At 38.5% G+C, this 61,382-nt stretch overlaps 1 protein-coding gene and 3 long non-coding RNA genes across 8 annotated transcripts; 2 read left to right on the top strand and 2 right to left on the bottom strand.

The window, feature by feature from the left end:
- Positions 1-1,009: 1,009 nt before the first annotated feature.
- On the bottom strand, positions 1,010-8,257 carry LOC132623498 (uncharacterized protein At4g15970-like). 2 transcript variants are annotated; one of them, XR_009576257.1, is made up of 5 exons: positions 7,726-8,257; positions 6,116-6,481; positions 2,371-2,852; positions 1,669-1,771; positions 1,010-1,338 (listed from the first exon to the last, which is right to left on the bottom strand). XR_009576257.1 is itself a non-coding variant. In XM_060338263.1 (4 exons), exons 1-4 carry the CDS (start codon positions 8,032-8,034, stop codon positions 1,260-1,262), a joined length of 1,236 nt encoding a protein of 411 aa, XP_060194246.1. In that variant the 5' UTR covers positions 8,035-8,255; the 3' UTR covers positions 1,010-1,259. The 2 variants fall into 2 exon arrangements, 1 of the variants encoding a protein (XP_060194246.1); XM_060338263.1 differs by lacking the exon at positions 1,669-1,771 and having other exon boundaries at positions 7,726-8,255.
- Positions 8,258-22,631: 14,374 nt separating this feature from the next.
- On the top strand, positions 22,632-25,704 carry LOC132625117 (uncharacterized). Its single transcript, XR_009576652.1, has 3 exons — positions 22,632-23,354; positions 24,128-24,178; positions 25,381-25,704. It is a non-coding gene; the product is annotated as an uncharacterized LOC132625117 (long non-coding RNA).
- Positions 25,705-28,303: 2,599 nt separating this feature from the next.
- LOC132623124 (uncharacterized) lies at positions 28,304-30,862 on the top strand. Its single transcript, XR_009576103.1, has 3 exons — positions 28,304-28,512; positions 29,286-29,336; positions 30,539-30,862. It is a non-coding gene; the product is annotated as an uncharacterized LOC132623124 (long non-coding RNA).
- A 4,800-nt stretch (positions 30,863-35,662) lies between these two features.
- Positions 35,663-39,008, bottom strand: LOC132622429 (uncharacterized). Of its 4 annotated transcripts, none has more exons than XR_009575893.1 (6): positions 38,591-39,008; positions 38,311-38,481; positions 37,724-37,786; positions 37,554-37,636; positions 36,019-36,181; positions 35,663-35,944 (listed from the first exon to the last, which is right to left on the bottom strand). It is a non-coding gene; the product is annotated as an uncharacterized LOC132622429 (long non-coding RNA). The 4 variants fall into 4 exon arrangements; XR_009575895.1 differs by having other exon boundaries at positions 36,023-36,181; XR_009575896.1 differs by having other exon boundaries at positions 36,081-36,181.
- Between the last annotated feature and the right edge of the window lie 22,374 nt (positions 39,009-61,382).

Raw genomic sequence — 61,382 nt, 5'->3', positions numbered from 1 at the left:
CGCCTTTTCAATAGTTGATCCTTCCAAACGGATTCCATTCAGTCCCGGTGGTTTAACAGATCTCGCAGGAAATCCCAAGTTGGCTACGTCACGTCTATGCTTACTATTTTTTTCGTTTGGGAACTCTGGAAGGAAGGCAATAGCAGTAAATTAGAAGATATTGTATCTGGTCGATGAAAAAAATTTATGTATGGACTACCTAAGTAAGGGATTTCCCCACTCTTGATAAGGGAATATATGGTTTCTCCCATGCTGCTTTCTCGCTCGTGGTTCTCGCTTTACCCAAACAGGGCTAGAAATCTTAGGAATGGGGGGTGAACTTTATCAATTCCAACGCAACTTATCATTTTGGAGCTGACGTAACAAACTACGCACTTCTCTTATCAAATTTCTAGTTAGAGAGAGAGCTAACCGCTGCCAAAATGATACGTACGTAATAATTTTCACATATTTTTCTAAAATATCTTGACATAAAATCTTAACACAAATACACTTTTCAGCCTGGAAGACACAAGCAGTAAGAACCTGATACTTAGCATATTTCCTTCACAGAGTAAATCATGTTTCCCAAAATAAATGTATAAGGGTATATAAACAATGTTGCGGAAAAAAAAAAAAAGGACTATTTGGGGTGTAAACTTAAAATATGGCTACAGGAGTACAAGGTATTGCGTTGGAATGTATATTTTTTAAATTTCCTTCGATTTTATTTGCTAAAAGTACGAGATTGGATAAATATACTATTACAAACTTCTTCAGTATTATTCAGTTAAGTTTTAAACATTTAACAGTATCCTATATAAATTGATAATTCCCCACTCCTATAGTTGAATTCTTGTGATATTTAGGTCAAAACTTACTAAAGTTGGTTAGTTTGATCCTCAATTCAGCTTGTCTTATTTCAATATGGTCTTACCAAGTGGTTCAAGTTCCAGTTCAATCTAAATGGGTTAGTATCCAAACTATAAGAAAAAGATAATTTGCAGCAGAAACACTTCAATGCAAAATGTGACGAGGAAACAAGACAAAATTTGTTAATATTCTTTCCCCAAGTTGGACCAAAACCCCAAGATTAATATTTACAAAAGCCGGAGAAAACGGACTGAGAACAGGTCAGCTTTCGAATTAAACTTGTATTAACTTTGACTTGGTGGTTAAGCAAAATGGCTGTTTCCTCATTGTTACCACTTACCAGCACAGAAAGCAGCTTCAATTGCTACAACAGCTGTAAATTTAGTCAGTCATCTACACTTGTTCTATTATTCTACCTTCTCCTGTTCTACAATCTCCTGTTTTACGTTCTCCAGTGGTGGGGCATACAAGTGAAGAGAATCAAGACTGCAAAATCACCAGGGAAAGCATGTCAGCAGAAAAAAAGGAACTTACATCTGGGACCATGAGCTTAGCAAGAAGACAGCATATCACCTTTAACAATTATGAGCATTCTAATAACGTTGCAAGGTTGTGTGCTTGTGTACCAGCTACAACCCCAAAGAGAGGGTCGTAGCTACGAAGGGGAATGGATAACGGAAGGGAGAATGGAGAAGTGAGGTAAGGATAGAAGACGGTGGGGGGGGGGGGGGGGGGGGATGCAGACAGGAGAAAAGTGAAAGAGGGGGAAATTTGGGGGGAAGATTTACTGCATCAACTGAAATTAGGACAACATACCCAGTGAAATCCCACAATGTGGGGTCTGGGGAGGGTAAGTGTACGCAGACCTTACCCCCACCTTGGGAGGTAGGGAGGCTGTTTCCGAAAAACAGCCTTGGCTCTACAGAAAACAAGACAAAAGAGTCAGATACGGACAAGCATATCAGAGTAATGCAAAAATAAGAAATAACAAATAACAAATAAGAAATAACAAGAGCGAAGAAGTCATGATAAAACAATCTGGAAAGACACGACCCAACAAATATAAGCAGAAATCAAAGGGCAATAAACGATAGAGCAAAACTACGACAGCTAGTGCGAAAGAATAAGTGAGACTACCTACTAGCCTTCTATCCTAATCTGAGTCCTCCACAACCTCCTATCTAAGGTCATGTCCTCGGTAAGCTGAAAGTAGGACATGGGGCCAAAACAAATGTGAAGGAAGAAGAAAGGGAAAATGGCGAACGGGATGGTCAGGTCAAAGAGTAGAATGTTAAACCAAAGAATAAAGGTCAGATGTGCAACTTTAGATAACAATTCTAAGAATCTGTTTAGCTTTTGATGTAATGTTGAGTTTGATTACAGTATGGCCTTATCGAGTAAAACAACATGTTGAGTTGTATTGCATCAGGGTTACTTGCTTTAATAAAGTATAGGGTTATGGTTTGTGTTATTAGACTCAGTTGAGTTCATAATCAATAGTAAAAAACTATGACAAACCTGCAGTTTTGAGGAACTCTCCATGAAAATGCTAATGATCTCTTCAGCGTTGGTGGCAAAGACAAGAATCTTTTCCAATCTTGAAGCAAGACTCTAAGATCATGAAGTTTACTTTCCATCCCAAAACAGCAATTAGCATGCATTGTACATACTTCATTCAAATCTTTGCTCGGTTCACAAAATCCACCAAAATATGTTGTATCCAAGAATCTCATTTTGAGATCAATATCAATAATGAACGAATCATACTTTATATTGTTAAGAACATCTTGATCATGCAAATCCGGGTACGTTTCTCGTGAGGTGTACCAGAACTTGTAGAACTCAATAGATCTATTATTTGACCTCACAAACAAGAAGCCACCATTAGGTCTATTCTCCACGTCTTCAGGGTTTCCTAAGAAATGATCACACGCTATCTGAAAATCTGCATCCTCGTAGAAGTGAGGAAATGGATTTCTGAACCACATGACATCAGCATCCTAGGAGAAAGAACCAATGAAGTGTTTGAGTATCGCCATGCACAGGACAACGGAATTGCTACTCTAAACTGGGCTGCATCAGAAATTGCTCAATACATGCAAGTTAATGAGCAGATTTATTCAAGCAATTAATGATGATCCTTCAGTGAGAAATCACAAATGATGCCAAAGATGAGCAGCATAAACAGTGCACATGATATTACAGAATCAGAACTATGCTACTGCTCTTTCAAGCTTGTACATGTAGGGATCATTTGGTTGATGGGTTTGGAATAATTAATCGCCACACAAAATTCCGCATGTGATAATACATTATTTGGTTGGCTCTATTAGAAAAATAAAAATGGCGTGCACGAATGCAGCATTTGTTTGAAGTTAAATAATACCAGCATTAAATTATGTGGAAGTCTATATATTATTTTATGCATGATAGAATATGAAACAAGAATATGTGTATTAGCAACGCGGGGATTAACTATTTAAAGACGAAAATGCAATTTTTAAGTAAGTATGTATAATAATTTCTTCATCATTAATCACCACATAACAATGACTTCATAATTACAATAACAACAGCATACCCAGTGTAATCCCACAAGTGGGGTTCGGGGAGGGTAGAGTATATGCAAACCTTACCCCTACCTTGGGAGGTAGAGAGATTTCCAAAAGACTCTCGGCTCAAGAGAAAGCATAACAAAAAAGGTTAGACAAGGATTGATGAAAGTAAAGAAGCCATGGCAAAGTATTATAGATAAGCATTATGAAGAAAAGCAACAGTTACTGGCTTACTGCAGCAAACTAATACGATAATCAAAGTACAAGAGACAATAAATAGTAACAGGAGATCGAAGGACAAGAAACTACAAAGATAATACGACGCCTACTAGCATGGAAGGATACACGAGACAACGCTCTACTACCTGCTTACCTTCTATCCTAATCCGCGTTCTCCACAACCTCTTATCTAAGGTCATGTCCTCAGTAGTTGCAACTACGTCATGTCCTGCCTAATCACTTCTCCCCAATACTTTTTCAGCCTACCTCTACCTCTCCTGAAAGCATCCATAGCCAACCTCTCACACCTCCGCACTGGGGTCTCCATGCATCTCCTCTGTACATGCCGGAATCATCTCAATCTTTCTTCCCGCATCTTGTCCTCCACCGAGGCCACTCCCACCTTGTTCCGGATAACTTCATTTCTAATCCTATCCTTCCTAGTATGCCCACATATCCATCGCAACATTCTCATTTTCGCAACTTTCATCTTCTGGATGTGAGATTTCTTGACTAGCCAACACTCTGCCCCATACAACATAGTAGGTCTAACTACCACTCTTTTGAACTTGCCTTTAAATTTTGGTGACACCTTCTTATCACACAAGACTCCAAAGGCGAGCATCCATTTCATCCACGCTACCCCAATACGATTGCGACATCATCGTCAATCACCTCATTTCCTTGGATAATGGACCCAAGATACTTAAAACTTCCTCGCTTTTGGATGGCTTATGTCTCAAGCCTCACTTCCACACCCTCCTCATGCGCTACGTCACTGAACTTGCAGTCCAAGTATTTCCCACATAAACAATCCCGGCATTAGAATCCCCGCATAACTAGTATATGAACTAAACAACCCCTTAGAAGGGTTTACAAATGAGATTGAAGAATATATATAACTTAATCAGGTTGGCCACGGAGTAGCTAGACAAGATGAACCTTGAGAACAAGCTCAAAGACAGATAAAGATGATCTTTCATTGTAGCAATCCTTATTAATCATGCTTGAGAAGAATAGTAGAGCGCACGAATTCAGTAGTAGTTTACTACGGATGAACCAATCCTCATAGATAATGTTTGATATTTGGTAAATTGAGCTGGCAAGCTCCACCTTGTGAGCATGCTGATCTTCCTTTTAAGACTGGCAGCCAATGCTTCCAAACGAAGTCTGCACCAGTTGCTCATAGGGCTGGCATGTGAACAACTAAAGGAGACACCAGGAGGAAAGCACATCAGAAGTAAAAAAGGATCCTTGCACTGCATAGTGCTAGGCAATCCTATACCGTGGACCATCATCGAAAAGAAATTTGCTAGCATCTCGAGGTAATACCACCCATTTTGTTTCAGCTCTCTTTAGCATAAAGAAGAGAGAAGCAAGCATTGTCAAAGGGATAAAGATTGGCCTGCCAGTCGAGGGGTGGCCTAACCAGACTTCTGGTGTATCCCCCCTTATTTCTCTATTACTTTTTGTATTTCAACATTATTCCCAAGTTTGGCCTTAATTTTAGTTGGAAATGTCCATCTTTTCCTCCAAGTATACTCCTCGTTAGTTAATGAAATAAATTTTGTGTGCCAAAATTAGATGTTTAGAACTTTTATTACTTTGACGCACAGGCAAATTAATTGTTACATGACCACTTGGTTCGAACTCTTGACTCATTATATGCAATTCAAAATTGCTGTAGCCACAAGCCAACTTCCTAGGTGTCCCACTCAAAAGCCTGATAAACCTCTAAAGAAAAACTACACAAACTAAAACACTTACACACCAGTGATCTCAAAAATATATATATATTTTTTTATTTTTTTTTAATAAACATAACATCTTCAAATGAAGTTCTCAATGATCCTGCAAAATGCTACTTAAAATCCAGCAAAGAAAATATCTCAAAGACAAGTACCATTCTTCGCATGTCCCCAAGAAAAAAAAAAAAAGATGAATCTTTTCCAGTCCTGGGCAGTTGTCAAGTAAGAAAACATGAAACCTCATCTAACTTGTGAAATTGATGGCTATTCAAATACCTAAATGTTAGTCAAGAAGTGACTCCAGGCTGTATATTTCCACAAAACCATTAGAAACAAACTATGCATGCCATCGTAGTCCGACAAAGCAGTGCTGCCGATGCTAAGGAAATCAAGCAACCAAATCATTTCAGTATCAGAAACTAGAAGACTTTTACCAATTAAGTCCTGAAATGCATTTTGCTTTTATCCAAAAACAAAAAAAAAAAAAAACTACCATCAAAAGCTCTTCTTGCTTTGTCGCTACTAGATAAGTGGAATAACTTGATAAGGAGACAAAAAGATCATGCTATAAAACCCAACATGAAATAACTTAATAAGAGACAACAACGATCATGCTATAAAGCTCAACCTTTTGTACTATAATATATTAAACTATTGTAAGATTTCTTCAAAAGTCAATAGCCAAAACAAATATAAGTAGGACAACTGAAGTGATGATAATATGAGTATTAGAATGCATACCGTGAAGACAAAGTTGTATCCCATTTCAAGAACATCCTTTAAGAAGTCGATCCTTCTCCACATCATCTTTAAGTAGTCATGGGTCATGAAATAAGCCTCCTTGGAAAAGTCAAACCCTTCACTTACTAGTGCATAGCAATGAGTATGTACAGCCAAGCACCGGGAAAATGCCTTCTCATCAAGGGCAATAATCACTAAATGATTCAAAAGCTCACGGGTGTGATTGCCAATTCTAAAGCTTTCAAGAAAGAGATCAAGAACAGAATCTGGAGCAGCCCAGGCTTCATTTAAGGTTGTTAAAATCACAGTTCTATCTGCCATAGCAGCATCTTTCAAAACCTTTTCAAGCTTTTGCTCCTCAGTGTCCTGAACCCATAAAGGATTTTACATGAGATAAACAATATGAATGCTTTCTAACAATGACCTAAATCAACAGAACATCCGTTATCACTCTTTGAATACATTTTGCTTTCTGCCAATGTCCCATCTCACCGATGGTACCAACATATAGATACTTCTGTTTTGTGAAACGGTAAAGAGTTCTTTATTTGTTCCCAACCTAGGTCCTACTAGCTAGTGTAGGCTTCTTTAAGAAACCTTAAGAAAAAAATGATAATTTCTTAAGCTCTTGTTCTACCATTATAAGGGGGAAAGAAGAAAAGAAATCTTAAGCAAAACAAACTCAGAAGACATAGTTAAAATTCCTAATAAAAGAATTTTATATCGTATTTATTGAGTTGGATGTCATGACAAAAAGTCTATCAAATCGTTAAGCGAGGATAATTATCACTAATCTAATTCGTAACGGCTCGTGCATAGTTATAGAAATTCATGTTAGGGAGAAGAGCTAATTTCAGTAACTAATTACTTTTGCATCTGACTGTTGAAATAAATTGAACTGGACATGAAAGGTTCACAGTATGTCTTACTATTTAAAACAATTATTTTATTAACTACTGAACTGAAGAAAAATTACATAATATTTTCAAGCAAAGCAGCTGATTTCTTCTAGAGTCTCTTTAAGAAAATTGAATTTTTACTAAGAGTGGAGCCAATCCTAAACAGAATATAGCGCCAGTACAATGCTAGAAAATGATTCCAGTCATTCAAATCCCACTGCAATCAAAAACTTGAGGTAATTTCCCAATATGCAGAAGCCAGACGAAGTTAGTTTAGACTCGTCACAGGATGAAAAAGTTGAGTTAGGTACATCCTGGCATCAGATGCCATTCTAATTATTAAAAAAATGATCAAAAATACACCTGAATTATCACTTCTTCGTGAGTTTCACACCCCAACTATCAATTGTTCTTTTTTCCTACCTGAATTTGTATTAAAACGAACTTAGCTGAATAGTTGGTGATAGTTTAAGTAGGAAAAGGGAACAACTAATAGTTGGCTTAGTTAACTTGGAGGTGTGTTTTAATATATGGATAGTGATAGTTCAAGTAGGTCGTAGGAAAAGAGAATAAATGATAGTTGAGGTAAAAGTAACAATTCAATTAAATGTGCATTGTCAGATATCACAATAATGACTAAAACTAGAATGTATCAATAATTAAGGGGCAAATTTGTATAATGTGAAATGAGCGGAAAGTAGCAGTACTGACCAAGGGAAGGGGGGAGTGATCAGCAGGGAGGAAGAAGAAAACACGAGATGCATGTGAGCTGAGAGAGTCGGGGATCTTGAATCCAACTGTTTCACCCGCTCTGTAAAGGACGAAGCAAGATAAAGAAGCCGCAACTAATAACAGCGCCACCGTCCCGACACGGCGAAGGAGCAAAACGGAATTAGCAGCAGCGGCGGCAGCACTAGTAGCACAATCACACGGCAATAAATCAGGTAACATCTCCGTAATCAAATCCACCAGCACCGAAGAAGAAGACAAGTAAGAATGGCAATTGAAAATGGATCTCATAAGGAAGTAATTGAAGGCGTATTTCTCGGCAATGGGAATGGATCATAGTCGTTGGACAGAGAGAGAGAAATGGGGAAATTTTGTGAATTTGAATTTATTGTTCAAGAGAGAGAGAGAGACATAAGCTAGTTAAAGCTTGGCTCTATTAAGCTTCGGACCGACATGGATGTGGGATTTGGGCGGGGATGGCAAAAACAAGTTTGTAAACGTACAAATGGTTAGTTTCATTACATTGTAACGCTACTGTATACTCCGTTTTGTCTCACATTATTTGTCCAACTGTTTCAAATTATTTATATTTATAGTTGTAGAAGTTTAATACAAAATAATTTATTTTTTTCATTTTACCTTGCAATTATTGTTTTTAAGACTACAAACAATTCAATTATGGATGATGTTATGATTTTATAAATATCAAAGAAGGGTAAAATAATTAAAAAATCCACTTAATTAATGTTCAGAGACTTGTAAAAGAGAATCACGACAAATAATTTGAGACGGAGGAAGTATATTGCACTAATAATATTTTTATATTTTTAAGATTAGGATGTCTTGAATTTAATATAACTATTCAGGCACTATTTTTAGATTTAGGTATTACTCCCTCCTTTCATTTTTACTTGTCCTATATAAACAAAAATAGATATTTACTTTTATTTGTCCAGTTTGGAAAATCAAAAAGTAATTTATCATTTCATACCTATTTTATCCTTACTATTTTACCCTTGATAGGAGGGTGTGGAGGTCTAGAATTAGGGTAGAAGGATAGTAGGTAGTTGAAGTTCTTTCCCGATGTATTATTCTTGTATTTTCGCATTCTTAAATTCCTATTACTACTTGTTGTTTCTTTAGCCTCGTTTGTTTTATTCTTAGTTTTTTTAGACTATTACCTTAATGGTGCTTATGCTTGTTGCCACTACTTACTGCCTCCTTTTTCACCTTTCTTTGAGCTGAGAGTCTTTCGGAAACAGCCTCTCTACCTTTGCAAGATAGGGGTAAAGTTTGTGTACACTTTACCCTCTCCAGGCCAACTTGTGAGATCACACTGGGTTGTTGATGTTGTTGTTATTGTTGTTGTTGTACTATTTATTATTGAGTTGAAAACTTCAAGGAATTGTTAGTGGTTGCACAACTTCTATAGTATGTATGACTGATTTCAACCACTAGGTGACTTAGTAATAACTAGGGGTGATATAGTAAAACTTTCATTTTATTTATGACTTCTTAAGAGGTGTGTCAAATCAATACAAAACAATTGTGGACAGAGGGAGTAAATAACTAAAACTATTTATTTTTTCAGCATTTGAGTGTCTCAAATTTAGGGATGTTTGCACGTAACAAAGATAAAACTAAAATAAAATATTAATGAGGAATTATATCAATAAAATTTTGGGAAAATATTTATTTGCGATAAAATTTCAATATATGGAAAAAATAAACTGTATGTACAGACAAATTATGAAGAAACATGAATATTTATTAATAAAGAATGCTGGTACAATTCTGTATATCCCCTTGATTCTTCTCTCCTAATCTTTTCTTCGTAATTTGAGGGTCGTTAGTAGCGTACTTCTCGAACGTAAGATGACCTCCTTGTGATGTATTTGATCTCCAAGAATGTCGAACAGTTTGGTAAAGACAGTATTTGATGCCTTGATCTTTTTGTGAATATCCCAGAGATTTCTGGGATTTCCGAGATGTATTTTCAAAAAAATATGTGTCCCTTTATATAGGCATGAGCTAGAGTTTAGGGTAAAGTAACCTTCAAGAAATCCTAGCGGACCTTAGAGTTGAAGATGGATTGGGCTCGTCTTGTAAAGTCCTGTTTTAAATCCAGTAAAGTTTTAATGTCTACAAATGCCCCCGACTTCAAGGTTTGTCGGAGTGTATACTTGTCGAAACTCTGAAGTACCCATAAAAATGGAGCTTCAATCTTTGCACTTTTGTAGCTCTAGATTTTCCAGATCTGATTTGTGAGAGAAGAGATGAAGGGCAGATTTGATCCCACTAGGCGTGCCAATTTGTTTGGAACAAATTTTCAAGTGATAGAAAAAACTGCAAATCACAAATAAAATATAATATAATGAAACAGGAACATTTTATTAATAAACACCGTGAGTACAATTCTGTATATCCACTTGATTCTTCTCTCCTAATCTTTTCTCCGTAATTCGAGGATCGTTAATAGCATATTTCTCGAACGTAGGATGGCCTCCTTATGATGTATTTGATCTCCAAGAATGTCGGATATTTTGATAAAAGCAGTATTTGATGTCTTGATCTCGTCGTGAATATCCTAGAGATTTCTGAGATTTTTGAGATGTATTTTTAAGGGAATATGTGTCCCTTTATATAGTGTGATCTAGGGTTTAAGGTAGAGTAACCTCCAAGAAACCCTAGCGGACCTTAGAAGTTGAAGATGGATTGGACTCATCTTGTAGAGTCCTATTTAAATTCAAATTTTGATATCTTCAAATGCCCCTACTTCAAGGTTTGTTGGAGTGTAGACTTGTTGAAACTCAAAGACGAGACTTGAAGTATCCATAAAAATGGAGCTTCGTCTTTGCAGTTTTGTAGCTCCAGAATTTGTAGATCTGATTTGTAAGAGAATAGATGAAGGGCAAATTTGATCATATTGGGCGTGTCAAAATTTGTATGCAACAAATTTCGAGTCGAGAAAAATAATAATCAATACAGGAAAATTGAGTAACAAAATGTAGTATTTGATTTCAAACATGATGAGTGTTACAATCTCTATATAATCCTCTAATTCTTCCAATAATAAAATAAACTATGTTGAACCTGAATTTGATTTAGATTTAAGGGCCTGAGCAGCTTGATCTTGAATCTTCGTCGTTACATTTGGATTTGAATTATTTGTCACGAGCATGTAGCTTGATCTTGAACACCTTGATATTTGTCCTTGTTCTTAATCTTTAACTTGAACTTGATTGCCTGAGAGCTTCAACTTGTAGCTTGTAGAGAAATATGTGTATTCTCTCCCCTTTATGAGTTATGAGGATCCCTATTTATAGTTTTAGAATTGGTGTAGTTGTGCGATTTGATTAGTTGGTTTGAATTGACCAATCACATTCATCTGGTGACAAGCTCCAATTTGATTGGTCAAAGCATGTCATCCGCACACTTGATATGAATTCATTGGCTTTATCAATTTGACTTGGGTTGTCACCTCATTTGACACGTGGCATGAGCCTGGATTTTAAGATAGGCTAATAGCTTTTGGACCTTGGGCTATTAAAGTGGGCTCATCATTTGGAGCAGAATTAAATGGATTAGCCCAGTGCATTTAAGATTAGATGATTAGTCCAATCATATTAGCCATATTATTCGAACTATTTTCTTGAATTTAATATAGTACAAATTAATTTATGAATTTTAAAAAATAAAATTTCATCGCTTATAATCTTAACTGAAACAAAATTACATAAAATGAACATTTTATATCTGATACAATTATTTGATATGCCTGAACACAAAAGAAATTATGTATATCAGTATAAAACGATCACTATGTCAAAATGTAAGCATTAAATTTTTTAAATCAACATTTAACTAATCTTGTTAATTAAAATTATCCTACCAAATAATAAAATCAAAACGATTCAGACCGGCTATTCCTATGTACTCTCAGAATTGGGTTCTTAGAGCAACTACACAGGAAGGTAATGCAGCTGAATAAATAAATCAACACAATTATTTTTCACGTGGAAAACTCCTTGCTAAAGGGAGGCAAAAACCACGACCTATCTATTATAGGACTTGTCGCACCCCATTTTAACCGGGTCGATTTAAGGAGTATGACGTATTGGTGATTCCCGTTTATTTTGTTTTAAGGAGTCCCCACCTAATTAATTTAACGGTGAATTAGGACACCTAGAGTTTAACTAAGGCAAAGTTAAAACTAAACCTCAATTAATAGTCTGCTTAACCAGTGTGATTCTAAGTAAGGGCTCTATATTATCCTAAAGGAAAGGGGTTAGGCATCCTTTAGAATCCGTTAACTTACGGTTATCCGACCAACTTAGGTTAATTAATTAAATTAAATGTAGGATAAAATTTTTTAGAAAATGACCTTAGAATATTGCTAAAGTTTTAAGAAGAAAATCATGTTAACTAAAGTAATATTTACAGAAAAGAGATAATAATTGGTATAAAGAAAACTTTAGATGCCATTTTAGAATAAAACTCATAAAGGTTATTAAGGCTTTAAATCAAATGCTATTTAGAAATAAAACTTATAAAAGATAGTTTGCATAAAGGAAGACTTTAGATGCTATTTAAATAAAGCTTAAAATGTGGCGGAGAATTTATATGAAATATAGTAAAATGCTATTTAAGATTATACTTGTAGGGAATATAACGATTTTGCCCATAAATAATAGCTTTTAAGAAAAGATTTAAACGATTTTAAACTATGTTACAGGAATATGACGATGTAGAAGAATCTAGACTTATAAATAGGATTCAGCAAGAAATGGGTTTCTTTTATCCTTTTATTACTTCTTATTAAGAGTATGCTAAATTGATTCAAACCTGAGGAATTATTTACAAATTAGACTAGAGTTTGTATTTGCGTATTTGCAATATTTTTTAAATATAATATTTTTTAAATATGATATTTTAAAGTAGCAGAACATGATTTCTTTTACTCCAAGTATGTTATTGAAAATCAACTATCTTAACAAAATAAATATTATAGATACTTTAAATTGACCACCCGTTATATTAAATTAACTCAACGACTCTACTAAGGTTTATCTAAGTTAAGAAGATAAAACAAAATAAAGAGTTAATCATGCAATACAAAACTAAGTACGCGAAAAGAAAAAAACAAGATAGAAGAAGAAATGAGCTAAATGGGCTCAACCCATTTTAAGGATTGTTGATGCTGTTTTCTTTTTTTATTTGGGCCTTAACCCAAAACTCCATCTTTATTCCCCTTGGCTGCGAGCAGAACTGGATACGGAGGAGATGTCGTTGGGCTTTTAGCCCAACATAAAATGTAGGAGAAGAACGAGTCTCTCGGACTCGTATGCGATGATCATGCATAAAACGAAAGGAAAAATATTAGTACGTAATCGATAAATAAGGCTCAAACATATAAAATATAGATTCAAAGTAGATTGGTAAGTTAAATATATATACTGTATATGTTTGAGTATATTCATTCGGGAAATTAACACAACACAGTCAGGATGAAACACAACTCAAAATCCGAATGTCAGGAGGCCATTTGCATGCATAATTTGACTATAGGATTTCGAAAAGGGCTTAAACATCTTCAATGCATAACAAATCATATATTGTCTGCACACTAAATACATTTAACATGCAATCATTGAAACGAGCAGGGTTCTACGTATTCAGTCTAAGGAACCTTCCATTTTCAACTGTTTAGTGCCAATGCTATTCATTTTACATAACCTCTTCATTGTTCAAATCATATGATGGAGAGTTTTCCAATTCAAACAGACTCAGGCAGTCCTTGATTTGATTGAATAAGTCCAATGAGTTTTCACAGAATTGAATTATAAAAGCCATGCGAAATTTAAGTAAGGCTATTGGTTGTTATATCTTTGATGGCATGCCCGCAATGAAAGAGATTAAATACTACCTAGTCATGAGGAACTTAACTGAGAAAAAAAAGTGACATTCAATATTCCTACCAGACATGCTGACTCAAACACAAGTAGGACGGGCCTATCGAATATGATGTCTATTTCTTTTTATAGAACAAATCAACAAGCAGCTAATTTCCTCCTCAAAGTGTGTCGTTTGTTTTATCAAAATAGCAACAGAATAAACAACAAATCACCACAGTTCTTGCTAAACTAACTGAACCTTTCAAAATTACACAAATTGTTATATTGAGATGGTAATTAGAAAGCAACCAGAATCTTCAGGTTCAACAAATCTCAACATATAGCAGTAAAGCTTAATACTACATTCTCACCACACCAAAGCACCTGCCTCTTTCAAAACCAGTAGTTCTTTTAGTATGGTGTTGGCATCATATCATAACAGCCAACTATTAGCAAAGGCAGACACGATGATGGGAATAGAACAGTAGTATAGGGAATTCTTACGAGCATAATCATGGTTCCAAACAAACAACACGACAGCCCAGCAGATAGACAATGGACTTTTATGAGAAACTACACAATACACTAAAGCAAACAGCATTGGCATAGCAATCGCAGCGAATATCTTAAAAAGTCAACTTAACATGAAATTATACACCTCGTCTCCAGGTAAAACTATATTGATAAACCAGAAGAGATTACTCATTTTAGAAGGCATGTTAGCACTCAGAATGGACAAGACCTATTTCAAAATTCATATTTTTTGACATACTCTATTGCATAACTGTGACTGGCTCAGCACAGAGATTCCTAATCTCATGTTTTTAAACACAACAATTATATGTTTGGGAAAGCAGTAGGCAGAAGATAGGATAATATACGCATAACGGCCTGGTTTAGGACCACTAACACTCAGATTGTACAGCAGTTAACTAATATATTCTAACCACAACAACATATAGGCCAGACAATGCAACATTTTAGACAAATTCAGTTGAAACAAGTCAAATTAGCACCCAAACATACCCAACAGATCTTGCTCATATGTTTCGAACATTGACTAAGTCATCCCTACACCTAAACCCACACAAATCATATAACATATGCCTTAACTACGTAACTGGAATTACCTAACTAATTGCTAACATGTCGATATCTTAACTGCCAATCTAGGATAAACAGAGCACGGCTAGAAAAATTAAAGGAGAGCTAAACCAGTCCGAGACGAACACATAAGCAGATTAGCCTACTAACCTGAATAAACCGACATGCTTAAGCTGAATACATAACACATAATAATTAAAGGAGCAAGAACACACAAAAAAAAATAAAGAAAAGGAAAGGTTATTGACCTTCTCGGGATGCAGCGAAATGAGGCTTCGAATCCTCGATCTACACTCGAACACTACCAAATCCGAGCTTGCGATGCTCGGATTCGCAGCAACACCACAGCAATCAACAGAAAACAAAATTGATTTGATATTTCGACTCGATAACAAGAACAAAACAAACGAAAAAAATTGTGAATCGAGCCCGTATTTTTTAGAGAGTTACAGGCGACTAAAAGACTCGGTTTTTCAAGGGATTTTGTGCGACTCAGTCTTTTTTTCAATCCCTTTTCCCTCTGTTTCTTGAAGGCGTTTTGATTTCAAGAATCTTATCTTTTTTTCTCCTCCTCCTTTGATTTTCGACCACAACTATTTATAGGGCTTTGAAGAAGGAGAGAGAGGAGCGGGGGGAGACAAAACGAGCTGGGGGTGATGGTGAGGGTAGCGTGGGTGTGACAGGGGTAACGTGGGTGTCAGAGGCGTGGGTGGAGACGAAGTTAAGTGGAGTGTGTCAGACGAGTGGGGAGCAGAGGTGGAGTGATGGAGGTAGTGGGGGTGTGGGGTGCGTCAGATGATAACGTGGGAGATGGCAGGGAGCGGCGGATGGGGGTCACGTGGTGAATGGCTGAAGTCGGAGGTATGGTGGAGGTGACGTGGTGGCGACGGTGGTGATGGTGGTGATAAGAAGGGAGGAGATGGTGGTGTAGAGGTGACGATGGGGAGGTGGAGAGAATCGACGGGAAGGTGGGGAGGCGGAGAAGCGTGGGGAGCAGGAGAAGGTGGAGGCGTCAGACGCAGTGGAGGACAGTCGGGGTATGGGGTAGTGGAGGTGTCAGAGAAGAACACGTGGGTGTGGTGTAGAAAAAATAGTGGGGGTAACATGGGGGGTGTCGGTAGAGAGGGAATCAGTGGAGGGAGTGAGTGTAAGTGGAGAGGGGCGGCGCGACGGTGAGGAGGCGGTGGAAGTGGGAGGCGGAGACGAGGAAAAGAGAGAAGAAGGAACGAAGAGGGAGGTGGGGTGAGAAATGAGAGGAAACCCTAAGGGTTTCCCCTTTTTGGACGAAATGGGTCGGACCCAGTCCATTTATGGACTGGGTTGATTTTTTAGACCAGGTATTAAAAGGATGGCTAATAAATTAAAAAATGGATTGGTCTAAAAATTGAGTCAAAAATATGGACTGATACAAAAAAATATTTATGAGTTGATTGGACTTCGATTTGGGGTCCTGTAAGTCAAAATACGGACCGAGTGCAAGAAATAGTTTGGTTTTTTTCTAAATTTGAATAAGGGACTTATTTAAATAACTTGTGTTAAAATATTGCTCGACATGAGATATGCAATCATCAATGCTCGGATAAAAATAGCGTTATAATAGCCGTGCAATAATATTTCGAAAAATCCACACTGAAATAAATACTATTATTTAATTATGCAAAGATAAATGCTATGCGTGTACGTAAGCTGGTAAAATACTGAAATAATAAAAAATTATGAATTATGATAATAATAATAATAATAATAATAATAATAATAATAATAATAATAATAATAATAATAATAACGGTAATAGAATAATGAAGTGCCGGTACTGATTAGAGACTGATAATTCAATAAAAAATAACTATATATATTATAATTTTTCTAAAAATATTAGAGGCGTAAATAGGTATTTTGGGAGAGAGGCGGGACAAAATTGGGTGTCAACAGGACTTTTCTCAACTTCACTAAACACGAATAGTTTAAAGGTTTACACACTTCCTTGTAAGACCTAAAGGAATTGTTCCCTAACAGTCCCGCCTCTACCCACTTATACAATAATCTATCTCGAGACAATGTCCAGTCAAGAGATCCCTTATAACTCGATAACCAACGAAACACCTATTACACAATACTTGCAAAGGTAAATAGATGGAACCATAATAGAACCTAACTATAACAACTATATAAATTAATGATAAATCTTGATGAGCTCCGGTGCTTTATTGATACATAGTTGGCTCTTCTTGAGACTAAGTGTTGCAACTGCTCACTATGCCTCTCATTGGAATATAGTGATTGTGGTTAAGTTCTAAAGTTTGTTCATGTTGTATATATATAGGAGTAGATGCCACCTTTGAATTGTTGAATCCAGCCAAGTTTTGGCTTCATTAATTGCACCCGAAAACCAAACCATGTTTGACTTGGATCCTCCTTCTTTCCTTGTATGTGTACTTGCTATTCCTTCTCTTTCTTCAATGCTAATTTCACGTGTCCAACTTATGGTAAGGATTCCATAAAGTTAAACTTCGAATCCTCATTGAATAGGAATCAGTCACCGTGCCATTCTCTTAGTCGGTTATGAAATTTCTTGGTTGACAGTCTCCTATGCTGTAGGGATAAGGATCATTTCCTTTGAGCAGTTCCTTTGAATGTTGTGACTGCTTCACTGAATCCTTATAAATCTGTCTGGATATCTAGTTCTTTGAATGTTTCCTTATATCTCCCTTCAATGTCATTGGGTACATTATCTGTCAAATCATCAAAGTTTTAATATAAGCTCATCATCTATCGTTCAGCCATCAGCTACTCAGCAAAAACTTGTTCCAATTTAAACACATAAATTTAATACTTTTCGAACAACTAGCTACGAAACAATACATCAAACTCTAGCATACAAACTTTGGAAAGTATTTCAAAAAACTAAAATTTTAAACTTTCAATTATATTTGGAAAAAATAGCATGTGCCCAACATATGCAAGACTCATTATCCGGACAAGACTTTTTCTACACAATGTTCAACACTCGTTTCTGACTACTCTGACTCCAATATGGTTCACCTCCGGAAGACCAACTCTTGAATTGAGCGATCCATTACTAGCATAGCAAATGATTGAACTCCACAGAGGATCGACAGTGGTGCACTACTAGGGGTGCATGTGTGCGCGAGAGAGTTGAAATATTTGAAAGTAAGAAAGTCAATTTTCAAAATCCTAATTATATATGCTCCCACTTTGCAACATAAAGGCGATCACAGAGTTAGATTGCGGTCCGCAAAACCCCACTGTCACCCCGTTACCAGACTAAGGCAGTGGTGATGTGGCCTCACTTTTACAGTCCACAAATTGGTCGCAGGCCAATTCTGCGTCCCACAAATTTTCTCATTTCCTCCACACGCTTGTTCACAAGCTATGACACTTCATGAAATAATTTGTTTGTTCCATAAGAAGAGCATTAATTGTGAAAGAAGTAAAGTAAAATTAATTATTGCATGGTATTAAGAATAAAACTGATAAAATTTCATACTTGAAGTAATAAGGATGAAATAGTATAAGACAAAATATATTCTAAATGAGTCTCCCGTTGTTTTTCTTACTTTATTTGAAAATCTCAACAATTGATAACTCTCTCTCTCTCTCTCTCTCTCTCTCTCTCTCTCTCTCTCTCTCTCTCTCTCACACACACACACACACACACACACACACACACACACATATATATATATATATATATATATATATATATATATATATATATATATATTAGCCATCTTTATATTTTACATTGTCATTTATTAATTTTTTCTAAGAGTTATAGGGAAAACTTTTCCATACCAAACTCTAAAAGATCAAAAACTAATTTTTCAATTTGTATTTTTTGAAAAATATTTCGAGAATGGTACGCGGATCTCCTGGAGAGGAAGGTATACCCAGGCACGATTCTAACTCCTGAGCTCAGGAGTGATATTTTCGAATACCTTAAAGCTAACAGTGATTGTTTTGCTTGGTCCCATCAAGATAAGGAAGGTATACCCTAGAGGTTGCAACCCACAAGTTAAACCTGGACCTCAGCTTCCCACTAATGAAGCAGAAGAAGCAGCCTATAGCTGAGGTTCGCAATAGGTTTGTTAAAGTAGAGGTTACGAGGTTGCTCAACATAGGGTCCATCGGGGAGGTTAAGTACCCGAATTTGTTAGCCAATATAGTTGTAGTACCTAACAAAGGAAATATATATCGCATGTGCATAGACTTTAAAGATTTTAATAAGGCGTTTCCGAAGGACTCATTCCCATTACCAAACATAGATCACGACTGGGCATGAGATAATGAGTTTTCTCGATGCTTACTCTCGTATAATCAAATAAGAATGCACTCGGAGGATCAAAATAAAAAATCATTCATCACCAATTTTGGCACTTACTGCTACAATGTGATGCCTTTCGGACTTAAAAATGCTAGGGCCACCTATCAGAGGTTAGTCAATAAAATGTTTGAACAGCAAATTGCAAAAACTATGAAAGTATACATTGATGATATGCTTGTCCAAAGTATTTGTGCAGAAGACGATTTAAGTCATCTGCAAGAAACATTTGCCATGCTGAAGAAGTATAACATGAAGCAACCCGAAGAAATGTGATTTCGGAGTTGGCTCGGAGTTGGTTCTTAGGTTTCCTTATCTCTCAAAGAGGAATTAAGGTAAACCCGGACGGGATCAACTGATCGAGGAAATCCCGAACACCTTAGACAATGTGAAAGCAGTGCAACGGCTGATAGAGCGGTTACCATGTAACGACCCGTTCGGTCGTTATTGCACTTTTGACCCATTTACCCTCGTTGACCCTTTCCTGAGCCCTGTTAGTATGATTTTGATCGCGGGGTTGGTTGGCATGGTTCCCGAGGTAATCAGGCGAGTTTTATGATGTCTTATGTGAAATAGAGCCTTAAAGCGAAAAACCATTGATCAATAGTTGACTTTTGGGTAAACGAACTTTTTAAAAAAATCTGTCCATTCTGAGAGGTCCGGATGGCCGATTATGACTTGGTGGAATATTCAGTTCGATTTTCGAGGCACTCGAAAGCATTTTGGGATATTGGTTGGAAAGTTGTTCTTTGGCTATTGGGTGTTGACCTGGTCAAATAGACCTCCGTTAGGAATTTTGAGACTACTAGTGAGTTCGCAACATGTTTTTATGTATTCTCGTTTGCATCTGGGAGATCTCCGGTGATTGTCGGGTTTTGGGAATGAGATAGTGAAAAAACAGCAATCTGCTGGTGTCTGATGTCCCACTGGCGCGTGGTAAGTGGACTCGTGGGAGTTCGCTTCAGCAGACGGAGTTCCGCTGGACAGGATACACTGTAGCTATTGGGGAATCGTGGGAGCAGTCCCGCTGTAGCGGTCCCACTGCCGCTGTGGTGAGAAACGCATATCAGAATCCTATTTAATGCTAAGTAAAACCCTTCATTTTCTATTCCTACATCTATTACTCCTAAGTGTCTTTAAGGAGAATTGAAGAGGTGCTAAACAGATTCTTCTTGGGGGTAAGTTCTCTAACCTTGATTTCCTTTATTCACCTTTCTTAAGCATGAATACAAGGTAGAAAATCTATAGAACTTAAGGAAGAAGATGGGCTTTGATGTTTACTTTATCCTTTGATATTTAGTCTTCCAATATGAGATTAATTGATGGATTTGACTAATCTAAGCATGAAATTTGATGAATTAGTGACCAATAGGCTTGAATTTTCCATTATAGTTGAAAAATTGAAAGATTAAAAGATAGGGTTTTTACCCAAATTGGGGGTTTTTGCTTTGAATGATGAAATTGATCAATATTTGAGATAATTTTTCTATTGGGAAGTAGAATTGAACTTCTAGAACGCTGGGTTACCTATTCCATCCTTGAAATACCTGTTTTACCCTTGTGGGCCTGTTTTCCTTCTTTTACTTAGTTGAATTTGATTCAAACGAATGTATAGCAATATGGGTATCGTTGTTTCTTGTTTCTAACTTAGAATTCGATAATGGCTAAACTTTGAGTACTTAGAGGATCTTCGGAAGGGCAAGGCTCAGATTAGATTATTTGTAGCTCCAGCTCGGCAGCGAGGTAGGTTATGGCTTACCTTCTGGTTAGACTTCGGTTAGCGAAGCATATGTAGATTTAGTTAATATCAGAGAAAGCACGTTATGCCTTCGGGTATGAAGTTGGGATGGATATTCTTAGGTTGGTATTGTTGACTGATTTGTGGGATTGTTCCCTCTTTGTGATTTATTGGCTTGTTACCATATGTGTGATATTAGACTTGTACTTAGTTGCCATATTATGATTATGATACGATTTTATCTCTCGCTTATCTTGACATTATCATGGACAGAGGAAAGGACTTAACTTGACATTGGTATTGTGATATGTGTCCATGGGTGGCACGACTGGGATTGATATGATTCACTTGATATTGTTATTTTGCATTGCATTCATCCTCATTTCCATAATAAATTGATATTACCAGTGATTGGTGCTGATGATGATAAGTGAGTAAGAAACATTCGTGATTCTTTGGACATATTTGATATAGTAGTCATCTCTGGGCTGTGTGCGGAATGGCTAGTGGTGTGGAGGTGAAATCCAATTAGGTGGGTTCCATAAGGTGTTATGTGGGCTTGTCTCCATAATTACTATGTTTGTGTCTTGTATTTACATTTATCTCTTTCTTTATATCTCACTTATCATCAGAAATGGAAGGGTAATGAAATTGTTTGATATTGTGAAGTGTACTTCATGACAAGTGTAATTGATGTTATGCATGGCATACATTCTTATTTCATATGATGATTTGTTATGAACTATGATTGTAAATGATGATACATGAGAGAATGTAGCCTCTGAGGTCTGTGTCGGAGAGCGTAAAAGAGAGATGAGTGTCCGATGTCGGAGGTCTTTGCCGAGATCGTGAGAGTGTCCAATGCCCAAGTCTTTGCCGAGATCGTGAGAGTGGTACATGGACTTCGCGGGTCCCCCAAGGGTCATGACTATCAAGACGTGGAGGTATTCCGTCCGTGGCATGTGTGTACGATATGAGACAATTGGCCAGTGCATTGCATTGCGTCGCACATGTATTCATATACATCCATTCATATCTTTGATTCTAATTGTTGCATCTATTGTATTGCATGCATTCAGCCTTGATTTCTTAGTTGTTGATTCATTGGAGATGTTGCATGGTTGTTAATCACTTATGTAGACACTTGACAGATTCGAGGACTAGAGATTCCGCCTAGGCTATGATTGTAGACTATTGAGATCTAGTGTGGTTCACATTACTGCAAGTCTTACGTGGATGTGATTAGTGATTACTTCATTCTCGTACTTCATGGATTCCGACGTGATACTTCTATACTTGAGTTGTTGTTCTAGGACTGTGTGGTGTTTGTACTTGATTGTGAGCATGTCTATTCTTTAGTTTCTTTCTTTATATATGTTAGCTAACTATTGTCGACCTATGATACCTACCAGTACATAGTGTTTGTACTAATACTACTCTTGTTACACCTTTTCCGGGTGTAGAGTTGTTCCAGAGACATGAGCGAGATTCGGTTAGCCTTCAAGGATCTCATAGAGTTCATTTGGACTTTTCTGTTTAATTCTCATTCTAAATAGAAGTTGTATTCAGGTTGTGTTTGTAACTTTGATTCAATTTGTATACTTAGAAGCTTTTGTACTATTCAGACCAAATTCCTTGGGTAGTTATTGTATTTTCCGCATTTTTATTCATCTATGATTTTGGACTTCTATTGCTCTTATTATTTATTTATGTTGTTGGATGAATCTTTAAGGGACAGGTTTGCCTACCAGGTGGGAAAAGGGTAAGTACCCGCACTGTTACATCCCGTATTTTTGAACGTCGGATTAATTGTAAGTTGAGGTGGGACCCACACGTCAAGATTTTTTTTTGGGACATGTGAAAAATTATATGAATCACATATGTGAAGTTAAACACAACTCAAGAAGGACCCTTGGGCCAAATCAAAGTGGAAGTCCTCCAAACGAATATTTTTAAGAAAACGTTTTCGGGTGACCTGACTTTGGGGGGCAAAAACTGTATTATAAGTTTGGAATTTGGAAAATAACCAAGAGATAGAAGTTATAGATAATTGAATTAGCTTTCCAACCATAGGTCGTGGGTTCCTAGGTGACGTCGGTACAAGGAGATATGGACGTTTTAAGGTCGAAAGGTCAGTGGGCTATGCCCAACTCGGGACCAACCGAGTTGGCCCAAAAAAATGAAAAGAAAAATTTAGGCCCAAGGTGAGAGGGTGGCCGGCCATACCTGGTCCAAGCCCACCAAATTAATTAATTTCCATGTGACAAATTAATTATAAAGGGATCATTATCCCTTAGATGATTCAAGAAACTTAGAAGGAGAAAGAACAAACAAAACAAGAGCAAAAAAAAGGACCATTTCGGGTTTGGCCATAGAAAATTCAACCCTCCAAATCTTGCTTCAAAAATTATTTTCTTGTGGTATTCCTACTAATTCAAGGGTCCTTTACAACTTGGTGTAGTTGTTTTGGAAGAAGGAACACTTATTTCTTCAAGTTGACAACTTGTTCAAGTGAAGAAGTTTGTAGAAAAAGGTAAGAATCAATTCCTTTTTATTATGTTATGAAGGTTTGTTTATGTTGTGGTATGTGGAAATGAGTAGAAATTATGGAAATAAGGAAGTTTGCAAAGTGGGTATGTATATATATATGTAGCCATGAGTGTATATATGTTGTATACATATATGAGTTGAATTTTATGTTGTATTCTAGTTGTGGTTATGGTGAAAATTATATTGGGAATGAAAGTTGAATGAATTTTGGTTGAAGTTGGGATGTAGAAGATTACGTCACTTTAGAATGATTTTGTGATATTATGGATATGAAGTTGTTAAGATGTGAATTATGATTATGGTTGATGAAATTGGAAGATGGAAGTATGTTATGGATATGTAGGTTGAATATTAGAAGTTTTGGATGAATTATGACTTTGGTGGAAAGTTTGTATATTTTGTATATCTTGGGAATATTTTGTGGAAATGATATGAAATGCTTCCGAATTATGTTGTAATGATCTTGATTAGTAATGAATATGAAAATGTCGATATTGATTTGAAAATACGAAGTTGGAATGAAGGCTACGACGTTATGTTGGAAAGATGACTAATTATGCTATATTGTGTTTTGTAGTGATTATTGTTGTTGTTGGTGTTGTTGTTGGATTGTTGTTGATTGTTTTGGCCGAGTTGAATTCTCGGGGGCGCTATATGTATAGGGGAGATGCTGCCCAAATTTTTGTAGAAAATGTTGACTCAAGATTTAGGACTTAAGTCTTATGGCTAACAATTGGTAAACGTGACCATTTGTAGATTTCGGGCGAAACGGGAATTGAATTCGAAAAGGCGTAAAGACCATATAAGGTATGTAAAGCTATCCCGATTCTTCTTTTGGCATGCCCTAGGTGTACTAGGATCGGATTTGAGCCTCGGAAAGCGTTCTGCTCATCGGAATCCGCATTTGAAAATACCCCTTTTTCATTCAATGGAATTGAACCCTATAAGTATGCTTTATTGAAAGAATTGTGCAAACTTCCGCAAATTGTCTAGAAAATTATGGAATGTCCCCAGAACCTCCGTAGGTGACTTTATAAGCTTAAAATACGTAATTTGAGCCCACCGCTTCGTTTGTCCCGAGGTGGGCCCACTATTTCCGATTTTACCCTTTTGTGTTTATGACTTGTCTTCGAGCATTTTTTTTAAGAAATATTCTAACTACTCTTTTAACTACTAAATAAAAATTGTTTTAATATTTCATTAAGCCTTATGAATTGTTTTGGAACTTGGGAACGATCTCAGAAAGATTATGCTTCCGTAACCCATTTTGACATTCGAATTTCACTTACTATGACTCCGTTCGATTTCATTGATTTGATCTGTCATTCGATATGCTTCATTGAGTCTCTGGAAATATATATGGTGTTTTTATTGCATTTAGTTTCTCATTACTCCATTCGTGGATGCCTCAATGTTTCCCACACTGAGCCCGGGCCAGGATATGTTGTCAAGCGTATTCCACTGCATTGTTCGCCGTGCCTCGATGTGAGGGGGCAGGTATATATGTACATGGGTTGTGGAGTATGCTGTGCCATGTACACACATTCTGATATGATATGATCTGATATGGCCATCTGATATGATATGTTATGTTACGGGGTTATCCCCTATTCTGCTCCTTATATGTGGTGGCACCAGCGTCGGGGGGTGGCCACATTCTGTTTGCCGAGTCCCTTGGCAGGGGCCGGGTATGATATGGTATATGTTTCTGTACACACTCTTCATGTTTTGAAAATATGCATTTGAAATTTCGGATATTACACTCACTTTTCTGTAAGTTCTGTTTCGGTTATGATCTTGTTCCGTAATGGGACCAGGTACGACATATGTTCTCAGCAAGTACTATTTATGCTTTATGATCAGCATTTTGCTAACCTGGATGTTCCGTTCATTTTCTGTATCTTCTGCTTCGATTATGACTTTGTTTACTATGTTCCGTGCTTTACATACTCAGTACATATTTCGTACTGACCCCCTTTCTTCGGGGGCTGCGTTTTCATGCCGCGCAGGTACAGACGACAGGTTCGCTGATCCATCTGTTTAGGATCCCACTTCTGCTATTTTGGGGCGCTCTCTTCTTCAGAGCCCACTTTTTGGTACAGTCTGTCACTGCTATCTGGATATGTACATTGTTCTGGGTATGACGGGGCCCTGTCCCGTCTTATGATTATGTTATGTTCTGTAGAGGTCTGTGGATATATCTGTATGGGTTCTGTACATATGTTTGGGATACTTTGTCCTATGATGGCCTTATCGGCCTATGTGTGCCAAGTCTGCTTTTTATGCTAAATTCTGTAGCGTCCACTAATATTATTATTATATTATTTTGTTAATATGCTAATTTGGGTATCGGGTACGTATAGGTGCCCAGCTAGGGCACTGGTCGCGGCCCACGGGGTTGGGTCGTGACAAAAGTGGTATCAGAGCGGTTCGTCCTCGGAATGTCTACAGACCGTGTCTAGTAGAGTCTTGTTTATCGGTGTGTTGTGCACCACATCTATAAACAGGATGCTACAGGGCATTTAGGGTGTTACCTTTCTTTGAATCTTAGATCGTGCGATAGAGCCAGCTGTAGGAAATGAATTCTTTTTTTTATTAACCCTTGATTTCAGCTGGAGGACGGTATCGACGTAAGACAGCGACTGATGATATTGGAAGCTGCACAGTACACAGGTAAGTAATGGTATGAAAGACGTATGCTGGGTAAGGTATTTGAAGTACGATTGAAACACAAGCTGAAGATTAAAAAGAAAAATAAACAAGAAAGTGTAGCAGGTGCCATTTGAGTTGGGCATGTGAGGTAAGCCTCGGCATCTTTGTACTCTTATTTGAAATTGTTAGCCCCGTGTAGCTATGATGCGATATGATATGATATGTATATACGTATATGTGTTGGCCCTGTGAGGCATGGTTGGTATTTCCTGTGTACAGGTTTTGGGATAGTAAGAAATACAGAGGAACCTCTGCCCAAATTTTTCTAGGAATATAAAGAGGAAAATGAGATATAAATTCTTAACATGTCTTGAGGGTCGATACCGATAGGGCAAACCCATTATGTTGGATTAAAGTTTAAGAGATACCCTCCATAGCATTCGTAAGAAGCATTATCTTTGTTTGGAAAATTTTATCTCGAGAAAGCATATACGAGTAGCAAATTCGCAATTTATTTAAATGGACCAGAAATATGTTCCAACCCCATTTTGCTTTAGCACAGCCCATGTGAAGGGCAAAAATATGTGGAAGGGCAAAAATGTCCAACGATTAAGTTTCCTCTAATTGGAAGGATACAAAGTGTATGACAGGCAGTTGGGAATTGAGTGGTTCGCTCACGACTCAAAAATATATATATAAATATGGAGGTAATTATGTGAATTAAGTACTAAAAGATTCCGCGAAGTTCGTCGGACTCTAGTTTTCTTTTGCTGGTGGTCGGAAGATGCCTTACAGTAACATTCCATCAGTTTTCATCGACGGATTGGAGATGGAATTTGTGGAATAAAAACATAAACTCGTGGGCTGTCTAGAATTTTATATATATACATGAAGGTAAATATTGAGGATTTACAGGGGGCGACATGGTAACTATATAGTCAGAAAAGTAAAAGAATTCTCGTTAGGTCGGGGTGGTACCCGCAACGAGAACGTTTTGAAAAGTTGTCAAGACCCCGACTTGTCTTAAATTACGTGACAAAGGACGTGCGGGGCAATTGGTGTAATTATACCGGCCTTAACGTGCCTAAATGCATTAAAGTTGTAAGGTTAAGCGTGCTATGGCCAGAGCAATTCTGAGATGGGTGACCCCCTGGGAAGTAAACTAAAATTTTCACAAGTATAGGAATAAGGGACGAATGGGAAATTTGAGGTAACTTAAAGGAAATTAGGATATGCGGAGTGATTAGAAACCCTCAAGAAGTCGGGTAGACTAAGACAAGATAAGCTGGCGAGGAAGAAGATAGCGCAATGCAACTTGGGAATGAGAGTAAGTTTGAATAAGCATTTGGGAATTGTTTTGTAAGCAAAATGGTAATAAATGTGTATGTGTGCATATGACACCCCATTCATGATTGTACCGACCGACAGGTGGACCTCAGTAGCCAGTGTCGCGAGGTATGAAAGATATTAACAGAACAGAATTTGAGAGACAAAGCGAAAGAAATGGTACAGATATTACAAGTAAACTGACACTAGTTCCGTCGCCAGCTAAGGCCGGGACGTTCTAGCACAACGATGTTCAGAAATAGAAAGAAAACGAGTACGTAAAAAGAGGATAGTAATAGTAACGTTTGGGAAATTTGAAGGAAAGAAAGAGACCTCTCCGACGTATTATAATACCCCATAAGGCTAGTTGAACATTCGAGGACGAATGTTCTAAAGGGGGGGAGGATGTTACATCCCGTATTTTTGAACGTCGGATTAATTGTAAGTTGAGGTGGGACCCACACGTCAAGATTTTTTTTTGGGACATGTGAAAAATTATATGAATCACATATGTGAAGTTAAACACAACTCAAGAAGGACCCTTGGGCCAAATCAAAGTGGAAGTCCTCCAAACGAATATTTTTAAGAAAACGTTTTCGGGTGACCTGACTTTGGGGGGCAAAAACTGTATTATAAGTTTGGAATTTGGAAAATAACCAAGAGATAGAAGTTATAGATAATTGAATTAGCTTTCCAACCATAGGTCGTGGGTTCCTAGGTGACGTCGGTACAAGGAGATATGGACGTTTTAAGGTCGAAAGGTCAGTGGGCTATGCCCAACTCGGGACCAACCGAGTTGGCCCAAAAAAATGAAAAGAAAAATTTAGGCCCAAGGTGAGAGGGTGGCCGGCCATACCTGGTCCAAGCCCACCAAATTAATTAATTTTCATGTGACAAATTAATTATAAAGGGATCATTATCCCTTAGATGATTCAAGAAACTTAGAAGGAGAAAGAACAAACAAAACAAGAGCAAAAAAAAGGACCATTTCGGGTTTGGCCATAGAAAATTCAACCCTCCAAATCTTGCTTCAAAAATTATTTTCTTGTGGTATTCCTACTAATTCAAGGGTCCTTTACAACTTGGTGTAGTTGTTTTGGAAGAAGGAACACTTATTTCTTCAAGTTGACAACTTGTTCAAGTGAAGAAGTTTGTAGAAAAAGGTAAGAATCAATTCCTTTTTCTTATGTTATGAAGGTTTGTTTATGTTGTGGTATGTGGAAATGAGTAGAAATTATGGAAATAAGGAAGTTTGCAAAGTGGGTATGTATATATATATGTAGCCATGAGTGTATATATGTTGTATACATATATGAGTTGAATTTTATGTTGTATTCTAGTTGTGGTTATGGTGAAAATTATATTGGGAATGAAAGTTGAATGAATTTTGGTTGAAGTTGGGATGTAGAAGATTACGTCACTTTAGAATGATTTTGTGATATTATGGAAATGAAGTTGTTAAGATGTGAATTATGATTATGGTTGATGAAATTGGAAGATGGAAGTATGTTATGGATATGTAGGTTGAATGTTAGAAGTTTTGGATGAATTATGACTTTGGTGGAAAGTTTGTATATTTTGTATATCTTGGGAATATTTTGTGGAAATGATATGAAATGCTTCCGAATTATGTTGTAATGATCTTGATTAGTAATGAATATGAAAATGTCGATATTGATTTGAAAATACGAAGTTGGAATGAAGGCTACGACGTTATGTTGGAAAGATGACTAATTATGCTATATTGTGTTTTGTAGTGATTATTGTTGTTGTTGGTGTTGTTGTTGGATTGTTGTTGATTGTTTTGGCCGAGTTGAATTCTCGGGGGCGCTATATGTATAGGGGAGATGCTGCCCAAAGTTTTGTAGAAAATGTTGACTCAAGATTTAGGACTTAAGTCTTATGGCTAACAATTGGTAAACGTGACCATTTGTAGATTTCGGGCGAAACGGGAATTGAATTCGAAAAGGCGTAAAGACCATATAAGGTATGTAAAGCTATCCCGATTCTTCTTTTGGCATGCCCTAGGTGTACTAGGATCGGATTTGAGCCTCGGAAAGCGTTCTGCTCATCGGAATCCGCATTTGAAAATACCCCTTTTTCATTCAATGGAATTGAACCCTATAAGTATGCTTTATTGAAAGAATTGTGCAAACTTCCGCAAATTGTCTAGAAAATTATGGAATGTCCCCAGAACCTCCGTAGGTGACTTTATAAGCTTAAAATACGTAATTTGAGCCCACCGCTTCGTTTGTCCCGAGGTGGGCCCACTATTTCCGATTTTACCCTTTTGTGTTTATGACTTGTCTTCGAGCATTTTTTTTAAGAAATATTCTAACTACTCTTTTAACTACTAAATAAAAATTGTTTTAATATTTCATTAAGCCTTATGAATTGTTTTGGAACTTGGGAACGATCTCAGAAAGATTATGCTTCCGTAACCCATTTTGACATTCGAATTTCACTTACTATGACTCCGTTCGATTTCATTGATTTGATCTGTCATTCGATATGCTTCATTGAGTCTCTGGAAATATATATGGTGTTTTTATTGCATTTAGTTTCTCATTACTCCATTCGTGGATGCCTCAATGTTTCCCACACTGAGCCCGGGCCAGGATATGTTGTCAAGCGTATTCCACTGCATTGTTCGCCGTGCCTCGATGTGAGGGGGCAGGTATATATGTACATGGGTTGTGGAGTATGCTGTGCCATGTACACACATTCTGATATGATATGATCTGATATGGCCATCTGATATGATATGTTATGTTACGGGGTTATCCCCTATTCTGCTCCTTATATGTGGTGGCACCAGCGTCGGGGGGTGGCCACATTCTGTTTGCCGAGTCCCTTGGCAGGGGCCGGGTATGATATGGTATATGTTTCTGTACACACTCTTCATGTTTTGAAAATATGCATTTGAAATTTCGGATATTACACTCACTTTTCTGTAAGTTCTGTTTCGGTTATGATCTTGTTCCGTAATGGGACCAGGTACGACATATGTTCTCAGCAAGTACTATTTATGCTTTATGATCAGCATTTTGCTAACCTGGATGTTCCGTTCATTTTCTGTATCTTCTGCTTCGATTATGACTTTGTTTACTATGTTCCGTGCTTTACATACTCAGTACATATTTCGTACTGACCCCCTTTCTTCGGGGGCTGCGTTTTCATGCCGCGCAGGTACAGACGACAGGTTCGCTGATCCATCTGTTTAGGATCCCACTTCTGCTATTTTGGGGCGCTCTCTTCTTCAGAGCCCACTTTTTGGTACAGTCTGTCACTGCTATCTGGATATGTACATTGTTCTGGGTATGACGGGGCCCTGTCCCGTCTTATGATTATGTTATGTTCTGTAGAGGTCTGTGGATATATCTGTATGGGTTCTGTACATATGTTTGGGATACTTTGTCCTATGATGGCCTTATCGGCCTATGTGTGCCAAGTCTGCTTTTTATGCTAAATTCTGTAGCGTCCACTAATATTATTATTATATTATTTTGTTAATATGCTAATTTGGGTATCGGGTACGTATAGGTGCCCAGCTAGGGCACTGGTCGCGGCCCACGGGGTTGGGTCGTGACACGCACGATCAGTGATTTGAGTTCTGACAATTCATATCCCAGTCATCCGAAAAGTGCCACAAGTTCTTCTCATTGTTGAAGAAGAAAAATGATTTTTAATGGACACCAGAGTGTCATCAAGCTTGCGAGATTTGAAGAAATATTTGTCTAGTCCATCGTTGATGTCGAAGCCAAAGGATGGAGAGCAACTTCTGGTGTGCTTGGCCTTCTCCAATGTAATGATACGTACGGTCCTGGTCTGGGAGGTGAAAAGTATGCAATTTCCTGTTTATTATGTAAGTAGGATTATGTCAGGGGCCGAAACTTGGTACTCGCACTTGGAAAAGCTGGCATTTTCTCTCGTGATGGCATCTCGTAAGCTTAGACCTACTTCAAATGTCACCCTATTCCCATTGTGATGACCTTCCCCCTGCGGAACGTCTTGCACAAGCCTGAACTTTCAGGGTATCTGGCTAAGTGGACAGGAGAAGTAAGTGAATTTAACATCAAGTACAGACCCCGGACTGCGATTAAGTCTCAGGTCCTTGATGACTTTGTGGAGGATTTCAATGCAGTAATGGTGTCATGCGCCGAAAAGGAGGCCACCTTAGTCTCAGGGACTGTCCCTGGGGTCTGGGTCCTTCACACGGATGGAGCGTGTCCAATGTGAAAGGAACCATCTTGGCTATAGTTCTTCGTACACCATCTAGTGAAGTGTTATGACAGGCAATACATAGTGTACCATTGACTAAAAATGAAGAGAGTATGTGTCATGACCCAACCAGAGGGCTATGACGAGCACCCGGAGCTAACACACCGAGCACCTTTAAGCATACATCTCATAATCAGTTCTGGGTAGACCATAAAGATAGCTCGTGGATATCATAATCTATAATGACATATATCACAACATAACGGCACATCTCTATACAATCCTCAACATTTATGTCCATCATCACTAGCCGACAAGGCTACTACAATGTTATAGTACGATATGACCCGGTAGGGTTATGAAACGTCTAACTGTACACACATGTCGACGAGCCTCTACATAGAATACAAGCGATCATAAGGACTAATACCAAACAGATTGCAGCTCCGAAGTAAGTGGAGTGCTCCTGAGAATCCGCTGATAAAGCACCTACCGATCTGATCCGTCTCCCTGCCTATCTACGAGCATGAGCGCAGTGTCCACAAACAAAAGGACATCAGTACGAATAATGTACTGAGTATGTAAAGCATGAATAACAACATAACAAGAATAATGGAACATAACATGAGATAAGGATAACCTGTACATCTGATTGCCTCATAAGGCGGATGCATGCTAACTTTAACTTTTTAAATCAACATTATATATATATATATAAAATGCCCAACCATATAGGTACGGTGTTATGCTGCCCGGCCATATAGGCACAGTGTTATCATCATTAGCCTGCGTTCGGGGTAATTATCTCACGCCGCCCACTAGTGGTGTCTGCCAGGCCATGTAGAAACGGTGTTATCTTGCCCGGCCATGTAGGCACGGTTTTATCTTGCCCGGCCGTTAAGGCGCGGTGTGAAAGAAAATACTTACATATATATAAAGCATGCATGAGAGCCCAATTAAAAGCTACAACTTTATCAGAGTGACGTAAGGTCGGTAACCTCCGATTATCTTATGGAACAATCATCATCGTTATATCCCACCTTTAAGGAACAAGTAGCATAAGGTGAGATCAACAACAATGAATAAAATCAAGAAAGTCATGGAATAAACTCAATAATCTCATAATAGCATCAAGACTGTAAACTTTGGAATATCTAGAAATGGTATCATTATCATCATGGAACATACTTATCTTTAGCAATAGAAGAACTTTGAGAATCATGAACTTCTAGCTTTTTGGGACTAAGGTTATTATGGAAAATATGTATGGGTTCATAAGAAAAGAGTCATGCCTTTAGAAAGAAAGGGTTTAGCCTTATATACCTTCTCGTTTCCTTAACTACTTAACGCTTATCCTTCCAAACTTGCAAATCTACATTCAAGATAATTCATACCAAGGTCAAGCCATTGAAACTCTCAAAAGATCAAACTAGACTAATAAATGAGCCAACGAAAATCGGACAGCATTTCCCCTATATTATCTACTTCCTCCAAATTCCAAAACATATACAACAACCCACAACAACAACAACAAACTTACAAAAGTCCTTAAATAGGCAAAATACATCAAATCCACCCCAAACTATACCTGAAAAGTCTAGTTCACACTCCAACTATTCGGGCGCCCTATTACACCCTTAATCATGTAAAAACCGAATTTAATACCACCTCGATACACATATAACCAGTTGCATAAAGGGAGGTGTGATATACTCGATGCCACGTCAGCGACACGTCAACGCCACGTTGGATATCTTTTAAATTTTAATTTATGTTATTTTCCTTTTATTTATTCATTTGATTTTCTATTATTAATTATATTTACACTAATTAATTTCTAATTAACCATAAAATCCTCCCATAATTACATCGTCTCAATCATTAAACCGTCTCACCACCCCATTTCACTAGAACCACCATATCCGCCACCACCACCAATTTCACCACAACCATATCCGCCACCACCAAATTTGCCACCACCAATTTCACCACCACCATATCTGCCACTACCACCACAATCAATTTCACCACCACCATATCCATCATCGCTGTCAAACCTACCATCGAACCCACCACCACAAAATAAAAAAATTAACCACAAATTTCACCACCCACAACCTAATCAACCACTAAATTGCTTCACAACTACTGCCACTATAATAAATTGCAAACAATCACCATAAATTCAAGATTGCTGCCATTAAACCACCACAATTGTTGCCAGCCCGCCAACCAAATCCACCACCGAATTTACAAATCATTATTGATAATTTTTAACAATGTAATATTAAGAACAGGTTAACGTGAGAGAGAGAAATAAAAGAAATTGAAGATTGATCGGAAAAAATGGAAGCTTGCCGGAAAAAATTTCCGGCCAAGATCTGTTACACTATTTCCATATGATGACAATGAAGATTCTTGTCCTACAAATCTTATAGGAAGGATAATCCAAATTAGAATTCAAGAATCTTATTAGGAACAAAAAAAAAATGAAAAGACAACTTTTAAAAATAGAAGTGCAATTGAAAGAAAAAAGTCAAATTATTAGAAGAAGAGGAATTGGTGGTGAACGCTGAAGAAGAGGAATTGGTTGTGGTATTTTGATTTTGGTGGTGGTGGGTTTAATGGTGGCTATTGAAATCAGTGGAGGTGATGTCTATTGAAATCTAGTGTTGGTGATATATATGGTGAAGAAGGTGGAGGAGGGGGGAGGGGGAGGCGGCGTGGTGGTGGTCAAATTTAGAAGAAGAAGGGTTGGGGGTGGGGGTGGGGGTAGTGTGAGGGCGGAGGGGGTAGCATGTTAAATGAAGAAGAAGAAGGGGAGCGGGTGGGGGTATGCAGTGAAGAAGAAAGGGAGGGTTGGGGTGGGGATATTAAAAAAAAAAAATTAATTAAAAAAAGAAAATAATAAATAAATTTTAATTAAAACGCGCCTCTTTTTTAATTATTTTTATAATTTGTGTCACATCAGCTTGGAGGGTGGTAATAAATTCAGTTTTTAGATGTTCAGGTGTGTAATAGGTCGCCTGTATAGTTTGAGTGTGAACTCGATATTTTGGGTATAGTTTAAGTGTGATTTGATGTATTTTGCCTCCTTAAATACTCCTTTTACTACCCTTACAAGAAGTATACATCAAACAACCCAAAGTATACCAATATGGAATAACAATAAACATTTCCTTTCTTCCCAATTAAAGAGCATAATCTCATCAGCACACCAAAAACATTAGATACCATCCATATACATGGAAATTAGCTCAACAACACAACCACAACATGCTCAAAACAGTCTATAAACTCAACGACTACAACACAACACTTTATGACCTTTCTTCCATAACTATCTTCACTTTTAAGACTTGCTAAACCTTCAAATCAACGCAACATAAAAGATAGGATGAAGAACATACCTTATACTTGAAGAACTTTAGCCACACCAACTTTTTTCAAGACCAAACTCACCACAACATCGCACTACAAGAAAAATAGTCAACAGCGAAGGGAAATATGGTCCCTAAAAGTCAATTTTTGGTCCTTAAAGACAAATAACGACCAGTAATGGCCGTCCCTACAGGCTTCGCCGCTAAAAGCAATTAACGACGGGAAAAATAAACTGGTCCTTAACGCAATCTAGCGACCAGTCAGCTTCTGGTCCTTAAACAGTTTTATGGACCATATTTCCGGTCGGTAAAACTCTCCAGGGAATACTTTCTACTTGTGCTAAAGACTGTCTTTAAGGGCTAAAAATCTGCGTTGATGCACAGGCAAATAGCCTGGTCCATATGGACCAAAATACCTGTTCTTTAATGAATAATATCAAATTTTTTACATCCTATTTTCAAAATTATTGTGCAATTTATAATAAACAGAATCAATGAATACACACAATACTACCAATAATATCCAATTTTCATACACTCCTTCTGTTTCAATTTGTTTGAATCTATTTCCTTTTTAGTCCGTGCCAAAATGAATAACCTTTTTCCTAATTTGGAAACAAACTCACTTTATAAAAGATTTACAGCCACACAAATTTTCAAGACTTATTTTGAACCACAAGTTTCAAAAGTCTTCCCTCTTTCTTAAATGTCGTGCGCAGTCAAATGGGTTCATATAAATTGAAACGGAGGGAGTATTAAATAGTCAATTACATATTAAATAGTCAATTACAGGAATAAATGATTAACATTCCATAAGTAGCACTGAATGGCCATGACATATAAGTCACTGTTTTATACAATCCCTTTAAATAAGGAACTAACATCCTTCGCAATGTGAAGCTTTTTCTAATACTCCAAGCAGAATGACATCCATTTTGTAAACTTGAAGTCTTCCAATCATGCATCTTCCAATGTAGAACCAAGTATTCAAAACCTGTAGAAATTACAACCAAAATTGATATAATGATTTTCTATAATTTAAGTCTAACAGATATAATTATGGCTCACCTACCAAGAGTAATTGCATATGCCTCAAAAATAAAAACATCATGAAGGATATTCTAGAATACCACAAGAAAGCTAGAGGAGAACTGAACATGCACATACTTCATTATCCCTCATTCCTAATGAAGTAGTTGCAGAAATCCTTGTAGAACCAAGTATTCAAAACCTGTAGAAATTTCAACCAAAATTGATATAATGATTTTCTATTAATTTAAGTCTAACAGACATAATTATGGCTCACCTACCAAGAGTAATTGCATATGCCTCAAAAATCAAAACATCATGAAGGATATTCTAGAAAACCACAAGAAAGCTAGAGGAGAACTGAACATGCACATACTTCATTATCCCTCATTCCTAATGAAGTAGTTGAAGAAATCCTTCATCCTGGATAGCATCATGGATAAGAGATACCATTTTGATGACCCTAAGGGTGTACATAAATCTAGGCGAGATGTAGAGTTCCTCTCATTACACTAAAAAATTTGGGCGATCATAGATGATCTTGTCTTTCATATTTCGCCAGATTGCTATAATCAAACTGCAATTGTATAGGGAGGTCAGGTGAAGTCCCCTCCTTTGTACTATTGTGTATAATTTCAACCAGGCTCATGTAGGATCTAGTTTGCTAAAAAAGAAGGATTTCTAGAATACGAAGAACTAAAAATAAATTGGAATACAACATAAAACATGCACAGTGTAATCCCACAAGTGGAGTCTGGGGAGGGTAGGATGTACGCAGACCTTACCTCTACCTATGTTGGGTAGAGAGGCTGTTTCCGATTAAAAAAAAATCTATCTCCAGTAAGTTCTAGCAAACCAAAATTATCTCCAACAATGGGTAAACTAAATAGGCAATTAGCTTAATACCATAAAATGTCTTTGAACTGATGAAATAAAGTGTTTTAGTTTGTTAACATAACTTTTACTAACTGTTTTAGTCTTGTAAAAAAGTTACTAACTTGCTTGAAATGCCTAAAGTAATGCTTCTATCAGACAAATGCAGTGTTAAAATTTCTTAGACTTGTCACATTATTGTGGGATTATATTCTAGACAGGCATTGAGAGATTCTTATACATTAGAAAAGATCGAACATAACCTAGAGATATTACTAATTTTTTTCTTTAAATTGAGTCACTGGAAAACTAAATGATCATGTGTTAAGAAGTTATTCTGTATTTCAGAAGGACTACCCCATTGTTGAGAATATAGATTAACTTAAATAAATATGTGCATGCACTTTACACCAGATATCAAACCAGAATCCTACAAACTGAAGGAATGAAGCAAATATTTAGGCCTTAGTTATGTGCACCAGAAAGGTTTTCTCTGAAACAAGTTGTTAAACATTTGGAAAAGATGGCTATAATCCCAAATATTGAACAGTCATTAGCAAGAAATCTAATCAATTCAAGACTTTCTCAATATTCTTCAGAAATTCTATACTAACATATATGCTCAATCATACTTTTTATCTTTTTGATATCACAAGTATGTGTTTCAGCTCAATATCTAAAGAGAGAACTTCAATTCTCACCAGTTTTTCCTATTGCTGATGTCCCTCATGATTCTCATTCTGCTTCCATTAATCTTGAGCCGGGATGCTTAACTTGGTAGGACCTAAAAGGAGACGAGAATTAGCAATGAATTCTCAACAAGTATATCTTTTCTGTTAATCTAATACCTTGGTGAGTGTCAAGAAAATACCAGGCTACCAGCAGAGGAGGTACATCCTGCACCCTTTGCGAACTTGAAAAACAGATAAAATCCCTGAAATCAAATCCAATCACATATTTCCTAGAAAATTGAACTAGCAAGAGTTCAACAAAAAAAGAATAAAGAAAAAAAAAACTTCTACTTCCCTAATAAAGAAAAAAAAACTTCTACTTCCCTTTAAGTTTATTTAATTTCCACAAAATAAACCATTCAATACCAAAAAAAAAGGCCTTTGCTCCTCATCCATGAAAATAAATGAAATAACAGAGATTTAAAGACAAATTATCTCAAGAGCTTCGAAGGCACAAATTATCTCAGGAACTTAGAAGGCACAGGAATAAGCATCAGATTATAATCCAATAAATTCAACAAGAGTAGTCATTAGCACAATTTTGCTATATGAAAGTATAGTCCTATTTATGAACCATCCTGCATTCCATGAGAGCCCACCATAATCTTCTGCAGATACTCATGCTATGCCTAGACTAATAAATGAACCCGCAAGATGCAACAAGAATTGAGACAAATTGCAGAGCTTCGTTGAAACAAATGGTCAAAATGAGGTGGTCTAAACTTACCCAGTCTCGTTCAATTAGCTTAGGGCTTGAATCTTTCCAAAAATGTTATCAAAATTGCATCAGTAGACTCGACCAAGTACATTCCCTCACAACATTTCACCAGAAGCTAAAAATCCAACAGTTAGAGCCGTACCATTTCAATACAAATATTGTCTTTTGAGCAAAACCCATCTACAATAATCAACAAAAAACAGTCAGAATTAACACCCAGTTGCCAAAGTTGTCTAGCATCAAAGCTTTTCAAAAAGTGGGACTTATAGAATGGGAACAGCAGACTCACAAGTTCACTTTAATATTGCAGAACGTCATAACCTCAAAATGGCAAAATCGACGCCATGTACTTGCCGCTTTCAAAAGAGACAAAAGCTCAGGCATAGTCATAAAATCTCGAACTCTTACGAACTAATCAGTAAAGGAATACATTTTCTTCTGAAGTGAGACAGAGACATGAGAGAAGCTAAAAATATCTACCGTCGATTCCCAGTCCTGATGAGCTCCAACAGTGAAATTCATCGATTCCCCGTTGATTCAGTTGAGAGTGAAGAGATTGATATGAGACTAGGGTTTCGGACTTCAGATCGAAAGTTGAGAGTGAAGAGATGAATTTGAGACTAGGGTTAGGATTTTAGATCGAACGAGATGGGCGGTGAGAGTCTTCTGTGCTTTTTTGGGGGTAAATTGTTAAATTTTAGAATGTTTTATTTGTCTATTTATTTATTTTGGATGCAACCCTCTCCCCTCTATTAGGAAAGGGAAAAGGGTCAAATATACCCCTACTTTGTTTTATTAATTAAATATATCTTTCATTAGTGAAGGTTAATAAAAATACTCTTAACGTCTTCAAACTTCACACTTATGCCCCTATTTGGATGGAAATTTTCAAATCCTCTCAAATTACTCAATTTTAAAAAAATTATCCACTTTTTTTTTACCCGCCCTGCCCGACCCGCATCTTCTTCCATGGAGAAAAAAAAAAAACTAAGAACACACCCAAATGATAAAATTCCAAAACTCACCTCAAATTTAATCTTTAAATTCAACTCCAAATCTTAGTGCAGCCTTAATTATGGCAATGTTCAAGGCATTAAATCTCTCCACAACGAAGGTGCTGGCCTTGAGGTATTATCAAATTTTTTTTAAAATTAATTTTTTATGTAATTTAAATGTATATGTTATTGTTTGCATTAATACCACTCCGCTCCAATTTAAATGTCTTAATTTGATTGAGCACAAAGTTTAAAAGAGACTTTTGAATCACATGTGTGTGGTTTTGAACTTGTTACGTAAGATCTTTGAATTGTAAACTCATTAAATATAGAAAGAAACACTCTTTTTGGGACTGAGCAAAAAAGAAAGTAAGACACTGAAATGGAGACGGAGGCCAGTATGATTATCTTATTTTCTAATTTTGAAGATTTTACATTTTTTTGGAGATTTGATGAGATTGAGTTGCTATAGTAAAGAAAGACTGTGAATTTAGTTAATATCGATGGTTGATTGAAGCGAATTTTGGATTTTAAGTTTTTAACAGCTGAATTATGGTTTTTGTTTAGATTGATTATATATCTCTGTTTTCTGTTTTATTGTGGTAAAACTGTAAACTTGAAAGTATTTGTATGTTTATTATGAGTAAAAATATCAATGAATGAACTATGATTCAATCCAAACTAGTTGAGGGGGAGCTGTATTAATTGTCAGATATTTATCCGCTCTATTCAGGCTCATTTCTATTCCACAAAAAAATCTGTGTGCAGAGGATTATTCATCATGATTAGACTATTTGTACGTTGGCATTTGAATTACCAAGTACTGGCTGCATCAAGATTTGGAGTTGGATTTACAGATTAAATTTGAGGTGAATTTTGGGATTTTATCATTTGGGTGTGTTCTTGTTTTTTTCTTTTTTTCTCCATGGAAGAAGATGAAGCTAGAGCTTGATGATGATGATAGGCGGGTAGGGCGGGGCGGGTCGATAAAAAAAAAGTGGGTAAATTTTTTTGAAATTGGGTAATTTGAGAGGATTTGGGGATTTCCATCCAAATAGGGGCATAAGTGTGAAGTTTGAAGACGCCAGGGGTATTTTTATTAACTTTCACTAACAGAGGGTATATTTAATTAATAAAACAAAGTAGAGGGGTATATTTGACTCTTTTCCCATTAGGAAATGAGGACCATATATTGAGTATTTCAAAGACGAGATATGGTCTCATCGTCATTTTGATAAATAAAACGGGCTTTTAAGGACCATCTAAAATACTACTCCCTAAAAGCTCACATATTGTCACGACCCGCCTAGGGGGCCGCGACGAGCACCCGGTGCTAGTCCACCCGGGCACCCTTTAACTTATACTTATGCTTGCATCTAGGTGAGCCACATCATTAATCATACATCTCTAAGCATCAATCATACTAGTCCCATTGGACGACAACATCTTTAATCATCATAGGCAGCTATGCCACAACAATGTACATGGGCTGACGAGGCCAACAAATGATATACAAAATATAGGCCGACAAGGCCAGACATAACTAACCACATACACGTGACTACGAGCCTCTAAGAGTATAGCATATCATGAGCGGGACAGGACCCCGCTATGCCCATAACTATGTACACAAAAGAATAAGTACCCAAAAGCTATGGCTCCGAATGAGATGGAGCTCTGCTATGCAATCTCTGAATAAGCAACTATGAGTCCAGTCTGTCTCCCTGTGCACCTGCGGGCATGACGCAGCGTCCACAAACAAAAGGACGTCAGTACGAAGAATGTACTGAGTATGTAAAGTATGATCAACATCAATATAGAAGCATAATAGACAACTTAGGCAGTAACATAGGAGGGGAGACAACAATATCATCATCATGGCACTCACTTGCTTTCCATAGGGGCATTCCGTTTCTATTGCGTATCTGTATACATACATCCACATCCGTACTTAATTACTCTCATAATCATTTACATCTCATATACATAACATACTCACATATGTACATACATATACTGTTACACCCCGTAAGAGTCTGTGCTATTTTAATTAAGACAAGAAAAAAATGAGTTAAGAAAGTTCAAGGAAAGTTAATCGAGTTAGTAAGAATATCGTTATATATGTATGGTTGCCTTAAGTATCCCGAGGTGACATCGTAACCTAAAGGATTTGAAATCGCGTTATGAGCGTATATGAGGTAATGTGAGTGCCCTTTTAAAGTATTTGAGATTATTAGTAATGCTATAGAAGATGGATAAAAGATATGAATATATTTTTGCGATTGGAGTTTTGTCGAAGCTTCGTAAGTTCTCCAGTTACGTTTAAGGTTATTGTGATTCTCCGGAACCTTCGAGATGTGTATGGATTGTTATGTATGTATATGACTATGTATATTCATGTATAAGAGGTTACACGAGGGTCGGAAGAGGATTAGAAGTTAAACGAATCTGAACGAAATGAATCCGAACAACTTCAGAAAAATCTCGGACCAGATTTTTAGCCCATATTGTTGGAGGCATATCTCCTAGTATATGAGGAGTTTTAAGGTGTTTCAAAAGCCTAAAATTAAGTTCATCGAGTCTAGTTTCCAACGCAACAAACCTCTCGTCAAAATGATATTTGGATAAGGAAATATGGACGATGCAATTTGGGCTGGCAGGGCAGCAAGTTTGGACCCGACCCAAACACTAATGTTTCGGCCCATGAGGCCCATTAACGTTAATATATATGGAAAATTCACTTTAGGGCTGATCATTTTCAGATAAGATCTTCCAAGAACATTAGAGAGAGAGAGAGAAAACTTCAAGGCTAAGGAAGCCATTTTGATCAAAATCCGAGCTCCGAATCCCGAAGCTCATGAAGAGAAAAACGTTGTACGTTGCGTTGCCTTCAATTTGAGATAAATATTGGTCTTGGGGGATGAAATTTTCGTGGTGGAGCTTCTGATAAGGTATTTATAAAATTCCTTTTATGTTATTAAAGTGTTTATTTAGAGTTTTAACGAATTAGAACGGAGAAAACAGCATTATAAACTCGTTTGTTGTTTAGTTGAAATTTATGGGTGAGGGGCTGTTTTAATTGAAATTGATGGACTGATTTGAATTAATATTTTGGTTGTTTTAATCATGGATTATGTGAGGAGAGTGAAGGAACTTAATGGTTATTAAGTTGTTGTAGGAAAACATACAACTTTGTTATGGTTTATGTAAAAATGGAAATGAAAGTATCAAGAGGCAAATTATGATTATTGTGGATGAATTTGGAAGATGGAAATGTATAATGAACTTGTATGTTGAAGGTTAGGAAAAATTGGAAAAGTAGTGGCTTAATGGAAAGTTTGAATGTTTGCATACCTTATGAATATTGTGTGAAAATGGTATGGATGCTTCCGACGTATGTTGTAATGATTTTGATGGATGATGAATATGAGAATAACAAGTTTGGGTTGGAAATGTAAGGTTGAAACGCAAAATGTTTCGTTATGTCGAAAGGATGGCTAGTGATGCCATATCGTATGTTTAATGCATATTGTTGTTATTGATGCTATTTCTGGGTTGTTGTGATGATGAATTGAGCCGAGCTAAGTCTCGGGGATGTCTTATATACAGAGGAAATGCTGCCGAAATTTCGGTAGGCAAGTCAGTGTTAAGTTGGATTATTGAAAAGTTTGAAACTAACAAATGGTAAACTTGACCATTTCTAGATTTTGGACGAAATTGAAGTCGACGCCAAGCGAGCGTAAGGCGCTATCGAGGTATGTGAAGCACTTCCCTTTGTTCCTAGGCATGTTCTGGATGTGATAGGCTCGGCCGCGAGCCTTAAGTACGACTCCGTTCCCCGGAATTCGAGACGGAAAACCGCTCCAATTCCTTCAATTCAACTGAAGCTATTTTCTTACAAATTGCCTTTAAAGTGAATTTTTGTACAAAACTTCCCTAAACGGAGTCGGAACACTTCCAAACGATTATGGATGACCTCATAAGGTCTATTAGCGATAATTTACATATGTTGCCTCGAGTTGGTCCGAGGCGGGCCCGCAAGGCCCGATATCTTCTGTAATACTTTAAATACTTCCGTTTTGTCCGATTTTCTCAGAAACCATCTGAACTATTATTTTGATCATGATACAACTATTTTTATGAAATTCTTACAAAATGATTTCTGAACATCTGAGAATCTGATTCTGATAATAATCTGTCGTGCCTTCCCAAATAGGATATAGGCGCGTACTATGCATACTATCCGTATACTCTGATTCTGACTTGCCGGTTGGCACCCTTTAGTCTGATTGAGTCCGTATGTGAGTCTGTATGTATGTGGTTTCCCATGGATCTGTTCGTGGCTGTCTCAATGCATTCCTTCACTGCGTCCCGGGCCAGGTTCTGTTATCGTGCATATTTATATCTGTATGATTTTGATATATTGATCTGTGTATGGGGATGGCGGCCAGGATGGCATCTGATATGATCTGATCTGATCTGATTCTGTCTGTCCACCGCGTCTCGTACTAAGAGGGCCGGGTTCTGTTACCGTGCCCCCATACAGGGCCGAAATCTGTATGTCTGTATGCATGTGCCATCAGTATTTATATAAGCACATGCCTCTGTATGATTCTGTATGATTCTGTATGGTTCAGTATGACTCTGCACTACTCTGCATGCATAATTCTGTCTGTCTGTCTGAATTACGACTATGTCTGTATGTCCGTATGGCTTCTGATTCTATATGTCCGCATGGATTCTGATTCTGTATGTCCGTATGGATTCTGATTCTGCTCGTCTGTCCGGATTATGATTCCGTCGGTTCGTCCGAACCATGATTCTGTTTATCTGTGTGGACCACGATTCTGTATGTCGGTCTGGATCATGACTCTGTCCGTCCGTCTGATGTATGGTTTTGTCCGTTATATTTCTGTGACTCCGGTTCGGACTATGATTGTATCTGTTATGTTTCTGCTTTACATACTCGGTACATTTTCGTACTGACCCCCGTTCTTCGGGGGCTGCGTTACATGCCCGCAGGTACAGGCGCACTCGGTGACACGCCGCCAGTCTAGGGCACAGGTTCTGCTATCTTGAAGAGCTCCTTTTGCTTTGGGGCATGTACTTTGGTATATATATCTTCTGTTTTCCGTATGTTCTGTATGTATGGAAGTTCTGGGTACGGCGGGGCCCTGTCCCGTCATATGATTCTGTATGTCTGTAGAGGCCTGTAGATAGATGTGTGGGTTACGGGTTTCGTCTGTATGTTAGCCTTATCGGCTTATCTGTAAATGTCTGCATGTTCAAGTATATACATATATATGTTTGCGCGCGTGCCGTATCGGTATCGGCGTACTTCTGTAACATTTGTTTTAAAAAAAAAATCTGTATGGTACGAAATTCGGTCAGGTAGGTATGTACGGGTACCCAGTTAGGGTACCAGTCGCGGCCCACGGGGTTGGGTCGTGACATATACATAACTTGCTCGACCATGAAGGTTCGGTGTTTCATACATACTAGGCCAATCAAGGCTCAAGGTCATACATACCTGGCCCTACCAAGGCATCAGGGTTATCCGTACCATCTGCAGAGGTGTGCGCGCGTTACGTAATCATATACATACTTTATACATATTCATATACATATATTCTTACCCGGCATCATAAGCTTGGGTTCATATTATAGTCCTTCATAGGCACACGAACAAATAATAACTCATAAGCATCTCTAGCATCATTTCTATCCTCATCGTTATCGTTACATCTATGTCATAGGCTTACTAGCTCAGAAGGTCAATCATTTGAAGGAATCGTAGACTTATAGAGGATTTAGACTTTTGGCCAAAGAACCATGCCTTATGAAAGAAGGGTTAGCTTTACATACCTTTTCGTCGAACTATTCTACACTTGCACGTACTCCTTGGATGCTCACGTTTCTACCTTTATTAAAGTCGTACTATCATTAGAATCGACAATTAGCACACATGGCTAAAGCTAGAGAAAATCGGACAGCATTTCTTTTATTTATACGACATTCCTTCACATCGTAATTCAACTTCCAAACGTCAACAATACATTCACAATATCATAACAATGACCATTAATAATCTACATTATCCACATTCTCAATTCACTTCCATTCATCCATATTCATGGTCACAACACCCAACTTCGTTCGTTCATATACAATGTCTATTTCATGGTCTTAACGTCATTTATAACACATTCATGTCACAACACAACAACAATCATGATTCAATTCAAACTATTTCTCAAAAACGTCACTATTCATCATTCATAACCCATTTTGCTATACTCTTCTAATGACCAAGCATTTTAACCTTCAAACACCTTGAACAACATATAAATATCATGAATTTTACCTTAAATGTCGTAGGAATGAGCCTTAGTTGATAATACTCCACTTTGAGCAAAACCCTAGTTTCCCTCCATTTGGATTTCTTGACTTTAGATGATCTTTGATGGGTTCTTACTCTTGATTACCTTATTTGATGTTGTTGATGGCTAATAATCCTTGAAATCTTGTATAATAAATGTAGAGAGAGGTTTTAGAGAGAGGAAAGATATGTGGAAATGATTTTGTGAACTTGGTCCCTTATTTAATGACATACAGCTGATCTGTCGGGACCCATTATACGGACCATTATACGGTCCGTATAACATTATACGGTCCGTATAATCGCCCGTGAAATGGGGCTGCCTTGCACCCCTTCACTGTGACCATTTTACGGTCTCGTTATACGGTCCGTATAAATTTATACGGTCCGTATAACTGACCGTATAATCCCACCAGCGAGCAACCTTCTCTGTGATGGTTTTACGATCCATTATACGGTCCGTATAATGAGCCGTATAACCCATCAGTCCACTGAACTTATTTTCGTCACTTTGTTTGATCTCCGATCCTTATGGAACCTTCTTAACACTTGTTCAACACTTCATTATAGATCTAAGGGACATTATAACTCTTCTCCAAGGCATCATTAAGTCCTTGCTAACTCGTTGCTCGTAATTCCTTCTCGATACTTATCAAATTCTTTCGCCTTCTCTTGGAAATCCTCTTCCCTCATCTCTAACATCTTTAAAATCTCAACTCGGGTCATCAAATGTCGTTCCTCACTAGTTCGTTCACTTGCGTACCAACGGAAAATTTTCGAGGTGTAACATTCTTCCCCCCTTAAGAACATTCGTCCTCGAATGTTAAAGTGCTCGGGAATTCTACAAAAATTTCGCCAGAGTTTCCCCTATAATATGACACTACCAACCTGTCACAACAACCCATAATATCGATGCCTCACAGGGCCACAACACAATAGCACTTAAAATTTGGCCACACACGACCCAAAAGCATAAAAGGAAAACATACATACCTTGTGATTTCGACGTCTCATCTTGGCCCTCGTCCAAAGGCTGAAATAAATGTGGGTATTTGGATCTCATATTCTCTTCCACTTCCCATGTCATTTCCTCTCGATTGTTATTCCTCCACAGAACTTTAACTGAGTCCACTTCTTTGTTTCTAAGCCTCCGTACGTGCCTGTCTAATATGGTAATGGGTATCTCTTCATAAGTTAACTTTTCTGTCACTTGAACATCATTTACTGGGACGATCCTCGTAGGATCTCCAACACATTTACGAAGCATCGAGACATGAAAAACTGGATGGACTGACTCCAAATCTGGAGGTAGATCTAACTCATAGGCCACCTTGCCTATTTTGCGCACAATCTCATAAGGCCCTATATACCGGGTTAAAGAGGGCCTTCCAATTGGTGGGATTGCTAGAAGGAATTATTTTTTTGATCAAGATTTTTGGGCTTCAAATTTTCATCACCATGGCCGAATGGGTTATCCCTTTTTCTTCTCCAAGGTTCTTGAAATTTCTAAGGATAAAGATGAAAAATGTGTGGAATTAGTCATCTAATTTCACATATATTATTCATCCATGTGGGCCTTGGCCCATACCCAATATGGACGGCCACATGGCCCTTTTATTTCAAGACTACTATATTTTTTTTTGTTTTGTAATTCATGAAAATTATTTTCCTAATTCCAAATTTGCCCTTAGCATTTCTCAATATTTCCATACCAATAACATTCATAAGCAACTTAGGTGATAAACAAGATCAAAATATAGCCTTACCCTTAACTTATCGCGATCACCTTGAAATATCCGAATATACAAAATACGGGATATAACACATGGCATCTTCATATTGTCGCGCCTTCACTTCTGCTACTAGCGACGAAACTGCTGAATTCTGAATAGTAGTTCCCCGGCTACCGGAATCCATCACTCGGACTCCTAGACTAGCTAACTGCTGGAGCTCACGAGTCATTTCCCTCTTTCCTCGTCGCACATCACATAAACTCCCCATAGACCTGCGGCTAAGAGCATCAGCCACAACATTTGCCTTTGCGGGGTGATACAAGATATCAACATCATAATCTTTTAACAATTCCAGCCACCGTCGTTGCCGCAAATTCAACTCTTTCTGCTTGTAAATATACTGGAGACTCTTATGATCTGTATAAATATCCACATGGATACCATATAAATAATGTCTCCATATCTTTAATGCATGGACCACCGCAACCAATTCTAAATCATATGTTGGGTAATTCCGTTCATGTTTCCGTAATTGCCTTGAAGCATACACAATCACCTTACCATTTTGCATCAATACACAGCCTAGCCCGATGCCTGAAGCATCACAATAAACAACATATCCTTACAATCCCTCTGGGAGTGTCAAGACTGGGGCAGAAGTCAATCTGTCTTTCAACTTTTGGAAACTACGTTCGCAAGCGTCTGTCCATTGAAACTTAGCTGATTTCTAAGTCAACTTTGTGAGTGGTGCAGAAATGGAAGAGAAACCCTCAACGAATCTCCTGTAATAACCTGCTAAGCCCAGAAAGCTACGAACCTCCGTAGGAGTCGTGGGCCTTGGCCAAGTCTTCACGGCCTCAATCTTTTGGCTATCCACTCGAATACCATCAGCTGCAACAATATGCCCTAGAAACGACACTGAGTTCAACCAAAACTCACATTTGGAAAATTTCGCAAACAACTCTCGAGTTCGAAGAACTCCGAGGACAATACGCAAATGATCCGCATATTCGGCCTCGGATCTAGAATACACCAAGATATCATTGATGAATACAATCACGAATAGATCCAGAAAAGGCCTGAATACATTGTTCATCAAATCCATAAATACTGCCAACGCATTAGTTAGCCCAAACGACATTACTCGGAACTCAAAATGACCATATCTTGTTCTGAAGGCTGTCTTAGGGATATCTTTCTCCCTAACTCTCACTTGATGATACCCGAACCTCAAATCAATCTTTGAAAACCATTTGGCACCTTGTAATTGATCAAATAAGTCATAAGTCCTCGAAAGGGGATATTTGTTCTTGGTCGTCACTTTATTCGATTGCCGATAATCAATGCACATTCTCAAAGAGCCATCCTTCTTTCGGACAAATAATACGGGTGCTCCCCACGGGGATGAACTAGGCCTAATGAAGCCTTTATCAAGCAAGTCTTTCAATTGCTCCTTCAACTCTTTCAATTCTGCGGGAGCCATCCTATAAAGAGGAATAAATATGGGTTTAGTGCCTGGTAACACATCAATAGCAAAATCAATCTCCCGCTCGGGAGGAAAGCCTGGGAGCTCTTCCGGGAATACATCCGGAAATTCATTCACCACTGACACTGACTGAAGAGTCGGCGACTCAGCTTCTACATCTTGAACTCGCACTAGATGATAAATACATCCTTTCGCGATCATCTTCCTTGCCTTTAGATAGGAAATAAACCTACCTTTTGGTGACGCCGTATTCCCTTTCCATTCTAAGACTGGTTCTCCCGGAAATTGGAAGCGAACCATTTTCATTCGGCAATCAATATTGGCATAACAAGAAGCCAACCAATCCATGCCCATAATGACATCAAAATCTACCATTTCTAGCTCGTGCAAATCAATCATGGTACGACGATCACAAATCATAACTACACAATCTCTATATACTCGGCTAGCTATTACCGATTCACCGACGGGTGTGGACACCTCAAAAGGTTTGATCGACTCCGGCTCAACTATAAATTGACCCGCAATATAAGGAGTAACATATGATAATGTGGAGCTCGGATCAATCAAAGCATATACATCATGAGAGAATACCGATAATATACCTGTGACCACGTCAGGAGAAGACTCAAGATCTTGGCGTCCAGCCAAAGCATAAATACTGGCGCATGTGAACCTGGCCCCGTAGGGCGTACAGATGCCGAAGATCCGGCTACCGACCCTGATGGTGGGGTCCTACTTCTACCATGTATTGAGGGGCAATCACGCATGATATGGCCTGGTCGACCACATGAATAGAAAACATCTGAACCCAATCGGCATCGACCCCAATGCGACTTCCCGCACTGGGAACATCGTGGCACAGGTGGCCCTGACTGGCCTGAATCATCTCTAAATTGAGGTCCTGAATAACTCGGACTCGGCCCCGAACGAGCAGATCTATCAAATCTCTGGCCTGAAACCCGTGGAGGTGCACTGGTCATAGAGTAGCCTGAATGTCTAGGAAACTGCTGCCTGTGTCCGCCTTTGGATTCACTCATTGGGCCTGAAGATCTGGCCCTCTTACTATGACCCCTATGTTGCTCGCGTTCACTTCTCCGCTGCTGTAGATTTTCTTCTAAGTTCTGAGCATGTGCCTGAATCCGTGCAATATCCATACCGTCCTGAAGGGACGCAGTCAAGCATTTATACATCAAGTGTGGCCCTAGGCCCTTTACGAATCGGTGTACCCAGTCGCCCATATCCGCTCCCATGGCCGAAGCATACCTAGCCAAGGAATTGAAGTGGAGGCTATACTCTAAGACACTCATACTACCTTACCTCAAGTTCAAGAATTTATCTGCCCTAGCTCGCCGAACTTCTGGAGGCATATAATGACGGAGAAAAGCATCAACAAACTCTTGCCATACCGGAGGATGTGCATTTGCCCCCCGTGAAGCCATCCACACCGTATACCACTGGATCGAGACATCTCTCAATCTATATGACGCTAGCTCTACCGACTCGGTGTCTAAAGCATGTATCAATCGTAGCGTCCTCAACATACCATCGATAAAATCCTGAGGGTCCTTCTCCGGCTTTGACCCAAAGAATTCCGGAGGGTTTAAAGTAATGAAATCACGGGCCCTTTCACTAACAGCCCTGTCACCCTGCCTCGTACCTTACCGCTAACTCTGAGTAGCAACCAACTGTGTAAGCAATTGTATGGCCTCTTTGACATCTTGGCCTGAAGCATCCGGGGGAGGAGCTGGAGCTCCCTCACGCTCCTCAGTAACAGGCACCGTCTAGGAGGACTGGGATTGGGCCGCACTCTGGGCCTCATTTTCTTCTACTACCGGTGGCGGTGCTTTTCCAGCCTGCTTTTCTGCCACCGTCTTGCCCTTTTAGGCCGCTGTAGCCTTTCTCTTTACAGGCATTCTCTGAAATACACAACACACTATTAAGGAACAAGAATTTCTTACATCATAGCTCTATCGCACGATTCTTATGAAGAAAGAAGGTCATTCATTTCCTAAAATGTCCGTAGCTTCTTGTTTATAAGTGTGGCACGCAACACACCCATAACCAAGACTCTACTAGACACGGCTCGTAGACACACCCTAGGACTGAACTGCTCTGACTTATGCTTGCATCTAGGTGAGTCACATCATTAATCATACATCCCTAAGCATCAATCATACTAGTCCCATTGGACGACACCATCTTTAATCATCATAGGCAACTATGCCACAACAATGTACATGTCGTCGAGGCCAACAAAATGATATACAAAATATAGGCCGACAAGGCCAGACATAACTAACCATATGCACGTGACTACGAGCCTCTAAGAGTATAGCATATCACATGAGCGGGACAGGACCCCGCTATGCCCATAACTATGTACACAAAAGAATAAGTACCCAAAAGCTATGGCTCCGAATGAGATGGAGCTCTGCTATGCAATCTCTGAATAAGCAACTATGAGTCCAGTCTGTCTCCCTGTGCACCTGCGGGCATGACGCAGCGTCCACAAACAAAAGGACGTCAGTACGAAGAATGTACTGAGTATGTAAAGTATGATCAACATCAATATAGAAGCATAATAGACAACTTAGGCAGTAACATAGGAGGGGAGACAACAATATCATCATCATGGCACTCACTTGCTTTCCATAGGGGCATTCCGTTTCTACTGCGTATCCGTATACATACATCCACATCCGTACTTAATTACTCTCATAATCATTTACATCTCATATACATAACGTACTCACATATATACATACATATACATAACTTGCGGTGTTTCATACGTACTTGGCCAATCAAGGCTCAAGGTCATACATACCTGGCCCTACCAAGGCATCAGGGTTATCCGTACCATCTGCAAAGGTGTGCGCGCGTTACGTAATCATATACATACTTTATACATATTCATATACATATATTCTTACCCGGCATCATAAGCTCGGGGTCATATTATAGCCCTTCATAGGCACACGAACAAATAATAGCTCATAAGCATCTCTAGCATCATTTCTATCCTCATCGTTATCGTTACATCTATGTCATAGGCTTACTAGCTCAGAAGGTCAATCATTTGAAGGAATCGTAGACTTATAGAGGATTTAGACTTTTGGCCAAAGAACCATGCCTTATGAAAGAAGGGTTAGCCTTACATACCTTTTCGTCGAACTATTCTACACTTGCACGTACTCCTTGGATGCTCACGTTTCTACCTTCATTAAAGTCGTACTATCATTAGAATCGACAATTAGCACACATGGCTAAAGCTAGAGAAAATCGGAAAGCATTTCCTTTATTTATACGACATTCCTCCACATTGTAATTCAACTTCCAAACGTCAACAATACATTCACAATATCATAACAATGGCCATTAATAATCTACATTATCCACATTCTCAATTCACTTCCATTCATCCATATTCATGGTCACAACACCCAACTTCGTTCGTTCATATACAATGTATATTTCATGGTCTTAACGTCATTTATAACACATTCATGTCACAACACAACAACAATCATGATTCAATTCAAACTATTTCTAAAAAAAGTCACTATTCATCATTCATAAGCCATTTTGCTATACTCTTCTAATGACCAAGCATTTTAACCTTCAAACACCTTGAACAACATATAAATATCATGAATCTTACCTTAGATGTCGTAAGAATGATCCTTAGTTGATAATACTCCACTTTGAGCAAACCCTAGTTTGCCTCCATTTGGATTTCTTGACTTTAGATGATCTTTGATGGGTTCTTACTCTTGATTCCCTTATTTGATGTTGTTGATGGCTAATAATCCTTGAAATCTTGTATAATAAATGTAGAGAGAGGTTTTAGAGAGAGGAAAGAAATGTGGAAATGATTTTGTGAACTTGGTCCCTTATTTAATGACATACAACTGATCTATCGAGACCCATTATACGGTCCGTATAATCGTCCGTAAAATAGTGCTGCCTTGAACCCCTTCACTGTGACCATTTTACGGTCTCGTTATATGGTCCGTATAAATTTATACGGTCCGTATAACTGACCGTATAATCCCACCAGCGAGCAACCTTCTCTATGATGGTTTTACGATCCATTATACGGTCCGTATAATGAGCCGTTTAACCCATCAGTCCACTGAATTTATTTTCGTCACTTTGTTTGATCTCCGATCGTTATGGAACCTTCTTAACACTTGTTCAACACTTCATTATCGATCTAAGGGACATTATAACTCTTCTCCAAGGCATCATTAAGTCCTTGCTAACTCGTTGCTCGTAATTCCTTCTCGATACTTATCAAATGCTTTCGCCTTCTCTTGGCAATCCTCTTCCCTCATCTCTAACATCTTTAAAATCTCAACTAGGGTTATCAAATGTCATTCCTCACTAGGTCGTTCACTTGCGTAGCAACGGAAAATTTCCGAGGTGTAACACATATAAGGACGAGTTTCCTTACTGGTCTCTAAGTTTTCGTCCCTAATAACCAGTTTTCTTGTAGTGATCAAGTAGAAACAAGAACAATCACTTTTCATGAACAAGTTTGGTTTAATCTTATTGAATTCGTGATTTAAGGGGTTATAAGTGTTTAAGAGAGTTTCCATGCTCAAGTCTTGTAATATTTTAAATTTAGTACTTATGTTGAACTTGGGAAACTTAACTAGTTTGTATTTGAGATTGGGAGTTGAATTTCATGCTTGGTATGAGCCTTGAATGTTGTAGCATGAAAAATATTTCTCTACTACGTGTTTGATGAATTCTAAAGTGTTTATTAACTCAAAATACGTGTTGTCCATTTTTATGATTGGATATTTCTATTTTTTTAAGAAGTTTTTTTTTTTTTTTAGATTCTACTATGTTGAGATGTTGTAGTTTGAAACTTGTTCAAGTGGGCCTATTTCCGCTATCACATGATAAAGTCATTGTTTTAAATTTGTTTCTTCTAAATTTTGTGGTACACTCGAATTACATATATATTTATTATTTTGTTCTACTCGTGATCACGTTATCAAATAAATTTTATCCTTAAATTTAGTTATTAGTCTATTTTGCAAAAAAAAAAAAAAAAAAAGAAAAAAAAAAGAAGTTTCAGGATGAATATTGAAATTAGTTAGTATGGATAAATTTCGTTAAGATATAGCATCCTCCCTAGGGGGTTGCTACAAGTTATAGTATCAGAGCCTTAGGTTTGTGGTTCTAGGACTTTCGTTGTGACTTCTTTGTATACTTGCTTTCGTGAAGATTGTTTGGCTAATAACATTTACTTGCACACTTATTTAAAATATTTTGTAGTGTGTATTGTGCATATGCATCATATACTTGTCCCTAATGCAATGTGATCTTCTCTTTTATAAGAATTAAGATATGGCCTCCTCTTCGAATAGAGCTATTGAAGATGTTGACGAAAGTCAAGCCCATTATAATAACCCGCCTCACTTTCAAAGGGATGAGGAACATTTGGCTAGAACAATGTACGACCTGTCACGACCCAAACCGATGAGTCGTGACGAGTGTGTGACCCCTAGCGACCAAACACCCCTATACTCATATCTGAACTTTACTGACATCAAAGGCCCACAAGTGACTGAAGCTGATCTCATAAATGGGTGACATCATGAACTCTGTATAATCTGTATATAAATAAACATGCTGAAAGAACAGTGCAAGCCAGCTAGGCTGCTACATATACTGTACATAAAAGAATAGAAGCCGACAAGGCTACATCGTCTGACTAACACATACAACTGTCTACAGACCTCTACTAGAATAAAAGCTGTAGAAAAGAAGGGACAGGGCCCCGTCATACCCATATGCATGTACATCTCAAAAGACTATCATACCAAAAATATACTGCAGCTCCGGATCAATGGAGCGCACTGACCACTATTGGATAGAAGTCCTACTAAGCTGGACCACCTGTCGGTCTACCTGAACCAGCGGGCATGAACGCAGCACCCCGAGCAACGGGGAGTCAGTACGGATAATGTACTGAGTATGAAAGGAATAAGAACAACATGTATATATAAGAACCATGAATAAGATCTAAACTCATAAGCTGAAATGACCATCTGCATGTACTTGTATGAACTAGTATCTGTATGTATCTGCATAAATCTGTATAACTAACAATGTCTCTGTGGGCGCATAATGTGCATGCTCATGCCTATTAATGTAAGTCATACGTATATATGTATATGTGCGTATATAATGCCTATTAAGCCTCTATGGCATCCCGTCATATCATATCGGCCTCTCTGCAGCCATCATCATATACATTGCTGCGGTATGTGCAACCCGATCCTTATATCATCATCATGGTGCACCAGCTGATCAGGTGGTAATGTGTGTATAACTCCTATTCCTCTTCTCATACCCCACATATATCTAATATTCATGTATATAACGCCTTCTGGTCACGAGTCAATGTACATAGATATATAATGAATGTAATGCATGAATAAACTGTATACATAAAACTGGACCCATGAACAGAAAGAACACTCATAAACGGGGTACATAAACATCAAAGACTGAAGTACTCCTAATGCTTCTAAGAGTAGAGTAATATGGAAGCTCGCTTACTCGCTTGTTGGCTCATATCATAGGATCATGCTAAAAGAAAGAAAGGATATCCTTAACATACCTTGAAGTATATCCAATCGTCCAACTTTTACCTCTTGAACTTGTAAGTCTACAATTAAGATAACATAGGCCTTAATTAAACTATTTACCTCGCTTACTAACCATCTTTAGATACATATAGAGCTTAATGAATTATAGACAATAATTTCCTTGTAAACTTACAACTCTTCAACTTCACATTCGGTCCAACATCAACCACCACAACAAGGACAACACTCATATATAAAAATATACTCAAATCCATTCCCAACTATCTCTTAAAACATCCCCAAATCACTATCTTACCCTTCATCAACTTACCACTTCGCTAAGTATCCTCTCTTTACTTAAAATCGCTAAAACTCTTGACAATTGACTTAAATACAATGGTAGAAATTATTTACATACCTTGAGGGGTATAATATTCCAATGATCAACTTCAACTCCAACTCCCTAAGCTTCACAACTTTGAAGAAACCCTAGAAACAACCTTCTTCTTCACAAGCTTGGGTTTACAAGGCTCGGATCTTGCCAAATCACCACTATAATGATAGAAAATGTTGTGAGTAAATATACTAGGTTTTTTCTCTGAGTTGGAAGAGAGAAAATGAGAAATATAGTCATGGATCACATATTTATACTCGGAATTAAAAAGTCCTAGCGGCACGGTTCGACGTCCCGTCGACCTACGCCTGCAGATTTCAGGGCTGCGGAACCCTATCGACGCCGCACAACGACGGTCCATCGACCATGTCGATGACCTGTCGATGATGACTGGTGTCTGCAGAAATCTTAGATTCAGCTCAGATCGTGTCGATTCGTTTCGTTCAACTTCTAACCCTGTAAATTACCAGAAACACCTACTGGTACCTTTGTACACGGGGTAAGGCACTTTTTATCTCCAGAACTCAAACACGGGTCTCAATTCTAAAAGGCATACCCGACTATGAAACCATAGGTTCTACTATGACAAGAACGAGTGGCGTACCATTCTCCCCCCCTTAGGAACATTCGTCCTCGAATGTTCAAACAATCATGGGTTATAAAAGTTTCGGTAGAGTTTCCCCTATAAGTATACTAATCCAACCTGCACACAACAATCCAAACGATGCCATATAGGGCCACATACTAAAACATACAATATCATGGCCTCACACGACCAATCACGATAACTAAAAATGGAATCATAACTGGGGGTGATGATGCCTCAGACTGAACCTCAAGTACTGTTGGGAACAAATGCGGGTACTTAATCTTTATTGCCTCCTCCGCTTCCCAATTCACCTACTCGACATTCTTATTCCTCCATAAAACTTTAACTGAAGCTACATTCTTGGTTCATAACCGACGAACCTGTCTATCCAATATAGCCACTGGAACCTCTTCGTATGACAACTGCTCGGTCACCTGGATATCATCTACATGTACTACTCTTGAAGGATGTCCGATGTATTTACGAAGCATAGACACATGAAATACCGGATGTACCGACTCTAACTCAAAAGGAAATTCTAGCTCATATGCCACCTTACTCACAGTACGAATGATCTTATATGGCCCAATATATCGATGGCCCAACTTACCCTTCTTGCCAAACCTCATCACTCCCTTCATAGGCGAGACTTTCAGGAAAACCCAATCGCCTATCTCAAACTCTAACTTGCGTAGCCAATTATCTGCATAGGATTTTGGTCGACTATGTGCTGCTAGCAATATTTCCCGTATCATTTTCACCTTATCAACTGCTTGCTGAATTAAGTCGGGCCTACTAACTGATTCTCCCCGACATCAAACCATCCTATGGGCGATCTACATCTCCACCCATATAAGGCCTCATACGAAGCTATTTGAATACTGGAATGGTAACTGTTGTTATATGCAAACTCGATAAGAGGCAAATGGTCCTCCCAGCTACCTTGGAAGTCTATCACACAAGCTCTTAACATATCCTCAAGTGTCTGTATAATACGCTCCACCTGTCCATCTGTCTGCGGGTGAAATGCATTATTAAGACTCATTTGAGTCCCCAATCTATTCTGAAAAGACTTCCAGAAATTTACTGTTAACTGCATTCCCCTATTTAAAATAATGGTCGCGGGAACACCATGAAGTCATACAATCTCTTTAAGGTAAAGCTTCGCATAATCCTCGGCTGCATAAGTAGTTCTGACAGGCAGGAAATGGGTTGACTTTGTAAGCCTATCAACTACAACCCATATGGAATCGTACTTCCGCTGGGTACGGGGAAAACCTTTAATAAAGTCCATATTAATTACCTCCCACTTTCATGTCGGAATCTCCATATCTTGCAATAAACCTCCGGGCTTCTGGTGCTCTATTTTTACTTGCTGACAATTCGGACACTGAGCCACAAATTCTGCAATATCTCCTTTCATACCATCCCACCATTAAACTTCCTTGAGATCATGGTACATTTTTGTTGAGCCTGGATGAATAGAATAGCGAGAATAATGAGCTTCCCCCATAACCTGGTGACAAAGCCCTGCAATATTAGGGACGCACAATCTACCTCTATATCGGAGTACTCTATCTCTTGCAATCACAAAGGGTGCATTTTCTTTTTGAGATGTTGTATCTCGGTAATGGGCTAGAACAGGATCTTCATACTGACGCTCCTTTATTTCTGCCACCAAAGATGACACCGCTGTGTCTTGCACAATGACTCATACATCACCTGAATCTATTAACCGGACTCCGAGGTTAGCTAATTGATGAACTTCGTAGACTATATCCTTTTTCTCTGGCTGCACGTATGACAAGCTACCCATGGATTTACGACTGAGGGCATCGGCTACTACATTAGCTTTCCCGGGATGGTACAAAATATCCACATCATAGTCTTTCAACCACTTTAACCATCACCTCTGACGCAAGTTCAAGTCCTTTTGCTTAAAGATGTACTAGAGGCTCTTATGGTCAGTAGAGATATCAACATGAACACTGTATAAATAGTGCCTCCATATTTTCAAAGCGTGAATCACTGTCGCTAGCTCAAGATCATGGGTTGGATAATTCTTCTCATGCTTCTTCAGCTGTCTAGAAGCATAAGCGATAACCTTACCGTGCTGCATCAACACACATCCCAATCCAATACCTGAAGCATCACAATATACCACATAGCCATCTGCTCCTTGTGGAAGAGTCAAAACAGGTGTTGAAGTCAACTTATCCTTCAATGTCTGAACACTCTGCTCACAAGCATCTGTCTATTGGAACTTAGCTGATTTCTGAGTTAACTTAGTCAATGGGGCTGAAAGAGAGGAAAATCCTTCTACAAACCTTCTATAATATCCTGCCAGGCCTAAGAAACTACGTATCTCTGTTGGTGTCGGGGGCCTTGGCTAATTCTTTACGGCCTCAATCTTTTGGGCATCCACTCTAATGCCTTCATCTGAAATAATGTGACCCTGAAAAGTCACAGAGTTCAACCAGAACTCACACTTAGAAAACTTGGCATACCACTCTCTACCTCGAAGAATTCCAAGCACTGCTCGTAGATGTTCTGCATGATCATCCTCTGATGGTGAATAAACCAGAATATCATCTATAAACACGATCATGAACAAATCTAGGAAGGGTCTGAATACACGATTCATCAAATCCATGAATACGGCTGGGGCATTAGTTAATCCGAATGACATAACACGAAACTCATAGTGGCCATATCTAGTCCGGAATGCCATCTTCGAAATGTCTTCCTCCTTTACCCTAACCTGGTGGTACCCCGATCTCAAGTCTATCTTCAAGAAATACTTGGCGCCTTGCAACTGATCAAATAAATCATCAATACTTGGGAGCGGATACTTATTCTTTACAGTCACTTTATTCAATTGTCTATAATCAATACACATTCACAAAGAGCCATCCTTATTTCTTACAAATAATACCGGTGCTCCCCACGACGATGTACTGGGCCTAATAAAGCCCTTCTCAAGCAAATCTTTCAACTTCTCCTTCAATTCTTTCAACTCCGCAGGTGCCATCCTATAAGGAGGAATAGATATTGGTTGAGTATATGGTAATAGATCAATAGTAAAATCCATCTCTCTCTCTGGGGGAATGCCTGGAAGCTCATCTGGAAACACTTCTGGAAACTCATTAACCAGAGGGACAGACTGAAGAGTCGGTGACTCCGCTTGTACATCTTGAACCCAAACTAGGTGATAAATATACCTCTTTCTGATCATCTTCCTTGCCTTAAGGTAGGAGATAAACCTACCCCTCGGCGAAGCAGCATTGCCCTGCCACTCTAGGACCGGTTCGGCTAGGCACTGATATCGAACTATCTTTACTCTGTAGTCAACATTAGCATAACAGGAAGCCAACCAATCCATGCCCATAATAACATCGAAATCAACCATATCTAACTCAATCAAATCTGCTACGGTACGGCGGTCACAAACTATAATGACACAATCTCGGTATACTCGCCTAGCTATAACCGGATCACCAACTGGCGTAGATACCTCAAACAGTTTAATTGACTCGGGCTCTATCCCAAACTTGCCGGCAACAAACGGCGTAATATATGATAAAGTGAAACCTGGGTCAATCAGTGCATACACATCATAGGAGGAGACTGATAATATACCTGTAACAATGTTAGGAGACGTCTCACGATGCTGTCTACCGGCTAGTACATATACGCGGTGCTGAGGACCGCTCGAGCTGGATGCTCAACTCCTCCCTCTACCTTGCCCTGCTGGTGTCTAAAAAACTTGCCCTGAAGGGTGCACTACAGAAGAAGAACCAGTGACAAACCCTGTAGGCTGAACCATGCCTGTACCAACCCTCATCGGACACTCCCTCATCCTGTGGCCTGACTGACCACAAGCATAGCAACTATCCAATCCCAATCGACACTGCCCAGCGTGTAGCCTACCACACTGAGCATACTGCAGCAAGGATGGCCTCACCTGGCTTGCCTCTGGTCGGTACTGAGAGCCTGATGCTCTGGAACTCTGGCCCGCTCTGGAATAAGAAGGCCGATCAAACCTCGAACCTGAAAACCGCGGAGATGCACTCCCTGCTGAATGGAATGGATATCGGGAGTACTGCTATCTCATTCCTCCTCTATACACCCCCGATATCTAAAGATCTGGCCCTCTTGCCATGGCCTTGGTCGCGGTCACGCTCTGCCCTCCTCTGACGCTTATGATCTTCCAGATTCTGTGCATATGCCTGTATACGGGAGATATTCATGCCCGGCTGTAATGCTTCAATCGTACACTCATCTATTAGGTATGGCCCTAGACCAGCCACAAAGCGATGAACTCTGTCCTACATCTCAGCCACCATGGCTGGGGCATATCTAGCCAAGGAATCAAAGTGTACACAATACTCCTGGACACTCATACTGCCCTGCTCTATACGTAAGAACCTGTCTACTCGGGCTCGTTAGACCTCTGGTGGTAAATAATGGCGAATAAAAGCATCTGAAAACCCTCGCCAAACAACTGGAGGGGCATTCTCTCCCCTAAATAGCTCCCAAGGCTAATACCACTGTACTGCAATATCACTAAGTCTATATGAAGCCAACTCCACCGACTCGACCTCATCCGCGTGCATAACCCTCAAGGTTCTCTGCATACCATCAATGAAATCCTGGGGGTCCATATTTTCCTTTATCGCCGAAAAATCTAGAAGACCTAACCCAAGGAATGTCTTAACCCTCAAACTACTAGCCCTGTCTGCCTGATCAACACCAGCTCCTTGCCGCTGAGCCTGGGCGGCTACAAATCTAGTCAACAACTGTACAGCATCCCGCACATCCTGGCCTGGTGCATCCTGCTGAGGAACTAGGGCAGGTGCTGGAGGCGGGGTATGCGAAGTCTTAGACGGCCCCT

Source organism: Lycium barbarum, chromosome 12 (genome assembly GCF_019175385.1).
Source record: "Lycium barbarum isolate Lr01 chromosome 12, ASM1917538v2, whole genome shotgun sequence".
In the NCBI taxonomy this organism is placed as follows: Eukaryota; Viridiplantae; Streptophyta; class Magnoliopsida; order Solanales; family Solanaceae; genus Lycium; species Lycium barbarum.
The sequence above is the reverse complement of the archived record's forward strand: the minus strand, read 5'-3'. Positions and strand labels throughout refer to the sequence as shown.

Excerpts from the sequence above, each read along its gene's own strand:
- LOC132623498 (XM_060338263.1), bottom strand. The coding sequence starts at position 8,034 with ATGAGATCCATTTTCAATTGCCATTCTTACTTGTCTTCTTCTTCGGTG. Across the intron at positions 6,482-7,725 it reads ATCACTCCCCCCTTCCCTTG|GACACTGAGGAGCAAAAGCT; the intron begins GTCAGTACTGCT and ends TTATGGGTTCAG. Across the intron at positions 1,339-2,370 it reads AGAGTTCCTCAAAACTGCAG|TCTTGATTCTCTTCACTTGT; the intron begins GTTTGTCATAGT and ends GTGATTTTGCAG.